The sequence below is a fragment of the Xyrauchen texanus genome, chromosome 13 (assembly GCF_025860055.1).
Source record: "Xyrauchen texanus isolate HMW12.3.18 chromosome 13, RBS_HiC_50CHRs, whole genome shotgun sequence".
Classification (NCBI taxonomy): domain Eukaryota; kingdom Metazoa; phylum Chordata; class Actinopteri; order Cypriniformes; family Catostomidae; genus Xyrauchen; species Xyrauchen texanus.
In genome coordinates this window covers 15,660,529-15,732,617 of record NC_068288.1, presented here as the reverse complement: position 1 = coordinate 15,732,617, position 72,089 = coordinate 15,660,529, and the positions used below count along the sequence as shown (strand labels likewise).

General features: G+C 42.8%; 1 protein-coding gene across 1 annotated transcript; it reads left to right on the top strand.

Annotated features, from left to right (window-relative positions):
• The first annotated feature begins 29,804 nt into the window (after positions 1-29,804).
• On the top strand, positions 29,805-61,683 carry cyth4b (cytohesin 4b). Its single transcript, XM_052140358.1, has 13 exons — positions 29,805-29,965; positions 38,777-38,850; positions 49,158-49,222; positions 50,981-51,047; positions 52,172-52,290; positions 52,416-52,496; positions 52,588-52,700; positions 55,721-55,869; positions 57,686-57,797; positions 57,906-57,982; positions 58,104-58,175; positions 60,008-60,162; positions 60,683-61,683. Exons 1-13 carry the CDS (start codon positions 29,941-29,943, stop codon positions 60,762-60,764), a joined length of 1,191 nt encoding a protein of 396 aa, XP_051996318.1. The 5' UTR covers positions 29,805-29,940; the 3' UTR covers positions 60,765-61,683.
• The last annotated feature ends 10,406 nt before the right edge of the window (positions 61,684-72,089 follow it).

Here is a 72,089-nt window from a genome sequence, read left to right as displayed (position 1 = left end):
CCTCATTGATGAGCCCAGGGGAGGGGTCTTTTGTCTCCTCAGGTGTGAATTACAATCAATATTCATGATAGTTCACGCCTCCATGCATATGACCTTTCTAACACTAAAAGTGTCTTACAAAAGTTAAATTACTATATTGTTTTGTATGAGTGATCAGGATGGTTTTCACATCATTTTGTAGCAAAAACTCTAGGCTTGTGGACAAATGTTTAGTATGTGTTATATGGCTTTATTTCAATGACTTAAAAAAATTTATTTTTCAAAAAACATGCATACACATTATTTTCTCAAAAATACAAACATGTACACACATGTTGCTCACATATTATTGTAGCCCAGTTTGTGCTGATTACAGTGTTGTCAGACTTTAGCCATTAATGTGTTTTTAAGCAACTGAAAAAAGCACAAATGTCAAGGCATGCCAAAACTTCTCCAGAGCCCAAAACAACCTCAGTTTTTTTGCAAACATTTTACATAGGCCTCCTGTTTTTTTGTCTGGGATTTCATTATATTTTCACTTGCCCTTTCCTTAACAATACTATTTGTTGTGCTCTGGTTTCAACAAATGTTTCAGAAGTGTGGGGGAGAACAATGTGTGACAGTTAAGTCAAGTCCACTGAGCTGAATTTCTCCTGCCATCTCCATTCATCTCTCTCTAGGCTGTTGGATCTACGGCACATTCCAGCGGTCCTCCCCTTCGCACACTGCGGTTGTGCTGAGCAAATACCCCTGGGCGCTTCAGCAGTAGAAAACTATGGAGTGAACAACTTCATTTATATATTTATACCTTTGTATACATATATATATATATATATATATATATATATATATATATATATATATATATATATATATACATAGAGTGGGTATGGCAAGTATTCAGACCCCCTTACATTTTTCACTCTTTGTTATATTGCAGCCATTTGCTAAAATCATTTAAGTTCATTTTTTTTCCTCATTATTGTACACACAGCACCCCATATTGACAGAAAAACACAGAATTGTTGACATTTTTGCACATTTATTAAAAAAGAAAAACTGAAATATCACATGGTCCTAAGTATTCAGACCCTTTGCTGTGACACTCATATATTTAACTCAGGTGCTGTCCATTTCTAATGATCATCCTTGAGATGGTTCTACACCTTCAATTGAGTCCAGCTGTGTTTGATTATACTGATTGGACTTGATTAGGAAAGCCACACACCTGTCTATATAAGACCTTACAGCTCACAGTGCATGTCAGAGCAAATGAGAATCATGAGGTCAAAGGAACTGCCTGAAGAGCTCAGAGACAGAATTGTGGCAAGGCACAGATCTGGCCAAGGTTACAAAAAAAATTCTGCTGCCCTTAAGGTTCATAAGAGCACAGTGGCCTCCATAATCCTTAAATAGAAGACGTTTGGGACGACCAGAACCCTTCCTAGAGCTGGCCGTCCGGCCAAACTGAGCTATCGGTGGAGAAGAGCCTTGGTGAGAGAGGTAAAGAAGAACCCAAAGATCACTGTGGCTGAGCTCCAGAGATGCAGTCGGGAGATGGTTGTAGTAAGTCAACCATCACTGCAGCCATCCACCAGTCGGGGCTTTATGGCAGAGTGGCCCGACGGAAGCCTCTCCTCAGTGCAAGACACATGAAAGCCCGCATGGAGTTTGCTAAAAAACACCTGAAGGACTCCAAGATGATGATAAATAAGATTCTCTGGTCTGATGAGACCAAGATATAACTTTTTGGCCTTAATTCTAAGCGGTATGTGTGGAGAAAACCAGGCACTGCTCATCACCTGTCCAATACAGTCTCAACAGTGAAGCTGGTGGTGGCAGCATCATGCTGTGGGGGTGTTTTTCAGCTGCAGGGACAGGACGACTGGTTGCAATCGAGGGAAAGATGAATGCGGCCAAGTACAGGGATATCCTGGACGAAAACCTTCTCCAGAGTGCTCTGGACCTCAGACTGGGACGAAGGTTCACCTTCCAACAAGACAATGACCCTAAGCACACCGATAAAATAACGAAGGAGTGGCTTCACAACAACTCCGTGACTGTTCTTGAATGGCCCAGCCAGAGCCCTGACTTAAACCCAATTGAGCATCTCTGGAGAAACCTGAAAATGGCTGTCCACCAACGTTTACCATCCAACCTGACAGAACTGGAGAGGATCTGCAAGGAGGAATGGCAGAGGATACCCAAATCCAGATGTGAATAACTTGTTGCATCTTTCCCAAAAAGACTCATGGCTGTATTAGATCAAAAGGGTGCTTCTACTAAATACTGAACAAAGGGTCTGAATACTTAGGACCATGTGATATTTCAGTTTTTCTTTTTTAATAAATGTGCAAAAATGTCAACAATTCTGTGTTTTTCTGTCAATATGGGGTGCTGTGTGTACAATAATGAGGAAAAAAAATGAACTTAAATGATTTTAGCAAATGGTTGCAATATAACAAAGAGTGAAAAATGTAAGGGGGTCTGAATACTTTCCGTACCCACTGTATATATATATATCAAAACACATAAAAGAGTTTAATTTCCTCTAAAAGTGTGGCGCAAACAAAAAACATATTTTTCAAGATGCCTTTTCGTTTGTGTATGTTTCCTGGTTGTGATCGTTTCCTCTCCGCTTCCCACGGCCACTATCACTCATGTTGGGCACTGCCCACGCAGGGACAGCGCTTGTGGATGGATCATGCTCTCTCTGCGAGGGCATGATTCTGGGAATGTTGCGGTCATGGCTTTCTGTCGTAAGAGGGAAAGGCACTCCAGCGGCTCCCCGACTCGGTCCTTCTACCCACGGGTATCAGGCAGGGTCAGTTAGCACTGGGGGCGATTTGGGGATTTCAATGGGAGCTTCTCCGCCGGGAAACCCCCCACGGATCTCCCATTCCCCAGCACGCTCGTTTGCCCCAGCGAGTTCGCAATGTGACTGCCGGCTCATCTCAGGGTGAGTTTGCGGCTTGCGAAGTGGATGAGCTTTCGATTACAGCATCGGAGAGTGGGTTGGTTCAGTCTGTTGCCATGCGCAGCTGACGGTCATGCTTGCCCGGGCAGCTGTAAGCGTCAGGATGGAGTGGAATCATCCGCTCCCCCCTGAACCCTCACGGCATGGTGATCGGTCCCGGGGCTCTGAGCGCCGCTTACGGCCACGCCCCACCCCCGTACCTTTCTTCCCGGAAGTGCATGATGAGCTCACGCGATCGTGGCAGGCACCTTTTACTGCCCAGACCCGGTTTGCAGGCTCGTCCTCTCTCACTACCCTCGATGGTGGGGCTGCCAGGGGGTACTCGGCGACTCCCCATGTTGGTAAGGCGATTGTAGTTCACTTGTGCCTGCAGAACGCCGCCACCCTGCGGAGCCGTCCGAGTCTCCCATCCAGGGCCCGTGGGATTACGTCATCACTCACGACTGAGCCTACAGTTCCACTGGACAGGCCGCCTCCGCCCTGCACGCCACGGGTCTCCTGCAAGTGCACCAAGCCGTGGCGCTCAAAGAACTGCACGAGGGTAGTTCTGACCCGAGATTTATGCAGGAGCTGTGACCGTCTCGCCCCCTGAGCTATGATGGTCACGGCGTGGTCTCTCGGGCAGGCGATGTCCACCTTAGTGGTCCAGGAGCGCCACCTTTGGCCCAACTTGCTCGTACCCCCATCTGTTTGTCCAAGGGCGTCCTCCTGCGGCAGCAACACTGACTCCGCCACAGCCCGCCCCAGTAGACTGGCCCCGGCATTGAGCCAGAAAGCAGACACCACCCGTCTCATGGCCGGTCGCCAAGAACCCATGAAAGGCTTCAAAGCATTCCCCGAGACAGGAAGTCAAGGAAGTAAGAGACCTTCGCACAGGAGCTGGTAAGAGCACCACTCCTTCCCCCTGTGGAGGGCCGGGTGGAGATTCTTTATTTTCCTTTTCTTACCTCACCGCATGCCCCAAGGGCTGCGGTACCCACATTCTAAGAATAAAGACTGTTCACTGTTTCTCTCTCTGGCAGGCATGGTGCCTCGGAGGCGGGCCTCCCGCTTCCCGTGCGCCCAGCAGTGGCAAGAACCTGCCCCTGATGTGATGGTCTCCACGGGCTACAAGCACGAAAATCTTCCTACCCTGTTCCAGGCTGTTCCCGGGAGCAGTCACAAGGAGCCAGGTAAGTGATTTGATGTCCCTAGACTCAGCACCTAGGGCTCCGCCCATCATGAGGCCCCGGCCGCTGGTACGTCCGATGATGTAGTTACCTTAGTCCCTCTCGCGCGGAGCTTGGGGGCATGGCTCGCGCTCCCAACCCGTCGAATTGGTTGATCAGGACCGTCCGACTCGGCTACGTGATTAAGTTCGCCAGGCCCCCGCCCAGGTTCAACGGCGTCCACTCCACTGCGGTGAGAGGAGACAACGCCGCTGCCTTGCGCTGATAGAGCCTGTCCCTCCAGCCGAGGTGAAGAAGGGGTTTTAAAGCCCCTACTTCATCGTACCCAAAAAGGCGGCAGGTTGCGGCCAATCCTAGACCTGTGAGTTCTGAACCAGGCTCTGCACAGACTCCCATTGAGATGCTCACACAGAAACACATTTTAATGAGCGTCTGGAATCAGGATTGGTTCGCGGCGGAAGACCTGAAGGACGCGTACTTCCATGTCTTGATTCTTCCTCGACACAGACCCTTTCTCTGGTTTGCCTTCAAGGGTCAGGCATATCAGTACATATCAGGCATATCCCCCCCTTCGGCCTGTCCTTGTCCCCTCCCACCTTTATGAAAGTCCCAGAGGCAGCCCTTGGTAAGTGGGCATCCGCATCCTCAACTATCTCAATGACTGGCTAATCCTAGCTCACTCTCAGGACATGTTGTGTGCGCACAGGGACCTGGTGCTCAGGCACCTCAGCCGCTTGGGGCTTCGGGTGAACTGGGAAAAGAGCAAGTTTGCCCCGGTTCAGAGCATCTCTTTTCTCACTATGGCGCGCCTCACCAACAAGCACGCAGTCAGTGCTGGACTGTCTGCATGCATTCAGACAGAACACGTTGGTCCCACTGAAATCCTTTCAGAGGATTTTTTTTTGGGTTGATGCATACGAGACCACTTCAGCATTGGCTACAGTCCCGAGTTGAGAGACGAGCATGGCGCCACGGCACACACCACATCTTCGTCATGCAGACTTGTTGCTGTCTATTCAGCCCCTAGTCAGACCTAGCTTTCCTACGGGCAGGAGCTCCCCTAGGACAGGTCCTCAAGGCACATCGTGGTTACGACAGATACCTCCCAGCGTGGCTGGGGCGCCATGTGCAACGGGCACTCAGTCGTCGGCCTTTGGACTGGCCCGCGACTGTGTTGGCACGTCAACTGCCTCGAGTTGCTGGCAGTACTACTTGCCCTGAGGAGGCTATTGCTGTTGATCCGGGGCAAGCATGTGTTGATCTGGACAGACAACACTGCAACGATTGCGTACATCAGCCACCAAGGTGACCTACACTCTCTTTGAATGTCGCAACTCACCCGTCGTCTCCTCCTTTGGAGTCCACAGCGGCTCAAGTCACTGTGAACCACACACATGCCACCTCAACAGCACAGCAGATGCGCTGTTGCAACAGGTTACACTTAGGAGAGAGTGGAAACTCCACCCTCAGGTGGTCCAGCTGATCTAGAGTCGATTTAGCCAAGCACAGGTAGACCTGTTCGCTTCCCACTGAATCCTCCCACTGCCCACTTCGGTACACTCTGACCGAGGCTCCCCTCGGCACAGATGCCCTGGCACACAGCTGGCCCCTGGGGCTGCGCAAGCATGCGTTCCCCCAGTGAGCCTACTTGCACAGACGTTGTCCAAGGTCAGGTAGGACGAAGAGTAGATCCTCTTAGTGGCCCCTTATTGGCCCTCCCGGATTTTCTCGGACCTTATGTTCCTTGCGACAGCCCCCCCTGGCGAATTCCCCTGAGGAAGGACCTTCTTCCTCAGGGACGGGGCACCATCTGGCACCTGTGACCGGACCTCTGGAATATCCATGTCTGGCCCTTGGATGAGACATGGGAGACTTAAGTGGCCTACCACCCGTGGTGGTAGACACAATCACTCAGGCCAGGGCCCCCTCAATGAGGCGCCCTTATGACCTGAAGTGGCGTCTGTTCACTCAGTGTTGTTCTTCCCAAGGTGAAGACCCCAGTGATGCGCTGTAGGGTCTGTGCTTTCCTTTCTGCAGGAAAAGTTGGAGGGACGGCTGTCCCCCTCCACCTTGAAAGTGTATGTAGCCGCTATATCGGCACATCACGATGCAGTGGACGGTAAGTATTAGGGAAGCACGATTTGATCATCAGTTTCCTGAGAGGCGCAAGGAGGTTAAAACCCCACAGCCATCAAGAGGGTAGGGGACCTGCAGGCGTTCTCTGTCAGCGAACTGTGCCTAGAGTTCGGTCCGGCTTACTCTCACGTCATCCTGAGACCCCGATCGGGCTATGTGCCCAAGGTTCTCACGACCCCTTTCAGGGATCAGGTGGTGAACCTGCAAGCGCTGCCCCAGGAGGAGGCAGACCCAGCCTTGGTGTTGCTGTGTCTGCTGCGCGCTCTTTGCATCTACTTGGATCGCACGCAGAGCTTTAGTAGCTCCGAGCAGCTCTTTATCTGCTTTGGTGGACAGCGGAAGGGAAGCGCTGTCTCCAAACAGAGGATCGCTCACTGGGTCATCGATTCCATCACTATGACATGCCGCCCCCTGCTGGCCTACGAGCCCATTCTACCAGGGGTGTTGCGGCTTCTTGGACATTGTCCCATGGCGCCTCTCTAGCAGACATATGTAGAGCCACGGGCTGAGCAACACCTAACACCTTTGCAAGGTTTTATAACCTCAGGGTTGAGACAGTTTCGTCCTGTGTGTTATCAGGTGACACAAACAGGTAAGTTCGGGTCAGCTGGCCGGGTGTATCGCTTGTGCATTGCGCCTTTCCCCTCCCTTGAGGTGAAGACGTGCGCTCTGTCCCCAGTTGCATTTGCAAGAAGTGTGAACCCTGGACGTTCTTCCTCCCTAGCCTAGCGGCCGACGAGTCTTCGGAGAGGCTCGCTGCCGCCCCAGTACGGGAATCACCCAGGCCCCCATTCTGAGGTAAGTGCTCCACATGTGTTGGTTGTTCCCCTAGGCAACCCCGTGTGATGTATATTCTGCAAAATGGTTTCCTTGCCGGTAAACCGTGTCTTCCTTGGGCAGAGGGCCCTCTGTCCTTGGTCGCCGTGTTTGTGGTAACTCCTCCCCCCCTCGGGTAGGATCTATGTCTGGGCTCCCAAGAAGTGACCCCTAGTGTCAACTCATCGACACAACAACTCGTTCCTTCCATCAGGGACCGGAGGTTACATCAGTAACCGAGACGTTTTGTTTATGTGCATACATTTTTTTTTTAATATTTTAGTTTTTTTATGACTGTTGTCCCCACTATCTGACCTTTTTATTAATTATTTTTAATGGCCCATTTTTTTTTTTATAAATTTTTTGCTGTTGTGCTTTTAAAACGCCCAAGTAGACACCCCTTTCACATGTGAAGCAACAGCGTTCCGAGCACTGTGCAGCCTTCTCACAAAGCAGCTGTGGTTTGGATGTACAGTCCATTATATAGTTTTGAACTGCCATAACCTTGAGTTGCAGCAAGAAAAACACTATTCTGTTAAAAACAATGACCACTATGGCCATAATATTATGGTCCTCCAACAGCAGCCACATTAACAGCAGGGTGCTATGTGTTGTGACACATTCCTCCGGTAACCATCAATAACATTTTCTGTGACTTGTGCCACAGTAGACCTTATGTCAGTTTGTACCGGACAGGATAGCCTTTGTTGACCTTGCGCATCGATGAGCCTTAGGCACCAAACACCCTGTCGCCGGTTTGTGGTTTGTCCCTCCTCGGACCACTGTCGGTAGGTACACACCACTGCTGACCAAGAGCACCCCACAAGCCTTGCTGTTTCAGAGATGCTTTGACCCATGACATTGTCTGGAAATAACAATTGTAGCCCATGTCAAAGTCGCTAAGGTCTTTCCTCCTGCCAATTTCTGTTGCATCCAAAGCTTACCATGTGGCCTTGTTCGGAAATGATCAACGTCATTGTCTTCACCTGTGAGTAGTCATAATGTTTTGACAGTCGTGTTAATGTTAGTTACAAATGAAGCACCTCCCGCTGTTGTTTTGAAATTGTTTGACGTCAAGCAGGATATGTTCATGGGTCAATATTGTCACCACCAAATACTCCTTGAAATTGTCTGCTTACATTCCTCATTGATGATATAAATGTAACGCTTATAGATGCATATGAATATATTCAAATTGTAAACAGATATTCGAAATAAAACATTGAATATAACACATTGAAAAAACACTTTAAATGTATGAAATATTCATTTAATAGTTAAATTTCCTGAGTTGTGTACCACCTGAGGGCACTTGAGATGCTGGGAACAGGATATTTTTTGATTCCCAACTTTAAAGTGTAATTTCTCTTAGGAAATGTTTTTAAAACCTGTTTACGCTTTTGGTGTGGTCAGGATAAGGGGGGAATTTATATTTTATTCTATATTTTATTTGTACAAAGTGGGGTGTCTGCATTTCCCTGGGACAATGTTTCAGCCAAATGCTTTGCTGTGTTGAGGAAGTTTGTGTTTTAAAAACTTTGATCTGATCCTCTCTTAAGTGTCACCCTGGATGCTTGAACAACATAAAACAAAAACAAAGGCATGGTATGGTTGACAGTCCTTTTTCTAACATAGGTATCAAATTTACCAAGATCGTTTTCAGTTCTAAAAGAGTTTTTGACTAAATATACATCCAAGATATACATCCATTTCAAATTTAAATGTATGAAATATGAATTGAATAGTTTAAATTTCCGCTAGTAAATTTCCAAGTTGCGTACCACCCGAGGGCACTCCAGTTTTTTACCATAAAGTCTAGATTATTGTAATGCATTACTGGGAGGATGTCGTGCAAGTTCAAAAAATAAACTTCAATTGGTTCAAAATGCTGTAGCCAGAGTGTTGATTAGAATCAAGGAATATGATCATATTAGCACCATTTTATAATCTTTACATTGGCTACCTGTTAAATTTCATATTAATTTTAAAATGTTGTTAACTACTTACAAAGCTTTCAATGGTCTACCTCCGCAGTACTTAAGTGACATTCTACCATGCTATATTCCATCACGTTCATTATGATCACAAAATTCTGGCCTGTTAATAGTTTATAGAATTTCAAAATCCACAGAAGGAGGTAGATAATTTTCCTATTTGGCTCCTAAACTATGGAATTGTCTCCCTTACACTGTTCGGGATGCAGACATGCTCGTTCGGTTTAAGTCTAGACAAAGGACTCATCTATTTAGCTAGACATACACCTAATTTATACATAAACTACACCTAATTTATACATCAACTCACAATTAGGCTACTTTAGATTGGCCTGCCGGAACAAGAAACATGTATCATGCTGTATAACTGCTAAAAATTTAATGGCATCTATGCTAATATTATTCTATTTGTTTCACTCTCTCATATCATATATGTCTGATTCATATCCCGAGGTTACCACAGCCAGCCAGATCCACCTCCATTCCTGCTTGGTGTCAGACTCCACTGCTATGTGTCTCTGAGTGATGATGACTAAATGCAGCCGGTGCCAGCCAGACATCACTTCAGTCTATTACAATGGACTTCAGGGGATGAACTCCAACTCCAAACACAAGACATGGGATACTTCATAAGCCACTGCCTGAACCTTGGATATGAGGTGTTTGGTCAGCTGTTATGATATACCCATGCTGTAGCCGACACCACCCCTTCGTACCATCCGTGTAATTTAAAGAGAAAAATTATACATCTTTAATAGTATACAACTCTTAGAGGTAAAACTGAGGTGACAAAATAATGCATGGTATAAGACTTTTTTCTCTCAACTCAGACTCAAAAATAGTGATTGATCTGCATGGGAACTTGTTTCGGCAAAATGGTTTACTGTGTTTAGGAAGTTTGTGTTTTTCATTTAGATGCAGGAAACTTTTACGCAAGTAGGAGAGGCAGACGAGGAGTGGGGATCTAAACGCGGGTTCTTTATTGAACAAAATGAAAATAAACAAGACAGGAACAAAGGAAACATCCACAAGGGGAAAAATGAAACCAAAACATGAAAACATCAAGGGAACGTGAACAGGGCAAAGCATCTACTTCAGACATCCACAAACAACGATCGACAAAGACTGGGGAACAAACAGGGTTTAAATACACAGGGAGAGTGATGATCAAACAGGACACAGGTGAGAACAATGAGTGACTGCTGGCAGTGAACTATGGGAAGTGTAGTTTTAAGACAGTTGACAAGTGAAACACTGAGCAGACAATGGGGAATCGTGACATAACCCCCCTCAAAGGAGTGGATTCCAGACGATCCTAAAAAAAATGAAAAAAACCCACAAAAACAAAATCATCCAAGGAGTGAAGGGGGGGCTAGCACAAGGGGCAAACAGACAGGCAGCCCAAGGGGGCACAGAGGACAAGCAGGCAGTCCACGGGGGCACAAGGGGCAGACAGGCAGTCCACGGGGGCACAAGGGGCAGACAGGCAGTCCACGGGGGCACAAGGGGCAGACAGGCAGTCCACGGGGGCACAAGGGGCAGACAGGCAGTCCACGGGGGCACAGAGGGCAGGTAGGCAGTCCAAGGAGGCCACAAGACGGGGACTGGGTCAGGTGGCCTGGGAGCTGGCCACAGAGCAAGGACAGGTTCAGGAGGCCTGGGAGGCGGCCACAGGACAGGGACAGGTTTAGGTGGCCTGGGAGCTGGCCACAGAGCAAGGACAGGTTCAGGAGGGCTGGGAGGCGGCCACAGGACAAGGACAGGTTCGGGAGGCCTGGGAGTCGGCCTCAGGACCACAGCCATGGGGAACTCCGAGGGCGGAGCCGTGGTAGGCGGAGCCATGGAAGTTTCTGGTGGCGGAGCCATGGAGGGCGGAGCCATGGAAGACTCAGGTGGCAGAGCCATGGGTGGCTGAGGAGGCTGAACCATAGAAGGCTCTGGAGACGGAGCCGTGGGAGGCTCAGGAGGTGGAGCCGAGGACGGTTCAGGAGATGGAGCCGTGGTAGGCGGAGCCGTGGAAGGCTCAGGAGGCGGAGTCAAGGGAGGCTCGGGAGGCGGAGCCCTGGGAGACTCGAGAGGTGGAGCTGAGGAAGGCTCGAGAGTTGGAGCCCTGGGAGGCTCGAGAGGCGGAGCCCTGGGAGGCTCGAGAGGTGGAGCCCTGGGAGGCTCTGGGATTGAAGTCGAGGCTACTGGCGCTGGCTCTGGGACGGTCGAGGCTACAGGCGTTGGCTCACTGATGTTCGAGGCTACAGGCACTGGCTCACTGACGTTCGGGGCTGCAGGCATTGGCTTGTTGGCCGTGGTATTCGTGAGCTCTGGTTTGTTGGACACAGAGGGCAGATCCACAGGAGGTTCTGGGGACGGAGCCGTGGAAGGTGGAGGCTGACAACGCTGGATCGCTGACCGAGGCAGGCATGGGCTCAGGCTCGCTGACCGTGGCTGGCGTGGGCTCAGGCTCGCTGACCGTGGCTGGCGTGAGCTGGGGAGCTTTTTTCTCCTCCTCTGGGCGGACGAAGCTGGCAGCGCTGGCTCGTTGACCAAGGCAGGCGTGGGGGTTGGCTCGCTGACAGGCGGGGCAGGCGTGAAAGGATGAGCCATGGACGACTGGGGGGGTCACCACTGTGGGAGGACAGGCAGGGTCCTCCTCAACAACGGCCACAGTGAACGGCGAGCTGCAGGCCAGCAGAGTCTCCTCCATAAATTCGAGGAGCGTCCAGCCGCGCGTCGCCGGTGGAAACCGCTCCTTGAGCGAACTGTTCAGGTTGGCCCTGAAGAAAACCACCAGGGAGGAGTCCAGGAAGTCCGCGACACTTGCCAGCTCGAGGAAATCGCGGATATGGTCTTCCACAGGACAGTCCCCCTGCATGAGGCTGAGAAGTTGACAGTTTGCCTGAAGAACCGCTAAATCCATATTTGGTCTTCGTAAGTAGGAGAGGCAGACGAGGAGTGGGGATCTAAACACGGGTTATTTATTGAACAAAATGAAAATAAACAAGACAGGAATAAAGGAAACATCCACGAGGGGAAAAATGAAACCAAAACATCAGGGTGAACAGGGTGAACAGGGTGAACAGGGTGAACAGGGTGAACAGGGTGAACAGGGTGAACAGGGTGAACCATCTACTTCAGACATCCACAAACAACGATCGACAAAGACTGGGGAACAAACAGGGTTTAAATACACAGGGAGAGTGATGATCAAACAGGACACAGGTGAGAACAATGAGTGACTGCTGGCAGTGATGAGGGCAGGGAACTATGAGAAGTGTAGTTTTAAGACAGTTGACAAGTGAAACACTGAGCAGACAACGGGGAATCGTGACAGGAACAGTATATTTTTGGATTTCCAACTTTAAAGTGTCATTTCTCTTAAGAAATGTTTTTAAAACCTATTCACGCTCTTGGTGCAGTCAGGATAAGGGGGGACTTTTCATTTTTTTCTATATTATGTTTGTACAAAGTGGGGTGTCTGCATTCCCATGGGAAAATATTTTGGCCAAATGCTTTGCTGTGTTGAGGAAGTTTGTGTTTTAAAAACTTTGATCTGATCCTCTCTTAAGTGTCACCCTGGATACTTGAACAACAAAAAATAAAAACAACGGCATGGTATGGTTGACAGTCCTTTTTCTAACATAGGTTATACTATCAAATCTACCAAGATCATTTTCAGTTCTTGACATACATCCAAATTAATTTACTCAAGGAATCATTTGTACTGTATATCGGGTTTAATATTGTAAATTCTAAGTTTTTCTTCTCACACAAACGCCTACTAAAATTTAACTAAAACAATCCAATAATATCCTTGTTAAAAACAGCTAAAACTGATCTAACTATTTCTTCCTCTTTTTGTTGTAAAAAGCATGTTGAACTGATAAAGTTATTCACTTCTCACCATACATATGTTCTTTACATCTGTAAGTGGTTAAATCGTTTATTTGGTATTAGGTAATAGCTATTTCCTACTAAATCCTTTTCACGATGTTTATACATGTTTATTAATTGGTAGTCAATCTAACAAGAGTTTATTTTAAGCCATTGTAAAAAAACAAATTACCATTTGGTGTTTACAGTACATGTGTTTTTCATACAGATAACGTGGGTATGCCCACATCAAAATCTACACTCACAAATTAGTACAAGTAAAACAAAATGTGTACTGTTGTGATGCCAACTGAACATAACTACATGATCTTAGCTTTAACTGGTTTTTATTTCAAGAAAACAACTAAGCTTCTACCGATAAATAATTAAATAACAAGTTTACAGTACTGCATTTACTCACAAAGATCTTCTACTGCCACAAATTTATTTTTGTTTGTTGTAGTTAATCTCAATTGTAAATATTTATTTTTAGTGTTGGGGTTGTTCCTAGTTTACAAAGCTGTCAGTTATGACATACACATTTTAGAGGTAAATATCATTATAATATCAAATTCACAGCTTTTTCATTAGTCTTTCTTATGTGTAAAGTTGTTAAGCCATACAGACATGCTAACTTTGACTGAACCACAATAAAAGTTTCACCAAACCTGGAATAAAATAATTTTCCATAGTACAACTGTTTCTTAGTATTGCCTATCTATCTGAACATAAGCATGTTTTTGCTAGGCGTTGCTAGCATGTGTTAGCATGAAGCTAGCAAATTTTTTTGCATGTTTAGCACTTTGCTCGGTGTTGCTAGGATGTGTTAGCATGATGCTAGCATGTTTTTAGCATGTTTTAGCACTTCACTAAGTGATGCTAATATGACACTGATTAAACAAGCCAAACAGGAATTTTCTATAATGTTTTGGTGCAGAAATATGTGTTTCGTTACTTGGTTGCTAGGGTAAGCCCATGTAGTTGCTAGGCAGTTACCAAGGTGATACTTACCATGGCTCCTTGCTATCCTGAGTTGCAAGGGTAAGCCCATTTGGTTGCTATGCAGTTACCAAGGTAATACTAATCAAGGCTTCTTTCCATCCTGAGTGAAATAAGTCAACCCGGAAGTCTCTATGACATTCTGACCCTGAGATAAACATCTTAGAGATTTTGAATGGATGTCAATGGTTTTTGGTTGTTAGGGTGCTTTAAATGGTTGCTAGGGCATGGCTAAATAGTTCCCATGATGATACTTGAAGACTGATTACTCACCCAATTAAAAGAAACCAACTCTCATATCTCTTGGACATTCTGATCCACAGATATCTTAATGTAATTGAAATCAATAAAACTGGTTGCTAGGGTGCTCTAAATGGTTGCTAAGGTGTGGCTAGCCAGTGAACAGAGTGAATCTTATTGGTTGCTTACTATCCTGACTCAAAAGAGCCAATCCCCAAGTTTCTATGATATTCTGTTCTGAAGATATCCATCTGAGCCATTTTAAATGGAAGTGTATGGGGGTTGTTGCTAGGGTGCTGTAAAAGGTTGCTAGAGCATGGCTAATTCATTTCCATGGTGATATTTAAATACTGATTGGTTGCCCGAGTGAAATGAGCCTGCCCCCATGTCTCTACGTCATTTTGATTGGGAGATATGATCCCACAAAATAAATACTTGCCATAGTATGCCTATGGGGCACACTTGGGCCCGTTTTACCCCCCAGGGATAAATCTTACCTCCAAACTCATGTAATGCTCCAAAACTGCTTGCCAGGCCGCATTAAATGAGTCCACACATGTCTTTACAAAATTCTGTTCCGGAGATATGATACGTCAAAGCTTGTCACAATGCAAAGTCTATGGAATTTTTTGGCCCTTTTTTTTGCCCCCCAGGGGTGCATCGTACCCCCAACCCCTTAGAAAAGTCATAGAACAGGTGTCCTCAATAGTGTCGACTTAAAACCTCAGTCGTGGGTCTACGACAAACGGTGAGGGATGAGTTAGGTACCGAAGTTTTGTACAGACAAACTAGATAGGTACATTTCCTGAAGAAAATGTGAGTGGTGCTTGCCGTGGCAAAACTATTCACATAGCATGTTGCTAAGCACTAATATTATGATCCTATAATGTTGCTAGCTTGTGTTTGCATGATAATAGCCTGTAGGTAGTATGATTTAACACTTGATTAGGCAATGCTAGCATGTGTTAGCATGATGCTAGCACGTTTTTAGCCTTTTTTATCACTTCGCTAGGCGATGTTAACATGTGTTAGCATGATGCGAGCACGTTTTTTGCATGTTTTATCAGTTCGCAAGGCTATGCTAACATGTGTTAACATGATGCTAAAATGTTTTTAGCATGTTTTAGCACTTCACTAGGCGAGGTTAACAAGTGTTAGAATGATGCTAACATGTTTTTAGCATGTTTTAACACTTTGTTAGGAGATGCTAACATGTGATAGCATGATGCTAGCATGTTTTTAACATGTTTTTGCACTTTGCTAGGCGAGGTTAACATGTGTTAGAATGATGCTAACATGTTTTTAACATGTTTTAACACTTCGCTAGGCGATGTTAGCATGTGACAGCATGATGCTAGCATGTTTTTAGCATGTTTTAGCATTTCGCTAGGCGAGGCTAGCATGTGTTCGAATGATGCTAGCATGTGTTAGAATGATGTTTGCATGTTTTTAGAATGTTTTAGCACTTCGCTAGGCGATGTTAACATGTGATAGCATGATGCTAACATGTTTTTAGCATGTTTTAGCACTTCGCTAGGTGAGGCTAACATGTGTTAGCATGATGCTAACACGTTTTACCACTTCGCTAGGCAATACCAGCATGTGTTCACATAATGCTATCATGTTTTTAACATGTTTTAGCACTTTGCTAGGCGATGTTAACCGTTTTTAGTATGTTTTTAGCACTTCGCTAGATAATGCTAGCCTGACACTTATTCAAATGAGCCAAATAGGAATTTTGTACAATGTACTGGTGCAGAGATATGTCATTTGTTACTTGGTTTTTAGGGTAATCCCATCTGGTTGCTAGGCAGTTACCAGGGTGATACTTATCAAGGCTCCTTGCCATCCTGATGAAATAAGTCAACCTGGAAATAAGTCAATTCTGATCCTGAGATACACATCTTAGTGATTTTGAATGGATGTCAATGGTGTTTTGTTGCTAGGGTGCTTTAAATGGTTTCCAGGGCGTGGCTAAGTAGTTCCCATGATGATACTTGAAGACTGATTACTCACCCAATTAAAACAAAACCAACTCTCATGTCTCTAGGACATTCTGATCCGAAGATATCTTAATGTGATTGAAATCAATAAAGCTGGTTGCTTGCCAATCCCCAAGTTTCTATGATATTCTGTTCTGAAGATATCCATCTGAGACATTTTAAATGGAAGTGTGTGGGGGCTGTTGCTAGGGTGCTGTAAATGGTTGCTAGGGCGTGGCTACTTCATTTCCAAGATGATACTTAAAGACTGGATTGCTCATGACGTCACAACAGTGAAGCTACTGCGCCACCATCTTGGTATTCCCTAACATTCTGTATTCCTATGGGTCTCAATGGGAAATCGTCTGTTTTGGTGAGTAATTTTTAACCTATCCAGTCACATTAAAAACAACGTTTTATGTCTGCATACACTGCATCACACTGCAATCTTCCTAAATATGTAATTCATTATTTATTTTGACTTTAATTTTTCCCCCCTGCTTATTCTAAATGTGAGCGTGTTATGTTACTCTTTATTGCAGCAGCATTACGTTCAGTGGCGCACGTGTTACCTCAATAGAAACAAGTTTAAGAAACTGTGGTAAGATATCAGTAGACATTTTTTTTGCAGGCTTTAAAGTTTGTATTTTGAATTCATAATTATGTTTTGTAGCTTTTGTTTACGTTGAACGTGCATTGTGGTTATTTTCTTAGGATAAATGAATATTAGCTATGCAGCTAACGTTAACTTAGGAAAATAACCACAATGAATAACAGTATAACTCACCAAGTTAGCTTTTTTGGTCAAGTTGAATATCTAATTGCAGATAACACCTGTTACATATGATGAATATAATGTGGGCTTGCATTAATTCTCTGTGTGTGATTTGTACTTTTTGCCGTGTATGCCTGAATACAGACCAGCTCACGGGCATCATTTATAAAGTGATCAATTGGAATAGACAAGGAGCAGGGCTGGACTGGTAATCTGGCCTACCGGACATTTTTCCAGTGGACTGACACACTTTGGGGTCGATCAGGGTGGACTGGCCATCGGGAGAACCGAGCGGGCTGCTGTGTCGTCCTTGATAAGCTAAAACTAGCCGCCGCGTTAGCGAACATTCTCCCCCCAACAACTTTTGGGCCAGTTATGTCAAATCCCAGGCCGATTTCTCTTTCCAGTCCAGCCTTGACAAGAAGCACATGGATATTGTTGAAGTTAAACAAGGTAAGTGCCGTTTGGATTTCAATAAACATCCCACTGAATGTTAGATAAAACTGGAATTGGTTTGCAACAGGAGGAAAAGCTGTATGAGGAGACATTGTTAAAACAGCTCTTCAATGAAGCCAGGCTGACAGAGTAAAACATATTATACTATCTGTTTTTATTTGCAATGAAGATACATTTGCAACATGCAGTATAAGTCTCATAAAATTACTGTGTTTCAGATAGTTATAACATTTAATATTAATAGAAAAGTTGACCCAAATATGTAAATTCTGTCATCATATACTCCAAATCCATGTACTTCCAAATCCATGTGACTTTCTTTTGCAGAACCCCCAAAAATGTATTTTGTATTCCATATAAGGAAAGTAAATGGTGAGCAAATGAGCTCTTTTTTTAAATGTCATCTTTTGTGTTTCACAGAAAAAGTCATACAGGTTTGGAAGGACATGAGGTTGAGTAAATAGCTGTGTATAAGGTCTTAAGTTGGGGTATAAAGTTCAAGGCTTCGTAACTACTAGTTAGTTTGCAACTAAGTCAGTGCTTAATTTGGTTGCTCCACCTGTTCTTAAGGCAAGTCTTAACTAGTAAGTCGTAAACTCTCCGTAAAGTGATGCGTAGTCACATAATATGACGTTTACCTGCATTGATCAGCCTTCATATTTGTACACAGATGTATTAAAAAGCAATGAACTTCAATTTGATTTTGTTACGGTTGATGTACAAACCTTGTTTGCTCACATAACCGTCACTGCGGACATCACAAGAGCAGCTCTCTTGAGAGACATATTTTGATAATTAAGATATTATTTTAATTAACATTTTATACTTTTATATTTGACTGTCATTCATATGTTTTTGAAGCCTGAAAAGGAAATCATACCCTTATTTTATTATATGACTCAAGCTTGTAAAAATTTGTATAAATGAATTAGTGAGTTTGTATGGTAATTAATCATCATATTTATGAAACACCTAAAACAGGCAATTAATTGTCATAATCACAATTATTTGATTGATGCCTGTTATGCAAAACATGAGCTTATTGATTTCATAAAATATCAGTCTGCTTTTTTATTCCATCAGTTACACCTGCTCGGAGTCTTCCGTAAATATTTAGTTTATACGTAGGGTTGCGTCGTACTGAAGTTTAATGGTGCAATGCTCAAATATTTAGTATTGTGACTTTGTGCCCATTTACGCCACAACTAGGCCACAACTTTTCTTCTATTTTGCAGTACAAGCTTGCCCAGAGTTTTCTTAAGCTGTTTGGAGTGTGATGCAACACATGTTTCCTTGGCAATGAAGTGGAGGCTGATGTTTGTGCAGCTTTCTGCAATGTGCTTTGAGTATGAAGATGTGATGGTTGTATGGTTCTAGGTTGAACATGTTTGCCTCAAGTTCCTTGAATGCAGAACCACCATGGAGATCCAGAACCTTTGTGGGGACAGAGATGGGCCTTGTGAGTGTGTGCTGTTGAAGAAATCTCTCAGCTGTCTTGCAGACTTTCAGGACGCTGTCTGACGGTCTTATAAATCCACCTCAGGACTTCATGTCGATTAGTGTGTTCATCTTGGGAAGAGCTCTCGACACTGAGTGCTGATAAACAGGTAGTGCACAGAATCATCTTCATAGTTGTATTAACTGTATGCTATGTACCCCACCACAGCCTCTTCGAACATGGCCAAGCTGGGAAGACATACAGTGATGTTTTTCTCTGTGTCTTCTGTTTCAGGCTGAACATCACTGCCTGAAATGCCAGCATATCAGAAGATGTTGCCTCCAGTGTCACTGTGCTCTCCGGTGGAGAACTGTTGCCACTAGATCTGATGGCTTGTCTTGCTACCATTCTTTTGAAAGCTGAATAATGTGGTATTGTTTTTAAATCCATTAGCAGATTTGTTCCCACATATCTGCAAATTTGTATTGTATTGTTCAGTTTATGTCCATTTTTGTATGTACTTGGAAGCTTTTGTTATCGAACAAATAAATATGTATGATTTCCTTGAGTGTGCATATGTCAATAAACTTATTTCTAATTATGATCTAAAAGATCAGGGGATTGTTGAAATAATTAAATGCTCACAAGCTGGTATGTACATATTCCAGAAATTAATGCAAATGGATAATTCCATTAATTTGTGTAACTTATTACCCCAATTCACAAGAGTGGGGACAAATTGGACCCAAATAATTTCAGAGGCATTTTCAGAGGCAAATCGATGTATTCGGACAACAAATGTGCAATAAGAATTGGCAACAAACAAACAGAGTTCTTCACCCAGAAGAGAGGAGTGCGGCAGGGCTGTAGTCTGAGTCCAACACTCTTCAATATTTACATTAATGAATTAGCGGTGCAGTTGGAACAGTCTACAGCCCCTGGACTCACTCTGAAAGACAGACATCACGTTTTTGCTCTATGCAGATCAAGTCAAGTCAAGTCAAGTGGTTTTTATTGTCGTTTCAACCATATACAGTTAGTACAGTACACAGCAAAACGAGACAACGTTCCTCCAGGACCATGGTGCTACATAAAAACAACAAAGGACCAACACAGGACCACATGAGACAACACAACGAAATAAAATACCTATATAAAAACCTATATATACCTATATAAAGTGCACGTGCAAACATGTGCAAAAAGTACGGGACAGTACAACAAATTTCTGACAATGAACAGGACAATAGACAGTGCAGCGCCGACCAGTACTCAGTAGTGCAAAAAGATGACAGTTTCTAAAAATGTAAACATAACATACTATGAGATAGTGTTCTATGCACATAGCAGTTATTGAGGTAGCAGACAGTTATAAAGTGACAGTAATTAAAGTGCAACTCAGGACACGTGTGTGTCAAACCAGTCTCTGAGTACTGAGGAGTCTGATGGCTTGGGGGAAGAAGCTGTTACACAGTCTGGCCGTGAGGGCCCGAATGCTTCGGTACCTCTTGCCAGACGGGAGGAGGGTAAAGAGTTTGTGTGAGGGGTGTGTGGGGTCATCCACAATGCTGGTTGCTTTGCGGATACAGTGTTTTTTGTAAATGTCTTTGATGGAGGGAAGAGAGACCCCAATGATCTTCTCAGCTGTCCTCACTATCCTCTGCAGGGCTTTGCGGTCCGAAACGGTGCAAGTCCCAAACCAGGCAGTGATGCAGCTGCTCAGGATGCTCTCAGTAGTCCCTCTATAGAATGTAGTGAGGATGGGGGTTGGGAGATGTGCTTTTCTCAGCCTTCGAAGAAAGTAGAGACGCTGCTGGGCTTTCTTGGTGATAGAGCTGGTGTTGAGGGACCAGGTGAGGTTCTCCGCCAAGTGTACACCAAGGAATTTGGTGCTTTTGACGATCTCCACAGAGGAGCCGTCGATGTTCAGCGGACTGTGTTCACCTTGTGCTCTCCTAAAGTCAACAACCATCTCTTTTGTTTTGTCGACATTCAGGGACAGGTTGTTGGCTCTACACCAGTTCGTCAGCCACTGCACCTCCTCTCTGTATGCTGACTCGTCGTTCTTGCTGATGAGACCCACCACGGTCGTGTCATCGGCGAACTTGATGATGTGATTCGAGCTGTGCATTGCTGCACAGTCGTGAGTCAGCAGAGTGAACAGCAGTGGACTGAGCACACAGCCCTGGGGGGCCCCAGTGCTCAGTGTGGTGGTGGTGGAGATGCTGTTCCCGATCCGGACTGACTGAGGTCTCCCAGTCAGGAAGTCCAGGATCCAGTTGCAGAGGGAGATTTCCAGGCCCAGCAGGTTCAGCTTTCCAATCAGGTGCTGGGGAATGATTGTGTTGAATGCTGAGCTGAAATCTATGAACAGCATTCGAACGTATGAGTCCTTATTGTCTAGGTGGGTGAGGGCCAGATGGAGGGTTGTGGTGATGGCATCGTCCGTTGAACGGTTTGAACGATACGCAAACTGCAGTGGGTCTAGTTAGGGGGGCAGCTGGGTCTTAATCTGCCTCATGACGAGCCTCTCGAAGCACTTCATGATGATGGGTGTAAGTGCGACGGGACAGTAGTCGTTGAGGCAGGACACTGAAGACTTCTTTGGCATGGGGATGATGGTGGTGGCCTTGAAGCACGTTAGAATGACGGCGCTGCTCAGAGAGATGTTGAAGATGTCGGTAAGAACATCTGCTAGCTGGTCTGCACATCCTCTGAGCACTCTGCCAGGAATGTTGTCTGGTCCAGCAGCCTTCCGTGGGTTGACTCTACGTAGAGTTTTCCTCACATCTGCCGTGGTAAGACAGAGCACCTGGTCGTTGGGAGGAGGGGTGGACTTCCTCGCCATCACGTCGTTCTGCACTTCAAACCGAGCGTAGAAGTCGTTCAGCGCATCTGGAAGGGAGGCATCTTTGTCACAGGCAACTGATGTTGTCCTGTAGTTGGTGATGGCCTGGATGCCCTGCCACATGCGCCGCGTGTCACCGCTGTCCTGGAAGTGACTGTGGATTCTCTGGGCGTGTGCGCGCTTTGCCTCTCTGATTGCCCGTGACAGTTTGGCCCTAGCTGTTCTTAGGGCTGCCTTATCGCCTGCTCTGAAGGCGGAGTCTCGGGACCTCAGCAGCGTGCGCACCTCCGCAGTCATCCGCGGCTTCTGGTTGGAGCGTGTGGTGATGGTCTTGGAGAAAGTGACATCATCAATGCACTTGCTGATGTAGCTGGTCACTGATGCTGTGTATTCCTCCAAGTTGGTAGAATCGCCATATGTTGCAGCCTCCCTGAACATGTGCCAGTCAGTACACTCAAAACAGTCCTGAAGAGCAGAGATGGCTCCTGCTGGCCAGGTTTTCACCTGCTTCTGAAGCAGTTTTGTGCGTCTGACGAGCGGTCTGTATGCTGGAATTAACATAACAGAGATGTGGTCTGAGTAGCCGAGGTGGGGGCGGGGCTCCGCCCGGTACATGCCTGGGATGTTTGTGTAAACAAGATCAAGCGCGTTCGCCCCTCTCGTTGCAAAGTCCACATACTGATGGAATTTAGGGAGCACTGTCTTGAGATTTGCATGGTTGAAATCTCCGGCGACAATAAACAGTCCGTTGGGGTGAGCGTTCTACAGTTCACAGAGCGCTTCCTTAGCGTTAGCACTGGGGGGAATGTAAACTCCGGTTATGCAAACAGTGGTGAATTCCCGTGGTAGATAAAAAGGTCTGCATCTAACAGTCACAAGCTCCAACAGCGATGAACAGTAACTAGAGACTAACATAGAGTTCTTGCACCATTCCGTGTTGATGTAAACACACAAGCCACCACCGCGAGTCTTACCGCAGAGAGCTGTATTTCTGTCGGCACGAAACGAGGCGAGCCCGTCTAGCTGAATGGCGGCATCCGGAACTCTGTCGCTGAGCCACGTCTCCGTGAAAACAAAGACGCAGCAGTCTCTAAACTCACGCTGCGTAGCCTGCTGGAGTCGGATTATAGTCCAGTTTATTGTCCAGGGAGCAAACATTTGAGAGCAGGATAGATGGGAGAGCCGGCCGGCTAGGGTTTGTTTTTAGCCTAGCATGGACCCCCGCCCTCTTTCTGCGCTTCCGCTTTCTCGCACACTGCTTACGACGTCCTCTCCCCCGGCCACGGGCATCAGGCGACGCCGAGGGCTGGAGGCCTGGTCTCCACAGCAAGCCGAGTACGCGTAGCGCCTCCTGCAGGTCATCATGCAGCTTGGTTTTTGCATGAGTCTTATATTTCAGTAGTGTCTGGCGATGGTAGACACGAACACCGGTTGCTCCGATGTCCTTGTGTTGCAAAAGTCAGGCTTTTTTAACAAAAATAGCACCATTGTGGATCCGGAGTGGCCGCTGCGTGCTACCGCGACGCCATCTTGGATCTCCCACAACAGATGACCTGGTGCTGCTGTCACCCACACCACAGGGACTACAGCAACATCTGGACCTATTGGAGAACTACTGCCAGAACTGGGCCCTGGCAGTCAACCTTAAGAAGACAAACATTATGGTCTTTCAGTAAAAGCCCAGATGTCAGGAACACAGATACCAGTTCTCTCTAGGCAGCACCGTCCTAGAGCACACTATGCAGTATACTTACCTTGGGCTGATTATCACTTCACCAAGGAGTTTCAGTAAGGCAGTGAATGCACTTAAAGTAAAAGCTTGAAGAGCCCTATACGCTATTAAGAAAAAGTTCTATAATACTGAATTACCAATTCTAATCTGGTGTAAGATCTTTGATAGTGTCATAAAGCCCATAGCTCTGTATGGAAGTGAGGTATGGGGTCCACTCAGTGATCAGAACTACACTAGATGGGACAAACGTCCAACAGAAGCCCTACACACAGAATTCTGCAAATTAATTTTGAAATTACAAAGGAAAACACCCAATAATGCATGCAGGGCAGAATTAGGACGATTCCCATTGATTATTAATGTACAAAAAAGATCTCTAAATTTTTGGATGCATTTAAAATCAACCCTGAAAAAAAAAAGTCCCCTCAGTCAGCTGGTTCTGAGACTCACTAACCCGGTTAACAGTACTAATAATAACCAGCCTCAGACCAGCACTGCTTTACAACCAAACATCAGAATAAATCAGATCATCAAACAATCTCAAATCACCTATCTGGAACATTGGGATCAAGAAATTAAAACACAAAGCAAATTACAATTCTACCGGACTCTAAAATCAAAGTATGATTTGGAAGAGTATCTCCTGACTGTCAGAGATACAAAGCAGAGACAGATCCTGAGCAAGTACAGGCTCAGTGAGCACAGTCTCGCCATCGAGAGAGGCAGACACAGAAAAACATGGTTACCCAGAGATGAAAGGGTGTGTGCTCACTGTTCGACAGGTGAGGTTGAGACACAGGTACACTTTCTCCTTTACTGCCCAAAATTCCAAGATACAAGGGACGTTTATATAGATAAATTAACAAACAGCATAAACAAATTTATAACCATGACAGAACAAGAAAAAATTTACATAATACTTGGAGAGGGACAAACAGCAGCACTGGCCGCAAGATACATTTTAACGTGTCACAGCCTGAGAGACAGTGGGTGAATTTGTGTTTTGTGTTTTACCCCCGTGTGTCACCCCAATGTTCACCACAGTGACCCTGTGTGTATATTCATTTATGTGTAAGTATATGTCAGTTCTCTTCAGCTATTTTAACACTGTGGTCTTCACCAGTTCTTATATTGTTTTTGTATTTATTCTTATTATTTATTATTTATTTTTATATTTGTTAAATTGTTTGACTAAATTTAATTATAGATGTAATTCTGTCTTTATACAGCCTCTGCTTTGGCAATACTTTATTATTTACATTCATGCCAATAAAGCCACTTTGAATTAGATAGATAGATGTACAGACAGACAGACAGACAGACAGACAGATAGATAGACAGACAGACAGACAGACAGACAGACAGACAGATAGATAGATAGATAGATAGATGTACAGACAGACAGACGGATAGATAGATAGATAGATAGATAGATAGATAGATAGATAGATAGATAGATAGATAGATAGATAGAAAGATATATAGATAGATAGATAGATAGATAGATAGATAGATAGATAGATAGATAGATAGATAGATAGATAGATAGATAGATAGATAGATAGATAGATATTGACCCTCAGATAGATAGATAGATAGATAGATAGATAGATAGATATTGACCCTCAGATTGATAGATAGATAGATAGATAGATAGATAGATAGATAGATAGATAGATAGATAGATAGATAGATAGATAGATAGATAGATAAATAGATAGATAGATAGATAGATAGATTGATTGATTGATTGATTGATTGATTGATTGGTTGATCCTTGCTACCCTGAGTCCCATGAACAAAGCCAGAATCTTTATGTTGTTCTGGTGCAGAGATATGTGAATTGTTACTTGATTGCTAAGGTAACACCATCTGGTTGCTAGGCAGTTACCAAGGTGATACTCAAAAATCTCCTTGCCATCCTGTGTGAAATATGTCAACCCCTAAGTCTTTACAATTTTCTGGTTCAAAGATATGTGATTTGTTACTTGGTTGCTAGGGTAACCCCATCTGGTTGCTATGCAGTTACCAGAGTGATACTTATCAAGTCTCCTTGCCATCCTGATTGAAATAAATCAACCCAGACGTCTCTACAATTTTCTGGTGCAGAGATATGTGATTCGTTACTCGGTTGCTAGGGTAACCCCATCTTGTTGCTAGGCAGTTACCATAGTGATACTTATCAAGTCTCCTTGCCATCCTGATTTAAATAAATCAACCACGAAGCTCCGCAGTACTTAAGTGATCTTCTACCATGCTATATTCCATCACGTTCATTAAGATCGCAAAATTCTGGCCTGTTAATAGTTCCTAGAATATCAAAATCCACAAAAGGAGGAAGATCCTTTTCATATTTGGCTCCTAAACTATGGAATAGTCTCCCAAACACTGTTCGAGATGCAGACACACTCTCTCAGACTCATCTATTTAGCCAGGCATACACCTAATTTATCCTCCAACAATTAGGCTGCTTTAGTTGGGTCTGCCGGAACCAGAAACCAGAAACAGTGATCATGATCTCTAACTCAGCAATAAATATAATGGCATCTATGCTTACATATTTTTATTTGTTTCCCTGTCTCAACCTCGGGACTCCTATCCTGAGGTCACCAGAACCGGCTGGATCCAGCACCATTCATGCATCATGTTGGACTCCACTACTACATGTCGCTGAATGATGATGACTAAATGCAGCCAGTGCCAGCCATATATCACTTCAGTCTATTATGATGGACTTCAGAGGATGAACTGATGCCAACTCCAACCTGCATCACCTCGGTCTATTGATGGACTATGATCTTGAAATGGAATACATAGACTAACTATTGCCAACAAAAGCCTTCATCAGCCAATTAACAAGGACAATTGCATCTATATGAACTTCTGCAATTACTCAAGATGGACTTCAAAGACTGTGATCATTAATCTTACAGTTCAAACACAATCGATGTTTAAACACTGACCATTAACCCTTACTTAGTTTAATAATTTTAAACCATGATTTTAACTATACATAAGTAATATTTACATTACATTCATAATGTTAGCCAGAGGGGAACTGGCCCCCACAGTGAGTCTGGTTTCTCCCAAGGTTATTTTTCTCCATTATTCTACATCTTATGGAGTTTTGTGTTCCTTGCCACGCCTACAGCTTGCTCACTGGGGTTATTAATACAATTATCCATCCATCCATCCATCGTCAACCGCTTATCCTGTGTACAGGGTCGCGGGGGGCTGGAGCCTATCCCAGCTTAATACAATTATTATTTAATTATTTTTAAACACGATTAAGATTCGTATTTTATCTAAATTGCACAATGATGATTCATTGACTTTATAGACATTACAGTTTTATCATCTGTTAACGATAAAACAGACGATCTTCTGTAAAGCTGCTTTTGTGACTTGACTTGGTGCAGAGATATGTGATTTGTTACTCGGTTGCTAGGGTAACCCCATCTGGTTGCTAGGCAGTTACCATAGTGATACTTATCAAGTCTCCTTGCCATCCTGATTGAAATAATTCAACCCAGAAGTCTCTACGATTTTCTGGTGCAGAAATATGTGATTTGTTACTTGGTTGCTATGGTAACCCCATCTGGTTACTAGGCAGTTACCTTAGTGATACTTAACAAGTCTCCTCGCCATCCTGATTAAAGTAAATCAACCCAGAAGTCTCTATGAATTTCTGGTGCAGAGATAAGTTATTTATTACTCGGTTGCTAGGGTAACCCCATCTGGTTGCTAGGTAGTTACCATATTGACACTTATCAAGTCTCCTTGCCATCCTGAGTGAAACAAGTCAACCCGTAAGTTTCTACGATTTTCTGGTTCTGAGATATGTGTTTTGTTGCTTGGTTGCTAGGGTAACCCCATCTGGTTGCTAGGCAGAAACCAAGGTGATACTTACCAATGCTAATTGCCATCCTGAGTAAAATAAGTCAATTCAGAAGTCTCTATGATTTTCTGTGTCAGAGATATGTGATTTGTTACTTGATTGCTAGGTTAACCCAGTCTGGTTGCTATGCAGTTACCAGGGTGACACTTATCAAGCCTCCTTTCCATCCTGAGTGAAGTAAGTCAACCCAGAACTCTCTATGATTTTCTGTTGCAGATATGTGATTTGTTGCTTTGTTGCTAGGGTAACCCCATCTGGTTGCTAGGCAGAAACCAAGGTGATACATACCAATGCTACTTGCCATCCTGATTGAAACAAGTCAACCCGGAAGTCTCTACAATGTTCTGTTGCAGAGATATGTGATTTATTACTTGGTTAATAGGGTAACCCCATCTGGTTGCTAAGAAGTTACCAGGGTGATACTTATCAAGGCCCCTTGCCATCCTGAATGAAATAAGTCAACCCATAAGTCTCTATGATGTTCTGTTTCAGAGATATGTGATTTGTTACTTGGTTGCCAGGGTAATCCCATCTAGTTGCTATGCAGTAACGAGGGTGATAATTGCCAATAATACTTGCCTTCCTGAGTGAAATTATTCAACCTGCAAGTCTCTACGATTTTCTGGTGCAGAGAAATGTGATTTGTTACTTGGTTGCTATGGTAACACCATCTGGTTGCTAGGCAGTTACAAGGGTGATATTTATCAAGACTCCTTTGCATCCTGAGTGAAATTAGTCAACCCGGAAGTCTCTACAATTTTCTGGTTCTAAGATATGTGATTTGTTACTTGGTTGCTAGGGTAACCCCATCTGGTTGCTAGGCAGAAACCAAAGTGATACTAACCAATGCTACTTGTCATCATGAGTGAAATAATTCAACCTGGAAGTGTAATAATAATAATAATAATAAGTATGTGAGTTTACAATAGCGTTGCTTTGCAAGCACCACTAACTAGATTAGTTACATTGCCTGAAGAAAATTTGACTGGTGCTTGCCAGGGCAAATCTCGTCACGTAGGATGTTCTAGCATGTTGCTAAGCACTAATATTATGATGATAGAATGTTGATAGCTTAAGTTTGCATGATGCTAGCATGTAGGTAGTATGTTTTAGCACTTCATTAGGCGTTGCTAATGTGTGTTAGCATGATGCAAGCACGTTTTTAGCACATATTAGCCATTAGCTAGGCGATAAGCGATGCTAGCATGTCTTAGCAAGTTTTTAGCATGTTTTAACACTTCGCTAGGTGATGCTAGCATGTTTAGCATGATGCTAACAAGTTTTTAGCATGATTTAACACTTTGATATATGTTTTGCTACTTGGTTGCTAGGGTAAGCCCACGTGGTTGCTAGGCAATTACCAAGGTGACACTTAACATGGCTCCTTTCTATCCTGAGTGAAATAAGTCAACCTGGAGGTCACTACGACATTCTGATCCTGAGATATTCATATTAGTGATTTTGAATGGATGTCAATGGTGTTTGTTTGCTAGGGTGCTCTAAATGGTTGCTAAAGCATGGCTAAATTGTTCCCATGATGGTACTTGAAGACAGATTGCTCATCCAATTAAAACAAACCAACTCTCATGTCTCTAGGACATTCTGATCTGAAGATATCACACTGTAATTGAAATCAATAGAGCTGGTTGATAGGGTGCTATAAATGGTTGCTATGGCATGGCTAGGATGTGATCAAGAGGAACATGGATGGCCACAATCATCAGACAAAGCCGTACTGCTTGAATTTCTGTGCCCGGAGTGGCATAAAGTCACCCAACAGCAATGTGAAAGACTGGTAGTGAGCATGCCAAGACGCATGAAAGCTGTGATTGAAAATCAGGGTTATTCCACCAAATATTGATTTCTGAGCTCTTCCCAAGTTTAACCCTTGTTAAAACAAGTTAAAACACCAAGTTGAAAAAAATCTTGTTTTCTTTGCATTTTCGAGGTTTGAAAACACAGCATCTTTTTTTGCTATTTCTACAAATAAATGCTCTAAATCACAATATTTTAATTGGAATTTGGGAGAACTGTTGTCACCTATAAATCGTAAATCCAGAGAAATTTATCATTTTGCAGTAGCCTCTTAATTTTGTCCAGAGCTGTATATATATTTAAGGCCCTTATCTAACCACTTCTGAACAATATAAAACATATAAAACAGGCAGATAAAAGTACAATCAAAATAATGTATTAAATATAGAAGCAAAACAAAGTTCAATGCATGTTTTGATTTAAATCTACTGATATTAACAGAGTTGTTGACATTTATATTTTGACAGTATTATAGTGTCTCCAGCAGCAGATGGCATCATGAAGTGACACATGCAGCTCTCACATCATCATCATCTGACATCATGTGTAAATATAGATTCATCAGTTGTGTGTCTCTAACATTCGACTCCGCCTGCGGAAACTACTGCACTTCTGGTGTGAAACTGTGTGTGTGTGTGTGTGTGTGTGTGTGTGTGTGTGTGTGTGTGTGTGTGTGTGTGTTGTTTGTGTGTGCAGGACATCGGCACTGATAGAGGAACTTACACCATCTCCAACAAACATGAATAAATGTAGTGCAAAAACACAAAGAATTTATAAAGAGTTTAACTGAACTAAATCAAACAGAGTTCAACAGTTAATGACATGATGACTGACAGCTGTCACACAGGTAAGAGACACTTTTTTCATCAACTTCATTAAACTCATTTAAACATTCATATCTCACACTATCTATCTATCTATCTATCTATCTATCTATCTATCTATCTATCTATCTATCTATCTATCTATCTTATAGGTAAATGTTTTTATGGGTTATCAAATATCTTATTGGTAATTGTTTTAATGAGTTATTGAAGTGAGGTGTTCTGCTCTACAGTGTTGTATAGTTTGATGTTGTGCTGATATGCAAATGGTTTGGTTTGTGTTGTGTTGTGCTGATGAATGTGATTATGACTGCAAATGACAATGATCAGTTCTGCTCATGTCACACAGCTTGACTTTTGTCTTATGAATGTTCACATTACAGTTATTGAGTAATCCAGATACAAAACCAACAGAACATGTTATAGCTCAGATGTTGAACTTTCACGGTTAATTAAAACAGAAACAACTGAGTGAATTGTTGTTATACAGTCAGTGTATAGAGCTGTAAAATGAATGTTTATTACATAACTCAAAGATAATTTGCTCCTGAAAGAATTTGATGTAGTGAAATGTTTTAGCTCATATTGAGAAACATCTGAGAAGATGGAGACACCAGCAAACATCTCAATTTCATCTCATTGCTGTAAAGGAGAAACAACTGAGATGTTACAGAGATCTCATTAGTTAATGTTCTCTTACGAGAGGTTCTCTCGTATTGCGTAAGCTAGCTTACGCTACGGAAAGATTCATCTTTTCTGAGATATTGAAGCCAAAAAATTATCCTTAATTTTTGTATCCATTGTCAACGCAGTGCGGCAGCTGCAGACCTTGAGCGGGCTAGCTAGCGAGCTCATAGGTTGCTCTGCGGCAACTGCTGCAGCCTATAGACGAGCTTGGGCGAACTCGCATCCAATGAGAGGCGTCCGCGGCTCACTGCATCAAAGCCCGCCAAAAGGGCGTGACTAGAGTGCATATAAGCGTAGTTCGTAGGCTGGAACCCTGATTTTCATCTCTTCAGCGAAGCTCTCCGCATCGCTGACCTGGAAGCCGCGTCGCCGTTTGAGGGGCATCTAGCAAGCGTGGACAGCGCTAGAAGAAGCCGGCCGTCTCAGCCACCTTCAGCCATCCTGCGAGCTACGCCATCCGACGACGTATCCTTTTATTAAGCAAGCTAGTTCTCAAGAACTATTCACAAAAGAGTACGAGCGTCTTTTTCAAGATGCCTCGCTCCACTTGCGCCTCATGTCGCGCCCTTCTCAGCACAGGAGACCGCCACATCATCTGCGCTCTCTGCCTGGGACTGGGGCACGCAGAGCTCGCCCTCACTGAGGGCGGATGCGATTTCTGCGAGGAGCTACCGATGTCGACCCTGCGGGCTCGACTCGAAGCGGTCAAAGCAGAAACCGCCGCGCCGCCTTACCCTCGGCCGCGCAGGAAGAAGCGCCGCTCACAAAGGCTGCCGGAAACTGTGGTTGAAGCGACTGCCTCGCCGGAGCCTCTCCCTCGAGCATCGCTTTCACCCTCCCCGCCCCCCCGGGACGCGCAGTTGCCGCCGAGCGGCCGCACTGCTGCCATCTCGGATGACGGCGGAGGATAAGGGCTGCTGTTCCATCATGGCTTCGGACAGCGAGGAGTGGACAGGCTCCCAAGCCTCCTCCTCAGCCCAGGAATCCAGCAGGACCCGCGCCGAGTCGAAGGGGAGTTAACACGCCTCCTCACACAGGCCGTCGACCGCCTCGGGCTCGAGTGGTCACCGCCCCTGAGCAGGCACCCAACAGACTCGACGGCTGCTTTCTTCAAAGCCATCGCCGCTCTACACCCGCGCCCGGGCCGCTCCCTTCCTGCCGGAATTACATACGGAGCTTGCAAAGTCGTGGAACGCTCCGTTTTCAGCCAGGACCCGTTCACACGTCTCCACCTCTCGCGTCGGTGGAGGGCGCCACTGAGAGAGGCTACTCCTCCATCCCCCGGTCGAGGACTCGGTAGCAGCACACCTTTGTCCGCCCTCCGCGAGATGGCGTTCCAAGCCTGTGCTCCCGTCTAAGGCCTGCAGAGCGACTTCCGCCTATGTTGGCCGCGCCTATTCCGCCGCCGGCCAAGCCGCATCTGCTCTGCACTCAATGGCCGTTTTACAGATCCTACAAGCAGACCTTCTTCGGGAGTGGGATGAGAAAGGCAGGCACCCAGAGGCTGTTACTGATCTACGAGCGCGACAGACCTCGCCCTCGCGCTACCAAAGCTGCAGCCCAAGCTCTAGGGAAGTGCATGGCCTCGCTGACTGTGACCGAGAGACACTTATGGCTAACACTAGCCGACATGGGAGAAGCAGAGCGCTCCACGTTCCTCAACGCACCGCCTCTCCAACCGGTCTCTTCGGCTCCGCGGTGAGTGGCATTGTTGACCGCTTCTCAGAAGTCCAGAAAGCCACCCAAGCCATGAACCTCTTCCTGCCGCGTCGCGCTAGCTCCTCTGCAGGCCGCTCACGTGATCAGCCTCCTGCACGAGCCTCTTCACAGCGCCCAGTTCAACAATCTCAGACTTCTCAGCGTCGACAGGGCGGCCGCCCTCGATCACGCTCAGACAGCCGCCGCAGACCGCCTCCCCCCCGCGGGCCTCGATCTAAGGTAACGCTGAAACCCGAGCAGCCGAAGTCTTCCTAACTGTGTTGAACAAACGACGGCTCAGTCCGCCGCGGCCGGACCACTGTCAAAGCTTTACCCCCTGTCAGTCCCCTTCTCTCAGGCTACTACAGTGGTGAATTTAGCAGCCAACAAGCCGGTGACACTGCCCGCTTGCCTGCACTCAAACGCCGTTTTCACGGCGACCCAAATAAATCTTGTAAAGAGCAAACATGTCTTATGTGTAGAAAAAGTGCCCACAACCCAGTGTTCGCCCCTACACACAAGCATAACACATCCCGTGCCCCTATCAGAGCACGCTCTCATAAAGCGGTTACTGAACCGCTCGAGCGTCAGAGTCAATGAAGGCGCCCACAAATGCGTGCGCGCGCCCATTCTCTGCCCGCTCTGTCACACGACCAGCCCTATGTGTAGAAAATGTGCCCACAATCCAGTGTTCACTTCTGCACACAAGCACTGCATGTCTCGTGTCCCCACCAGAGCACGCTCACATAAAGCGGTTACGAACCGCTCGAGCGCTAGAGTCAATAAATGCGCCCGCAAATGCGTGCGCGCGCCCATTCTCTGCCCGCTCTGTTACACGGCCAGCAACCATTCCTCTGTGTGTAAGTCCCGTGCCCATGACTATGCTTGCGCATCACGTAACAGATGTGACTCTTTCCCCATTCATTCCAATCGGAAGTCACTCACAAAACAGCCTGTTCATGCTGTCTGCGAGCAATCATGCATGAACACACTAAACGCGCTCACACATTTTGTTCAGCGCGCTGTGTGCGGCAATCAGAGCGAATTGGCCATTCACCCTCTAGCGTTACGCTTCAAAGCGTGGGAAGCTATTCCAGGGATATCCAAGTGGGTGTTAAGCACAATACAACAGGGCTATTTGCTACAGTTCGATCGCCGCCCCCTCGCTTCAGAGCGCGGCTCGAAACCACTGTGAACACGGAAGCAGCGTGCATGCTTCGTTCAGAAATAGCAAGCCTTCTGTGCAAAAGGGCCATAGAAAAAGTGCCACCCTCTCTGAGCGAGTCGGGGCTTTACAGCCGTTATTTTCTTGTTCCCAAGAAAGACGGCGGCCTCAGACCCATATTAGATCTCAGGGTTTTGAACAAGGTGCTTGCAAAAGACCGTTCAAAATGCTTACAATCAGGAAACTCCTCGCGCATGTGCGCCAGGGGACTGGTTTATTTCTCTGGATCTGAAAGATGCATACTTTCAGATTCAGATAAATCCCCGTCACAGGCCATTCTTGAGATTCGCCTCGACGGCCAGGTTTATCAATACACCGTCCTTCCGTTCGGCCTGTCCTTAGCACCCGTACTTTCACGAAGTGCATGGATGCGGCTTCGCACCCCTGCGGAGTCAGGGTTTGCGAATTCTGAACTATTTGGACGACTGGCTGATTATGGCTCAGTCACATATGGAGCTTCTGTCTCACAGAGCAGTTCTCCTCAGCCATCTGAACAGTTTGGGTCTTGCAGTCAATTGGACCAAGAGCTCACTACAGCCCAGTCAGACCATTTCCTTCCTGGGAATAGAACTAGACTCCGTGGCAATGACGGCTCGCTTATCTACACAGCGCGCACGCCGTGTTCAGCGACTAGCCGCATCTTTTCAGATGAACAGCCTCACGCCTCTGAAGAAATTCCAGAGAGTGCTAGGTTACATGGCCTCAGCCGCAGCAGTACTTCAGCTGGGTTTACTGCACATCGCCCGCTTCAGCATTGGCTAAACACCAGCGTCTCGCCGGGCTTGGGCCACAGGCCGCCAGCCCATCAAGGTGACTCAGACCTGCATATCAGCTCTGCAGCCCTGGACAGTGGCCGAATGGTATCAGCGGGAGTGACAATGGGAGCTGTATCTCGCCGAAAAGTCATCTCGACAGACGCGTCCAACACGGGTTGGGCGCGGTCTGCGAAGGCTCTCCGGTTTTCGGCCTATGGTCAGTTCAGGAAAAGCTCCTTCACATAAATTGTCTGGAAATGATAGCGGTCGAGTACGCCGCTGCGCTTTCTCCCGGTCATTCAGGGTCACCACGTCCTGGTCCGTTCGGACAACAGATCTGTGGTATCCTACCTAAACCGTCAGGGCGGTGTCAGATCCAGGAACCTCTTCCATCTGACAAAACGCATACTGAGTTGGTCCCAGTGCCACCTGCGCTCGCTGAGGGCGACGCACGTGCCAGGCCACCTGAACGACGGCCCGGACAGACTGTCCAGAGACAATATTCCCCAGGGGAATGGTCCCTGCACGCTCAAACAGTCCAGACGTTATGGCACCTATTCGGCAGAGCAGAGATAGACCTCTTTGCGTCCAAAGAGAACTCTCACTGCCCAGTATTTTTCTCGAAGCGAGGACGCGCTGGCCCAGGACTGGCCCAGACGCCCGCTTTACGCCTTCCCTCCCGTCTCGCTATTGCCACAGGTAATGCAGAGGATCAGGGAAACGCGTCACTCGGTGCTCCTCATAGCCCCGCGTTGGGAGAATCAGACATGGTTCCCGGAGCTTACGCAGCTGTCACTGACAGCGCCGTGGCCCATCCCAGTGAGAGCAGATCTCCTCTCTCAAGCTCGCGGCACAATCTGGCATCCCCACCCAGAGGCTGGGCTGCATGCGTGGGTGATCAACGACTACCCGTCGCTCTGCCAGAAGGAGTAATAAACACCATCATACACGCTAGAGCCCCTTCCACGAGAAGACTCTATGCGTCAAAATGGTCTGTGTTCTCAAAATGGTGCACCGACAGAGACCTGGACCCACGGACATGTGGGGTGTCGTCGCTGCTCAGTATTTCTACAAGAGCTGCTGGATGAGGGCAGATCCCCATCCACGCTCAAAGTGTATGTGGCGGCCGTTGCGGCGTTCGCTGAACCCCTGCACGGCCAGTCATGGGGTAAAAACGAGCTGGTCATCCGCTTCCTCAGGGGAGCTAGAAGGATGAACCCCGCGCCCCCATCGGTTCCTATCTGGGATCTTTCTATAGTTCTCGAAACTATGAAAGCCCCCTTTCGAACCACTTCAATCCGTGGATTTGAAATACCTTTCACTCAAAACCGCTTTTCTGACTGCCCTGTCATCAGTCAAACGTGTGGGAGACCTTCACGCGCTGTCTGTCAGCGCTGCGTGTCTTGAGTTTGGACCAAGTGACTCCAAGGTCATTTTAAAGCCTAGACACGGCTATGTTCCCAAGGTGATCGGTACTCCTTTCAGAGCACAGGTCATTTCCCTATCGGCGCTGCCAGCACCGGATAGCGAACGCGACGCCAATCTCCTTTGCCCGGTCAGAGCACTGAGATTGTATACTGCACGCTCCGCTGCTTTCAGACGCTCCGAGCAGCTTTTCGTTTCGTTCGGAGGGCGCACCAAAGGTCTCGCCGCCTCGAAACAGACACTATCTAGATGGATAGTGGACGCTATTGCTGCTGCATACGCGTCAAAAGACCTGCCATGCCCGTTGGGCATTAGGGCTCACTCCACTAGAGGCATGGCATCCTCGTGGGCATGGTCCAGCGGAATTTCCATTCACGACATATGTGTGGCAGCGGGATGGACTTCCCCTCCACCTTTGTCAGATTTTACAATATGGAAGTGCCCGCTCTGCAGGCAAAACTACTAGCGGTTTAATACGCTACAGCTCCCCTGGTGAGCTGCACTGATGGGACACATTCCACACAGACCGGCACCGCCGCTCTGTCGTTCCCGTCCTACTATGTGCTTATGTATTACACAATCAATGACCCGCATTCTTGCCGGCCAAATATTATTTCCCCACTCATAAGGGCTCCCCGGGTCCCCCTTAATTCCCTGGGGCTTATACAGTGGATGCTTGGCGCGCACGGCGTTGACAATGGGTTCCCGTAGCGTAAGCTAGCTTACGCAATACGAGAGAACCTCTCGTAAGAGAACGTATCGGTTACCTAACGTAACCTCGGTTCTCTCTAGATGAGGGAACGAGTATTGCGTAGCCGGCCGTCGTTCGCGCCACGCGCGACTTTTCGCTTCAGTCAATGAAAACCAGGGTTCCAGCCTACGAACTACGCTTATATGCACTCTAGTCACGCCCTTTTGGCGGGCTTTGATGCAGTGAGCGCGCGGACGCCTCTCATTGGATGCGAGTTCGCCCAAGCTCGTCTATAGGCTGCAGCAGTTGCCGCAGAGCAACCTATGAGCTCGCTAGCTAGCCCGCTCAAGGTCTGCAGCTGCCGCACTGCGTTGACAATGGATACAAAAATTAAGGATAATTTTTTGGCTTCAATATCTCAGAAAAGATGAATCTTTCCGTAGCGTAAGCTAGCTTACGCAATACTCGTTCCCTCATCTAGAGAGAACCGAGGTTACGTTAGGTAACCGATACGTTCTTTAGAATGGGAACACACAAGACAACACAGACATTTAGTTGAAATGCAAGTTCTGAAACCATGTCAGTTTTTCATTATGATATAAACTTGTAAAACAACTCAAATTCACTTTAATTAATTTTACTTTTGTTGGCATCACTGTTCATCTGTGATCATCCCTGTAGTTTTCAGTCTATTTGCTGAAACGTTCACCCTTAAATGCGAGTCGTGTCATCAGCATTAATACGTTTATTGCACTTTTTTCAGAAAGTTACAGTTCTGAAAACTCAAATGAATTTAAAAGAATTATTGTGACAAGAGTGTGTATGTTGTTCATGATATAATACAACACATTATAAAACAATATTTTGAAAATAGGTTATTTTCTGTTGATTAATTATTTGATTAATCAAATGAGAATGCCAAATTTTATTTCCTGTATTTTAAAACATTATTCCACATCATGCCAAATGTTGTCCTTAAACAATGTGCAAATTGAAGGCAACAAAAAATGAAAATGCTAAAGTTTGCAATATAAATGTTAATATAAATAGAAGAAATAAAATAGAAAGACAATTTAAATCACAAAATAAAATGATCATAAACCAAACAATATTTTATTGTGGTGCTCCATTTGTTCACCCCATGAATATTTTTTTAATTGTTATTTTTATACACTTTTTTGGCCTATTTGAAGTAATAATTACTTGCTTGCTGTTGTTTTGCAAAATGGGAATTGAGACTTGCATGACTTTGAGTTTATAATATTTACAAATAAGAATAAATCAGTCAAATGTAAGTTATGTGATGGGTTTAAACATCTCTCAAGCACATTAAACAGCAGAAGGAATCTGTTAAAGCACCTGACATCCCACAGAAAACTATGAGCTTATTAAACGTTTTATAAAGTGCTTGGGTAGGGCTCTTTTCAGATGCAGCTCTTTACCATTTTTGAAATATCGTTTTTTTCCCATCAAAAAGGTTTTTACTACTCTAAACTGATGGAGGTTGCCGTGCAATTAGAAAAATATATATATTCATGGATTTAATTCTGCTTAACTATGAAAAACATTTGCCCAAATTCCATTATCATAAGTCCAACACATTCATTCTTTGTTGTAGAGTGTGTTGTCTCCATGGAATACAGTCATGGTGCTCCTCTTAACTAGGTTAAGAGACCTCTCCAGTACTCTTAAACAATTTAGGAGCTGAGATCAAGTCTTAACGCTTATGAACCTTTATGAATCACACTTATTCTTAAAATTTGGAATAAAGTAAAAATACATAATTCTTAGAATCTTTACGCACTAAAGACAAAAATGTTCACTGATCACCTGAAACACATCGTACTACCAGCTGCAAACAGGGCCAATTACACAAATGTGTTTACAGTGTGTGAGCAGGGCGAATCTCTATGTTTCTGTTCTATACTCTTCGATTATTGCGGCCTGTATGGATACACATGGCTGAAGAGATATGACACACACACACACACACACACATACACACACACACTCAGTGGCCCCTCACAGCAACAGATTTCCTGTTTCTTAAAGCAGAACACAAGTGTATATCGTCAACTGTGAAATAGACTGTTCTAGTTTTGTTACAGATAAAAAATGAAGACAGATATATCGTGGTAAATGTTATGCTGATAAATGGGATTATGACTGCAATTGTTCAGTTCAGGATCAGATCTGCTCGTGTCAAACCAATGGAGTGAAATCTGTGACAACTTGCCCCAGTTTGACTTTGCTGGTTTCCACTTTATAAAAGCACACACATAGAGTGTTTAAAAATATACAACTGGTGTGTGTTTGACGTGTCACTGTTCGTGTGTGTTGTTGTTTTCTATAGATTTAACAGCAGAAGAACAGATGGAGATTAAACATCTAAAGAAGCACAAACAGATACTGCTTGAGGACATTGAGGTGAGTGACATCATCATCAGTTAACTTTCTATTGCGTTCAGGTAATGTTTTACCCTGGGAGAGTTAAACAATAATTTTTAAATACCACATTGACTTTGTCACGACTAAATAAATTATTATAATTTTATTATTATTATAATAAAATTATTATAATTTTTTTATATATATATTTTTATAAGAGATATAACCAAATAAATTGTTACATTGATTGCCTTCACAGATCAATTTAGCATGCACATCAACTGTGGCTTTACACATTATATAATGTAGATTTTTTTGTACATCTATGAATTAGAAGTTCCCCTTCTGTCACTCACTCGATGTTGTGTCAATGTAGTGACACTAGGGGTTGCCCTTGGAAGCCCCAGACTCCTCTGATCTTTGAGAAAAGGCCAGTGGGAATTGGCGAGTGGAATTTGCATGCCACTCTCCCGGACATATGGGTATAAAAGGAGCTGGGATGCAACCACTCATTCAGATTTTTTCTTCAGAGCCGAGCTGTTGTGTTCAGCGAGCTGAATTACTCTGCCAATCCATTCACCTCTAAACTCCAGTGAAGCTGTTGGATTTTATGGCGCATTACAGCGGTTCTCCCCCTCTTGCACCTGCGTTGTGCTGAGAAAGCCCCTGGGTGCTTAAGCAGCAAACAAAGAGTATATATTCTTCCTCTAGAAGAACATTGTCCTTCTAAAAGAGCGGCACCTATGAAAGCATCTTTTTCAAGATGCCTTTTTGTTTGTGTATTATTCGTGGTTGCGGTCACTATCTCTCCACTTCTGACGGCCATGATCAATGTCTCACGTGTTTGGGTGGTACCCACATGGAGACATCATTCGTAGATGGTTCATGTCCTCATTGCGAAAAAATGACCCGGCAACATTGTGGTCGCTGCTTTCTTTCGTCAGAGGGAAAGTGACCCCAGCGGCTCCCCTCCTCGGCCCTTCTACCTATGGGTATGAAGCAGAGTCGGTTAGCACTGGGGCTTGTCCACCGGAAAACCCCCCACGGACATTCCCCAGCACGCTCGTATGCCTGCCCGAGAGACTGCGCAGTGGCCTTCGTCGCCCGGAGGGAGAGGTCAGTCGCCGAGCGCAGCTCCTGCATCAATCCCGGGGCGGAATTACCCTCATGCAGCTCTATCAGCACCTTGGCTTGGTGGACTTGCAGGAGAGCCATGGCATGCAGGGCTTGTCCAGGTGGCTTGTCCAGCGAGGACGACGTAAACCTACAGGCCCTGGACGGAGCTTCAGCTGCCTGCACCAGGTGGTGGTGCTCTGCAGGCATAGTTGCAACGTGAGCGCCTTAAAAGTGCCTTCCATGACCTTTTCAACTCCTCGTGCACTTCCGGGAAGAAAGGAACTGTGGCGGGGGGTGGCTGTGAGTGGCGCTGCGGGCCCAGGAACCAATCATCGAGCCGCAAGGGTTCAGGGGAGAGCAGAGGGTTCCACTCTAGCCCGACGCTCGGGGCTGCCTGGGAAAGCATGTCTGTCATTTTGGCATCAGCCTGAGACTGGGTGACCATACCCAAGGGAGGCAGCCAAACTGGATGAGCCAAAAAGCTCATCACCTGTTCGAACAAGAGGTCGAACTAGCCCTGAGATGAGCTGCTGCACTCATCCGGAAGCCTAATCAGCCCAAATCACCCCCAGTGCTAGCAGCGCTGGCCTCATACCCGTAGATAGAAGGACTGAGGTGGGGAGCCGCTGGGGTAGCTTGCTTTCTTACGAAGGCAAGCTGCGACCGCAACGTTGCAATGGTCATGTCCTCGCAGAGAGAAAATGACACATCCACAAAAGATGTCTCTGTGTGAGCAGCGCCCAGACACAAAAGTCAGCGATTGTGGTCGTCGGAAGGTGAAAGATAACGACTGCAACCAGGAATAACACACAAGCGGACAGGCATCTTCCGTGTGTGCCGCTCTTTTAGAATATACTTGTCATTATTCACTGTTGTCTGCCCTGTGTTTTGCCTCTGTCATCTGTTCCCCATGGACTACCCTTCCCATCATCCCCTGCTCTGATCACCTCCAGCTGTTCCCCATTGTTCCTCACCTGTGTTTAATTTTCTCATTAATCTTTGTGTATATAATGCCCTGATTTCTGTTCAGTCTTGGTCAGTTGTTGCATGTGTTTGACCTCCCGTGTTTAACCAGTGCCCTTCGTAGATGTTTGCTCCTGTTTATGTTCTTGTTTCCCATCGTGGATGTTTTATTTTTTCCTGTGTCTACCAGTTATTTGTATTTGTTTATTTTCATTAAAATCCTTAGCTGCACCTAGATCCAGCTCTCTTGACTTCTTCCCAGCGTTACAATACTCTTTTAGGGAAAATACTTTTTTAGAATATATACGTTCAGTTCTGCCTAAGTGCCCAGGGGCGATCTCTGCAGTGCAACAGTGCAGAGGAGGGAGAAAGCTGCTGTAATATGCCATCAGGAATACTGCAGAGGTGAATGGGAAGCCGTGGGAATTCAGCTCAACGAACATCAACCACTCAGCTCCGAAGAGAAAATCTGAATGAGCAGTTTGCACGCCAGCTCCTTTATACCTGTATGTTTGGGGGAGTGGCATGCAAATACCACTCACCAATACTCATTGGCCTTTTATCAAAGATCAGAGGTGTCTCGGGCTCCCAAGAGTGATCCCTAGTGTCACTTCATCAACACAATGTTGAGTGAGTGACAGATATGGAACTGTCAAATACACGCTGCACTTTCAGTGTTCCACCAAACCAAAACCTACAAGTGAAGGTAAACACGTCAAAATGTATGATTATTGTCAGCTGCAGCTCATGCATTTTAAGTCTAAGCCTTCAGTGCGATTCATGCCATTAAGAAAACACAGTTTCACAATGAATAAGACACTTATCATACATTATGTGGCGGTGAACTAATAATACCAATTGAAATTTTAAAAAGACATCCACGCACGAAGGAGGTCTAATACCAACTCTCAAATAATATTTGCAATTTAAATTTAGCTGGCAATACATTATGTTTTGTCAGGATACACGGTTACTTTTCAAAACTTGATCCGACACTGAATGCTCAAGCATCCTAATTTACACTTAGACACACATGTTGCTATAACAATACAAAAAGCACTTACCAACTTGCTTGAAGTGAAAATCAGTCCTCCTTTCCTGTTTAGGCAAGGCAAGGCAAGTTTATTTATATAGCACATTTCATACACAATGGTAATTCAAAGTGCTTTACATAGAAGAGATTAAAATAAGAATAAAAAAATAAGAATAATTGAAAAAGTTTAGAATAAAATAAAATAGAGTACAAACAGTCTGACACACAGTGGCACAGTGCTCATTCAGTAAATGCACAGCTAAACAGATGTGTTTTGAGTCTGGATTTGAATGTGACTAATGTAGGAGCACATCTGATCTCTTCTGGAAGCTGGTTCCAGCTGCGGCTGGCATAATAGCTAAAAGCAGACTCTCCTTGCTTAGAGTGAACCCTTGGTATTTCTAGCTGATGTGATCCTAATGATCTGAGTGATCTGTTGGGTTTATATTCAGTGAGCATATCTGCAATATATTGAGGTCCTAGCCCATTGAGTGATTTATATACCAGTAATAATACTTTAAAATCAATCCTAAATGTAACTGGGAGCCAGTGTAAAGACCTGAGGACTGGTGTGATATGTTCATATTTTCTGGTTCTGCTCAGAATCCTGGCAGCAGCGTTCTGTATGAGCTGCAACTGTCTTATGGTCTTTTTGGGAATGCCAGTGAGGAGTCCATTACAATAATCCACCCTGCTGGTGATGAAAGCATGCACAAGTTTCTCTAGGTCTTGACTGGAAACAAAGCATCTAATTCTTGCAATATTTTTCAGATGATAGTATGCTGATTTAGTTATTGCTTCGACATGACTACTGAAACTAAGGTTTGATTTTTAGTTGTTTGACCCCTAGCGTCAAGGTATGCATTCACCTTGAGAACGTCATCTTTGTTTCCAAACACAATGACTTCAGTTTTGACTTTGTTTAACTGAAGAAAGTTTTGGCAAATCCAACTGTTAACTTCATCAGTGCATTGGCACAGGGAGTCAATGGGGCTGTAATCGTTAGGTGATAGGGCTAAGTATATCTGTGTGTCGTCTGCATAGCTGTGGTAAGCAATTTGGTTCTTTTTCATTATTTGGCTCATTGGGAGCATATACAGGTTGAACAGGAGTGGCGCAAGAATTGAGCCTTGAGGGACTCTGCATGTCATGGACGTCCACTCAGACTTATGGTCTCCTATACTCACATAATAACCTCTCCCTCTCTTCTAAGTATGAGCTGATTGAAGACAACTTTTTCAATGATCTTGCCTATGAAAGGAAGATTTGAGATTGGTCTATAGTTGCTTAATATGGTCTTATCCAGATTGCTCTTTTTCAAGAGGGGCTTGACAACTGCAGTTTTCAGGGAGTTTGGAAAACTCCCAGAGAGAAGTGAAGAGTTTATCACTTCTAGGAGATCTGCTTCTAAACAGTTGAACACACTTTTGAAAAAAGATGTGGGAAGTGCATCAAGGGCGCAGGTTGATGTTTTAAGGTGCTGTACGGTTTCTTCCAAAATTTTGCCATCAATTTCTTTGAAATCAGACATAGTAACTACTTTCTCAGGTTGTGGTTTGATTTGTCTGACCCCAGCACAACTCAAGGATGTGCTGATCACCTTTCTGATATTATTGATTTTTTCAGAGAAGAAAGAAGCAAACTCACTGCACTTGCTGTCTGAGAGCATTTCACTGGGAATCTGGTTTGGGGAGGTTTGTCAGTCTCTCTGCAGTCACAAAAAGAGTGTGTGTGTTGTTTAAGTTGCTGTTTATAATATTCGAGAAGAAAGTCTGTCTAGCTTTGCCTAGTTCCATATTAAAAGCATGGATGCTGTCTTTGTAGATGTTATAATGGACTACAAGTTTTGTCTTCCGCCACATGCGCTCTGCTTTTCTGCATTGTCTTTTCATATTTTGCACTGCTGTTGAGTTTCTCCAAGGTGCTTTTTGTCTGCCACTCTTCTTCCTGACTTTCACAGGAGCAATATCATCAATTACACTTTTAACTTTTGAGTTAAAAGAATCAAGGAGAAAATCAACAGAGTCAGCAGATATACTTGGTGTTAAAGATATAGCCTTCATAAATAGTACACTAGTGTTCTCATTTAAGCATCTCTTCTTGACAGACACAGATCTAGTTTCAATGGCAGGAGAGATCAATATATCAAAGTACAAAATACAGAAATGATCAGACAGTGCTACATCCTTAATAACAATTGATGAAATGTTTAGACCCTTACTGATAAGTAAATCTAGAGTGTGTCCATGATTGTGTGTGGGTCCATGTACATGCTGAGTCAGATCAAAAGTTTTTAAAACAGTTATGATTTCTTTTGTCATACTGTTTTCTGCATTATCTATGTGAATGTTAAAGTCTCCAGCAATGGCAAAACAGTCAAACTCTGAGGTAATTGTTGATAACAGTTCTGTAAAGTCCTCAGCGAAGGCTGGAGTGTATTTTGGAGGCCTGTAAATAATGATAAGTAAAATGCATGGAGCACCTTTTAACACACTACCCAGATATTCGAAAGACGGGTAATTCCCAAATGACATTTGCTTACATTGATAGACATCTTTAAAGAGAGCAGCTAAACCCCCACCTCTCCTACCTTCTCTGCAGACACTCAAAAAAGTAAAGTTAGGAGGGGATGTTTCATTAAGGACTGTTGCACTACAGCTGTCTTCTAGCCAAGTTTCATTTAGAAACATAAAATCCAGGTTGTATGTGCTAATTAAGTCATTGACTAGAAGTGATTTATTTTTAAGTGAGCGGATGTTTAAAAGTGCTAACTTAACAGTTTTTGTCCCCACAGCAATCTTAGTTTGGCGTGTAATAGGCACCAGATTAGATGGGTTTGCTGTACGGCTTTTGAAGGCCTTAGACTTTCTATGATGTAATCGAACAGCAATAGAGAAAGATACAGGCACACTGGGTTCCCGCTTGTTTTGTAAACATTTGAGAAAGTTACTGTTATCATAGCAGGGACCCAACACATATCACTGAGAGCTGGTATCAGTTGTTTTTGGTTCACCTCGAGCAGATGGAGGAGGGTGTGAGCCGTGGCGTTGTGGCAGAGGTCGAAGAGCTCTCACAGGAGGAGGGGGAGTGCGAGCTGGGCCCGCAGGTGCTTGAGGGGCCTGACGTTTTTTGCTTGATATCTGGGGGCTTGCAGCAAAAGAGTGGGATAATTTGGTTCCAGCATACACCAGTTCTTCCATTTTCTCTGAGAAACACAGATGTGGAGATGCTGGAGAGAGGGAGTTCTGACTGCTCTTTATGAATATCATTCTTCCCCACATGAATGATGAGTCGATTTGAAGTCTTATGTTTCATCAGAATGTTCTGAATTTCCCTGTTTACATCCAAGGTTGTTGCTTGTGGAAGGCTGCATGTAGTTGTATCCCTGCTGCTAATGTTTCTGATTATGGAGTCACCCACTATCAGAGTCCTGGGCCCGGCTGCGCTCTGTGCTGAATGCCGCTGTCTGCTCGACCTTGAGTGCCAGTTCACATCAGTGTTAGCTACTGACTGATTCAGTCTGTGTTCGATCACATTCATCACGTTTGGGGATTCCTCATTCATTAATACTTCAAATCTGTTCTCAAGATGTATAGGCGGTGGTAGGAAACCAGTGTTTGCAATCCTTGTCAGAGCCGTATCTGGGGTAGAGGATGCTACTGCGGCAATATGAGATGCTCATGACAATCTGATGTTTCGAGTGCCTTTTGTCTCGCTCCCTGTTTTTGCCATCGATTTGTAAGTCGATCGGCTTGTTTCTCTACACTCAGTATGGCCTGTCGAGGAGCACTAGATTCATGGGACTCACCGGCTGTATGCTGAGGGCGTCCATGACGAAGCTCTGTTGTGTGTTCCGTCTGGTTTGGTGGTCCTGTAAATAACTTTGTTTCAAGAACTGCAATCCTTTGTAAAAGTCTGTGGCAGTTAGTGCAGCAAGTAGATTCCAGAAGAGGCATTTTCTCTTATCCTTTTGAATGTAGGCAGTTGTGTTTTCCCTTCCCTGGAATGAAAACTTTCAGTGGGAGGCTGGTAGGATAAAAGAATTCTGCTTTTTTTTTTTTTGCAGTAGTCCAAGCTTTTGAGCACTGTGCTGATTTGTTTAAGTTAAAATTAGTTAAAATTAGTTGATAAAAGGAGATAAAATATGAAAATATAAAAGCTTTTGTTATATATATAACAAAAAATTTTCAGATAATAAAAATGCATTACATTCTTGTAGCAGAAGAGTTAATCATTGATAAGACAATACAAAAATCGGCTTTAGAATACAATGTATGGTTTACTACCATATTATTGATCATAAGTCAATCATTGGCATACAGTTCACAGCAATCCATTTCACAAGTGAATTTGTCAATCAGTTGGAGATTTATTATGAGGGCTTATTTAAGAGCCCGTCAATCTACACCTGTGTCAGACATGCTTGTGTAGCGTCTCGGGTGTGTTGCATCATAAACATAAAATGTTTAGTTCACTGTTTCAAGTTAAATATAGTTTAATACATCTTGAGATCCCTTAGTTCGCATTTGCACTCCTTCAAGTGTTTTGAATGCAAGAATGTAATGCATGTTTGCGTTGTTCTGCCTACTGACGTGTTTTCTTCACTGTATAAACTGTACGTTGCTCATACAGCTGAACTTTCACTTACTGCCCTCTGGAGTAAACAGGTGGTACTACAAGCATGCATTTCTCAGGAATCTTCCTTACTATGGTACATTTTTTTAAAGCGTTATTTTTGTCAAATTTATCGCTATATATATATATATATATATATATATATATATATATATATATATATATATATATATATATATATATATATATAGACACACACACTGGTGGCCAAAAGGATGGAAATTGTTACTTTATTTCACCAAAGTGGCATTCAGCTGATCACAAAGTATTTTCAGGACATTACTGATGTAAAAAACATCACCTTCACTATTTGAAAAAAGTCATTTTTGATCAATGAAGCTTAACATTGTCTTTGTCTTTGTTTTTGAGTTGCCACAGTATGCAATAGACTGACATGTCTTAAGGTCAATATTAGGTCAAAAATGGCAAAAAAGAAACAGCTTTCTCTAGAAACTCATCAGTCAATCATCGTTTTGAGGACACTACAGTCTTCAAAGACAAAAGATAACTGGCTCTAACAGGGACAGAAAGAGATGTGGAAGGCCAGATGTACAACTAAACAAGAGTATAAGTACATCAGAGTCTTTAGTTTGAATTCTACCCACTCAACAGCGGTTTCATGTACAACAATAAAGAGAAAACTGAGGGGTACAGGCCTTATGGGAAGGCACTTGTGGGATCCCTTGTGGTACCAGCTAGACTGTAAGGTGCGTGAGAAGTGCCCAACAAGACAAAGCCACATCAAAGGCAAGTGCTACAGGAAGCGTGGGGTGAAATGTCACCTGGGCATCTGGACAAACTGACATCTAGAATGCCAAGGATCTGCAAAGCTGTCATTGCTACACATGGAGGATGTAGTTGAATGCCACTTTGGTGAATAAAAATACCAATTTCTTTCCATAAGAGCAAAATCTGTACAGTATTCCAAACTTTTGGCCACCGGTGTGTGTGTGTGTGTATGTGTGTGTGTATATATATATATATATATATATATATATATATATATATATATATATATATATATATATTATTGTTCTTGTGTTAATTTAGTTAAAAACTGTGGAAAACATGCCTTCATTATATTTAGATTTTTATGTCATTCATTATATTTTGAATCTAACTGACTACAATGACCGTTTCCTTGAAATGATGGTTGCTATGATAAAAAAAAACACACAAAAAAACACTTTTAATGCTATTTCGCAAATTCATAATCACTGAATATTGTCTATAAACTTAAAAATATTGATATATATATATATATATATATATATATATAATTATAGTGTTAATGTAGCATCACGCAAGAACAAACCTGCAGTGGAACTTTCGGTCTTAGTATAAGGACCACCCATTGATGTGTATTTGCATTGAGCACAGCTATTAAAGAAATAAATATGCAGTGTAATATCAGGGTTTACATATGATACATTCCTGATATTCAATAGGCTATTCATCTAATCTAAAGCATTGCAATCACAACTGCATTATGTCTAACTATTAATGACCAACTGGACTTGATTGTTATCTAAAATAAATTTGAGAGATTTAAAATATTTAAAAGTTTTAAAATGTTTCTGAAAGTGAACTCAGCATTGGACAAATAGTTCTGATAGTTTATAGTATTGAAAAAAAGTGTAGAACATTCTGAGAATGTCATTCAGCTGACTTTTTGGTTTCCAAACCAGTTTTTGTGACATTTGAAGTATCAACATAGAGTTTATGCGCTAGAGTTAAATGGAAACATATTATGTCGACACTTGTTAAATTTTAGCGAAAATTTGCTTGTCTATCAGCTATATCGTTACACTTTTTGTTGCAAAAAACTCTTGGGTGGAAACGTAGTTTATAAAACACAATGCAAGTGTTTCGAGATGCATTTATAAAAAATAATTTTTTATTTTATTTACGTGGTGTCTTATAATGTAGTGATTCTGCGTGAGACAGTTTAAAGTTTCAGCTCAACAGTCAAAGACATCCGTCCAGCGTGTGTTAACACTATATACAGCGCAGACGCACAAAAAAGCATGTTTGAATAGCCCCTAACTTGTGCTATATACATGAAAAATTTACAGAAACCCAGCCGGAAAACTCGACAGTTTGTCAAAACTCCTCGAGTTCGGGTCGGGTTGAAGACTTCTGTTGGACATGTAGAATAACTGAATAGTGATGTTGGTATTCAAATATTGGTGCGTCGAATGGTTGACCGAATGTCGACTATTGGTGTACATCCCTAGGTTGGAAAGACAGACAACTCTAACTATTTCTGCCATTTCAGTAGGTCACATGTTAATTTAATCCTTGAATAGAGGTGAAAATAAAAAGATATGGCTGTAATGGAGAGCTCAAGATTCCATCCCGAACTTTAAATACTAAAACATTTTGGAATAAATAGACGTAAGGAAGAATTTTCTAAAGAGTGAGGTATGCCTGTTGTGATTGGTTGGAATAAATGAATATGCTCCTCTGAACATTGTTTGCCAGAAGTATTAAGAGGATTATGGGTAGTATGCATTCTGAACTCATGCTGACAAATATGTAGTGTGAATTGTATTGTTACATTATGGTGATGTTTGGCTGTCAAATGTTTTTCTTGCAGAAACTGAAGAATCAGATTGAAAATGTAATGGCAGATATTCAGGATTTCAAGTCTGCAGAGGACAAGTGAGTACAATTATCCATTGATCTCTCTGTCAATTTAATTTCAGAGAACTTTATTGATATGATTGTGTTTACATACATTATTGCCAAAGTATCAATACACACAAACGAAAAATTACAATAAAAAATGATGTGCCACGTAATGGTAATAGACGTACATGCTTGTCTATTGATGATAGAAACTGATGCTTCATGAAGATTGTGCAACTGTGTTTACATCAGAAAGTGTTCGTGTTTAGTGAACATAATTCTGAGTGAAGTAATATATTCAAAAAGTCAAGGCCCCTGCACACTTCCTTTGAAATCGAAGCAAGAACGGCTGTGATGTAATTTAAAAAAAAATCTGGCCAAAAGGGAGGTGTTTTTGAGTTATTTTCGGTATTTTTTAAAAGCTCGCCAAGGCAAACTTTTAGGAAAATGTTAACACTTTCTTAATGGCATTGGTCCACTTCATCAGTAGGTGGGACCAGGAGCTCCACCTACCTTGAGGCAGACATCTATTTCCCGTTCAATCAGTTAAGATCAGTCAACATAAACATGCAGAATTATTAGAGAGCTTGTGCAAACTTACTTACATCTGTATGTTCGTTTGGACAGAGACATTTTCCAAGAACACACAAATTGATTTTTTTTTGTTTGCTTAGTCTACAAAAGGAATCAAATCTACTCAAATACTCTTAAGTGTCAATTCACTCTGTTGTTTGATATGCTGCTTCAGTTATGTGCCATCTGCAGCTGAAAGGCATTCACACATCTGTTCAAAGATATGACATTAATCATCATTCTTTTCTCTGTATTCTACCCATTAACATTCTTTTATAAACCCATCTTTGTAGTAGTAACAGTGTCATTGTCATATTCCCTGTTCTCTTTTGTTTTTGTGCTTTTATGTTGGAATTCTTGTTTAGTTTCCTGTTTCCTGTGTTAGTTTTGTAGTCCTTGTAATTTTATTTCTTGATTGATTCTCCCTGATTATTTCTCATTCCCTGATTGTTTCCTCAGGTGTTCCTTGTTTTCCTTTTTGTATTTAAGCCCTTGTTTTCCCCATTTTCTTTTTTTTTTGTTGCATCTTTTGTCTATGCTCTGTGTTAGGTTCCCTGTATTTTGCTTTTCCTTTTATTCTGATTTAGCTTGTTTATTTTTCAGTTTAATAAAGCTGCGTGTAGATCCTCATTCCTTGCCTGCCTCGTCACAGTCATCACAAATTACAATATTAGAGTGTAATTGGCACACATTATTGCAGCGCATAGAATGTTAGCACATTAGTGCCATGACAGCAGAATATAAACAAACAATTACACATTATCTGCTGCAAATACTATTTATTAATTAAAAGCATCATCTAGTGGTTAAAGCTTATTTGACTGATCTTGTGTGAATTCTATTAATAGAATGAGACAACACATTTTAATTTCATATTAGTTGATGTTTTACATGTATGTAGTCTTGAGCATCCTTATATGTACATGCTCCTCAAAATGCCTCCACAGTGGTGTCTGAATGGTCTCAAACAGTGTGTCAATGCTCAGCTTTTTCAAACTTCTTTTTGGCTTTGAGTGAAGAACAAAGAAGAAATTAATTTTTAGTGGGCTGGGGCCTTAAAACTTTCGGGAGGGAGTTGATTTCACTCATTGATTTAAAATTTTCTTTTCTTTATACTAACCAAAAATGTGAATTAGGAAAGTGAATTTTGAGTTCATGTTGGCTGTAAGTGTCTTTTTAAACTGGTGCATTGTTATTTATGAGTCGCTCTTTTTGCAGTAAAATATTGGAGAGAGAAAAACGCTTCTGTAGTGGAAAGAAGAAATTCAACATGGAACCTAAAAAGGTGAGAGATGAAGATGAAAGTAAACAATGATAATGATGATGATAATTTCCTCTTAGATGCTTGTTTCCAGTGTCTGATGAAGCATGAGTTGATCTTTCATGACCCCCACTGACACACACAACCTCCACATCTGTGGTCACGGGGACGAGACAGCTGAAGTCCACAAGGACAGATTCAGATTATACACACACAGTGACACCAAACAGTCTGAATGTCATTAATTAGATAACAAAATATATAAGCAAGTGTCATTTATTGGAAAGAAGCACAAGTACATAATTCAAGCTAAACATTTGACAAAAGACATTTGTGCGGTCAGCAATAAATGTAGATTGGAAAATGAATTGTCAGTGTGTTGCTGGAGAATGTGCTGAACTCCACTTGACAGACTGGAGGTGTTTGTTTGGTTGTTTGGTGGGTGTGATAATGTCGATCAGAGAAGATCAGTCACTCTTGGGCCTGCACCTGAAACTCTCTTGGTTTGTCTTGCTCCGAATCTTTGTGGTTTTCTGACAAACAGCAAGAGACGAGAGCGAGCTGCTTGACATTTGTGAGAAAATACACAGAGAGTGTCTTGTGCTTTTATTGGGTGCAGAGGCTTTAAAAGAGAAGTATCTTTACAAAATACAAGTGTTGTGAGAAACCCGGTTAATATCTAGGCTCACAGCTTACCTGAGAATATTGGGTTAAAAAGTTCTTGTTTGCAGGAGTGCTGTCTGTGACATTAGACTTTTGAATTTTGTGAAACGTAGATTAAACTACTTGCAGAAATGACACAAAAACTAGGAAAGATAAGCACAACTCTCATGACGTTCATTAGAAAAGGGAAGCGAGATAAGTCTGAAGGAAAATCTCTAACAATGAAGAGAAGAATTCCACACTGATTTGTTTAACTGAAGAGAGATCTATTGTGAGCTGTTGAAAATGTGGATATGTTGATGTGAGAGTGGCTGTTTCACCTCCGTGACATCATACATTTCTAATCAAGTCATTTTTGTAGTTTAGTTTCTATAAAATTATCTTTTTGTGTTCTGAAAGTGACAGTATGTTTTCATAGTGCCATGAACTATTTGATCTCAAAGATGAAGACATTGAAGATGATTAGGACTGTCTCTATGTTTCAGGGTATCAAGTATCTGGTTGAGAACGATCTTCTTGACTGGAGAGCGGAACCGGTAGCCGAGTTTCTGTATAAAGAGGAAGGACTCAATAAGACAGCCATCGGAGACTTCCTCGGAGAGAGGTGACATAAACATCAGCTGCTTTCACACTGAAATACACTTCACTATGTGTCAAATGTTTGGCTGTTCCTCATCTTGTGATTATTTAAAGCTTGATGTATGTAATTCTGACCTTTGACTTCTGCAGAGAGGAAATGCACCTGCAGATATTAAAAGCATTTGTGGATCTGCACGAGTTTTCAGATCTGAACCTGGTTCAGGCATTACGGTGAGAACACAAGCGCACACATAAATATATCTTTTGTTTCTGTTTACTGTTTCTGATTATCTTTATTTTCTTCTCCTTGTGTGTCCTGCAGACAGTTCTTATGGAGTTTCCGACTGCCTGGTGAAGCTCAAAAAATTGACCGCATGATGGAGGCTTTCGCTACACGTTACTGTAACTGTAACCCTGAAGTCTTCCAGTCAACAGGTTCAAACATCAGTATTCTCTGTCATTACGTTTACTGTATATGATTTAAACTTTCCCTGAACCACCGTAGACACTCATTTTCAGTGAGTGATTTTTAATTGTAATAAACTATTAAGAGCAGTGTGATAGATGATGTCAGATGATGTAGATAAACAGACTTTTTGAACAGGCATTTGCAAAGGTATGGAAGCCAGATCCAGATAAGAGGTAATTGTGAATTTATATCTCACAATTGTGACTTTAACTGCAACAAATAAAGTGACAATTGGTAGAAATAAATGTAACAATTCTGAGATATAAAGTCATGATTCCGAGAAATGAAGTTGCGATTGCAAAAGTGAAGTCGTAATTGGGGAAAAATAGTCTACATTTTGAGAAATAAAGTTGCAATTTAGAGTTTGAATCTCTGTTGGAAACGTGGTTGGGAACGATCACCGCGGGGCCCCCCAAAGCACCACACTGGTGTGACCGCACCGGTCGGACGGTCCTGATTGTGAGATATAAAGTTGCAATAGAGAGAAATAGTTTCAGATGCAAAATATAAAGTCACAACTGAGAGTTTATATCTCGTAATTGCAAAAAATAAAGTCAAATAAAGTCATAACTGGGAGAAATAAAGTGTACATTTTGAGAAATAGTTGCAGCTGGTAGATATACATTTGCAATTGTGAGACATAAAGTCGTGATTCTGAGAAATAAAGCTGCAATTGCAAAAGTATAGTCATAATTGGGAGAAATAAAGGTATAATTCTGATAAAAAACTGCAGTTGCAAGATATAAAGTCACAGTTGTGATATATAAAGTCTGAATTACCTTTTTAAAAATGTTTGTTCTTAGGCATAATCATGGCACCACATAAAGGAGAACATTGAAAATTACATTTTTCTTTATTTTTACAATTGTATTCAAAATTCACAAAAAATTTAAATATATACAATTTGAAGATTTTTTTAAAATTAAATCATCTATCAATTATATATAGCGTGTTGTCATCTATTAACAAGGCTGTGGGTACCAAATCTGTAAATCAGTCAAGTAGGCAGTGTTATTATCAGATGTTTACACCTCAAAATTAGCTGATTAATCGGCCTCGTCAATATAGAGCTGTTCTCTTACAACTCAGTACACTTGACATTGCGTTTGCTAACGCATATGGGTAGTGTCCTTCCATACGGCCTAGTTGAAACCTCTCTACAATAACACCAATATTCTAATATTGGCTATGGTGTTTGAGTTCCGCCATTTAGGGGCGCTATAAAAGCAGGTGCGCAAACAACAGGTCTCAGAATTTTCTTCCTTTAAGACAGTGATTCATCTCTCATCTAGAAACCCTCTACTGCTTCGCCGTCGACTAGACGAGTCGGCGGGCAGGAACGTCATGGCAACGAGAAGACTCTCTGCTCCCTTGCAATGTTCCGGCAAATCAGAGGCACTACTGAGTGAACAAAGAGACTTGCTGCTTTGCCATATAGAAAATCTGGTCTAATGTCAACTGGGCGAAAAGCACACTTTTCCCCAGCCATTAAATCTCCTTTTTAGGAGTTGATGCAAGAGCATTCTTCTGTGTCAGTTAAAGTTCAAACTGAAAAAAACATTATCACTGAAGTAAATTCATTTTCTAGTGTATTGTGGTAATTCGCTACAGTCTGTCTGCTCTAGCACCATGGACAGCGCCAGCCTTCTACCAACAGGATGTTATGCTGGGTCAAATTTTCAGAAAGAAAGTGCTGACCACAAATGCGTCCAACACAGGTTGGGGTGTGGACTCCCCAACCTGTGTTGGGGAGTCAACTTTTACTATTGGCTGTCTTTCTAGCTTTGAGAGCTTTTCATTCCAATATTGTGAATCATCACATTTTGATTCATTTGGACAACACAACAGTAGTGGCGTATATATGTCACCATGTCGTGCTGGCCCACGTATGGCCTGTGAAACACAAGTATGCACTTCCCTCCTTCATTCTGTCATCAGCAAAGTCTGAGTGGACATGGAGTTAAAGTTCTGTTAATTGGGTCAAAATGGCCCAATCTGTCCTGGTTTCTGGAGATGGTAGAAATACTGGACAAGCCTCCATGGGAAATACCGCTGAAGAAAGATCTTCTCTCTTAAACACAAGGCATGGTTTGGCATCCCCAGCCAGACCTGCAGAGTCGCAGTGTAAGATTTGGCCAATTGGTGATAAAGCACGCTCAACTAGAGGCATGGCCTCCTCATGGTTATGGACGAACGGTGTGTCTTTATAAGACATATGTTTTGCAGCTGGATGCTATTCTCAAAACACATTCGCAAAGTTTTACAACCTGAACGTAACATCTTCTCTTCACACGTCCTCACTGTTTAGAGCGCTTGCGATTTTGTTTGCTAAACATATTCTTATGCCCCTCCCTTTAAGTACGGGCTCCCAATAATTTTATACAACCACCTGCATTCAGGCCTTTGTAATTTACCATAAAGTCACAAGCACTTTCATTATCAATAAACTCCCTTACCGACTGGGTTTGTGAAGGGGTTGATTCATACTACATGACTATAGTTCATATACTCATTCTGAGTGCTCCCTCCTGGCCCAACATGAGGGTCACTCACTTGTGCATACTCATGTTGGTTGCCGTCTCGCGGGACTGCGGTGTCATGTTTCCCCTCTGGAAGGTTATGTTGTTTATTGCGGCATGATGTTCCCCATATGCGTTAGCAAAGACAATGTCAATTGTACTGAGTTATGAGGAAATGTCTCAGTTACATACGTAACCTCAGTTAGCTTTGTGTCTAAAAGGGCGGGACTCAAACACCATAACCAATATTAGAATATTGGCTTAATTATTAGTTATTGTAGAGAGTTTTCAACTAGTTCGTGCACAAAGACACTCCCCATATGCATTAGCAAACGCAATGTCTTGTTACCTTCATCTCAGGGAACTTAGGTTACGTATGTAACCGAGACGATTGTATACATTAATAAATTGTTGAAAACTTTTGTGTTGCATGTGTAAATGAATGAATGATTTTGATGAATCCTCAGACACGTGTTACATCCTATCGTTTGCCATCATCATGTTGAATACGAGTCTACACAACCCCAACGTGAAAGATAAAACTACTCTGGAGCGATTCATCAGCATGAACCGAGGAATAAACAATGGTGATGACCTACCTAATGATCTGCTCACGGTGAGCAACCAATCACAGTCAGACCTTGCTGGTCACATGACTCTTGTCAGGAAAAATTTATAAAATTGTTGTTGCATGGAAGTTTTTCATTGATCAGTGCATGAGAAAGTATTAACTAGACGGTTCCCAGTCTGTTGCACACTCTACGTTGTGTCGAATGAAGCGACACTAGGGGACTTTCTTTAAGGCCTCGGTTAACTCTGAACTTGAGAAAAGGCCAATGAGAGATTGGCAGACAAATTTGCATGTCCCTCCCCAGACATACGGGTATAAAAGTAGGAAATCGTGCATCTGTTAATTCAGATTTCTTCTTCAGAGCCGAGCGGTTGTGCGATCAGATCACTTCTGGTGCTCACGCGGAAACTTATTATACCGCTTGTCCAGCATCTAGATTGGTTTGCAGTGGCAGACCTGAAGGATACATCATTTCACGTCTCACTTTTGCCTCGGCACAGACCCTTCCTACGGCTCACGTCCAATGGCCCAACATGCTAGTACCAGGTCCTCCCCTTTGGCTCGTACCTGTCCCCTCAAGTCTTCACAAAGGTCGCAGAGGCCGCTTTTGCCCCTCTAAGGTAAGTGGGCATCAGCGTACTTGATTTCCTTGATGACTGGCTGATTCTAGCTCACTCTCGAGAGAGTCTCTGTGGGCCCACAGGGACCAGGTTGTCTAAGGCTTCAGGTGAACTGGGAAAAGAGCAAGCTCTACCCGGTTCAGAGCATCTGTTTTCTCGGCATGGAGTTAGACTTAGTCTCAATGACAGTATGCCTCACAAACAAGCGCACGCAGCTGGTGCTGAACTGCCTAAGTTCGCTCAGACAAGGCACAGCGGTTCCACTGCACCGGTTCCAGATGATCCTGGGGCATATGACATCCTCAGCGGCAGCCGCGCTGCTCGGGTTGATGCATATGAGACCGCTTCAGCACTGGCTTCAGACTCGAGTCCCGAGATGGGCATGGCGCCGCGGCACATACCGTGTGTTCATCACCCCTGCTTGCCGCCAGACTTTCAACCCCTGGATAGACCTCTGTTTTCTGCAGACAGGAGTCCCCCTACAGCAGGTGTCCCGACACAACATTGAGAGAGAAAAGCCGCGGCTGGCATGTCCTGCTCCCATGCTTCGGGATGCCAGTAACCTAAAAAGTTTATGACGTTTTTTATGGGGCGTTGGGGAAGGGTATGTGCAGTCTGACGCAGGTGTGGGCAGGCAGTTGCGTGCCAAAGCAACAGGCTGCGTCAGCTCACGTACACGATTCAACGCATGGCATGATTGAATAGGGACCCCTAGTGTCGCTTCATTCAACAAAACGTTGATTGAGCGACAGACGGGGAATGTCTAGGTTACTGTTGTAACCTCCGTTCCCTGATGGAGGGAACAAGATTTTGTGTCCCCCCGGCCACGACGCTGAACTGTAAAGGCCGAACCTTATTCTCGGCTACTTATACTCGGCTAAACCTGAATGATCAGATGCACTATTCCCTCCGTTTATATCCGTATGTCCGGGGGAGGGACATGCAAATTCTGTCTTTTCTCACGTTCAGAGGTAACCGAGGCCTTCAAGAAAGTCCCCTAGTGTCGCTTCATTTGACTCAACGTCTCGTTCCCTCCATAAGGGAACGGAGGTTACAACAGTAACCTAGACGTTTAAGGTAATAACTGTACATTTTCACTTTTACAGTGTTGAAGTGTAATTGAAAGTGTGATATCACTGTTTCATCAGATAATAAATATGCAGCAACGAATGCAGGTGTGTGATTATTCACTGCAGTGTAACACGTGACATATTTTGATGAAAATGTGTTTTTCTTGTCAGAATCTGTATAACAGCATACGAAATGAACCCTTCAAAATCCCAGAGGATGATGGGAATGATCTTACACACACGTTCTTCAACCCTGACCGGGAGGGCTGGCTGCTCAAGCTGGGTAAAACGGCATATTTAATCTAATCTGAGATTATCTGAGAAGTGAAATTAACTTCAGCAGCACTGTACAGTTGAACTTCATTTATAAAGACTTAATTTGTGTTGGCAGGCGGTCGTGTGAAGACGTGGAAGAGACGCTGGTTTATTCTCACTGATAACTGCCTGTATTATTTCGAATTCACCACAGTAAATTCCACCACATCTCTCTTACTCTCAGTTGCTCACTTTTTAAATGTGAAGTGTTTTAATATGAATTGTAGAATTGAGATGATTGTGATTTGTGTTTGTGTCTGTGTGTGTGTGTTAGGACAAAGAGCCACGCGGGATTATTCCGCTGGAGAATCTGTGTGTGCGGGAAGTGTTTTATCCCAGAAAACCGGTGAGACACATGTAAATTCAGCTCTGGTCCAAATCATAGTGAGCTGCCTACCTAGACATTATATTAAGGCATCATATACATTCCTGATGTGAAAGTGTAACCAAAAGGTAGAGAGCAACATTATGCTGCCTTGTAAAGTTTTGGGACGCACCTTCAGAATACAGTGTACAAAATCAAGCCAAGATGGCGGTTGGCGAGAGAGAAATGCTTATTAAAAAAGAGAAACACTTTACAAAACAGTTCCGTTTGTTAACCTTACCTTATTTAACATAATAATTTACAGTTATTGGTTCTTCATTCAGGAGCGGGTTTGGTTATTAGCAATAAATAATAATTATCAAAGATAATTATGAATTATTCAAATCAATAGTACATTGATTAGAATCAATATTAGCTTATTAATACTTCAAATCTATTTTCAAAGATCATTATTAATTATTAAATCAATAGAACATTGATTCGAATCAACATTAGCTTATTAATCCTTTAAATCAACAATCATCAAAGATAACTATCAATTATCAAAACCAATAGAATATTAATAAGGATTAATATTGCTGGGGCACCACCCTGGAATCAGGGACTAATAACCAGACAGTATAACAGTTTCAATATAGGATTGTTCTCTTAGGAAAGTCGTCGTCCAGAGAACATCGACATTCAAAAGGAAAACAGACAGTAACATGATTAGATATGGTAACAAATAAGCCTATAATACATGAAAGGAGGGTAGAGATAGAGATGGAGAGTGTGTGTGTGTGTGTGTGTGTGTGTGTGTGTGTGTGTGTGTGTGTGTGTGTGTGTGTGCCTGTGTGCGTGTGCGCGTGTGCACGCGTATATGGAAAGGAGTGCACAAAATGGCAGATATGGCTCTCGTGGAGAGTGTCACGTGAGGTTTCCGGCCAGAGAATGTGGCCACGAATGTGGGTGTAGAGACTGGTTAATCTACCCGCTTAACACGTATCTCCGCTGATACGATAACTTAGGGACAAAGCTGGGCTCTACCGCCAAGTTATCTGTTCGCCAAATGTGTGTGCGGGTATATTTGTGAGGGGATGTGTGTGTTTGTGTGTGTGTGTGTGTGCAAAACAAGATAGTGTAGTGATAGACAAGTTAGTACGAAAGAGAAAGAAAAGGATAGCAGCACCAAAGCAAGTTTAGCGATTGTGGGAGAGATGGCAACCATTCGTTTTATCACTCAGAGACACTGTAATCCGTCCGCCATTGTCGTTGGTTCTTTAATGGATAAACTCATTTTTAAAGTTATATATGTTAACATTAGTTAATGCACTATGAACTAACAATGAACAATTTTATTTTTATTAACTAACTATGGCAGTGCGGAGGGTAGGGCCGGGTCGTGATCCTACGCACCCGGTCCCGTATTAGACTAATTATGCCTCCGTGAGGGTTAAAGGCTGACTGCAGGGGGCCGTGCGGGAGAGAGAGATCGTTTGACTTATCAAACTGCCTACTTCCAGTTTGATAAGTCAGTATTCAATTTACAAACAGAGTATGCGGTTCTAGAGAGCGTTTTTGAGTCTTCCATTTTGGTGGAGAACAAAACGCTGTTCTGGTGTGGCGTAATGTAGCGAAACTAATGCGTTTTCAAAGAAAAATGTATTAGTGTGTACACGGCGTCAGTTTGAGGGTCCATCAAGTTTAGTATACTGGATTAGAGAATATATAGTGGAGAGCAAAGAAGCTCACTGGGTTTTAGAATGAAGCCAGTGTGTCTCTTTTCATATTTTATATAATATTTATGTGATTTATATATAATATATATGTGCTGGTTGACCTGTGACCTCATTCTGACCTGTGTGTGTGTGTAGTATTGTCTGGAGCTATATAACCCTAACAGCAGAGGTCAGAAGATCAAAGCTTGTAAGACGGAGACAGACGGGCGTGTCGTTGAAGGGAAACATCAGTCATACACAATCTGTGCTGCATCAGCTGAAGAGAGAGATGACTGGATTGAATCCATCAGGTCTGAACACAAATTAAAAGGAAAAACATACTCTACGCAAGCACGTCAATGCAGACACGAAATCTCGATTTTGTGCATCGGACTGAACTGCCCATTTTCGAGCAAGTCAGTTAAAGTCAGTTGCACAGATTTTTGAAGGTAACTCTATCGTCCCCTTGAGTACTGAGGTGTGTTCCCACCACAGTTACTCAAGAACGCACATTAAGCATAAGGAATGCGCATTGGCCAAGTGCTTGTATCACGTTCACGTTCTTGTGTAGAGTATATAGAGTTCTTTAGCATTTTCAATGTTTAATCGATAAAATGATCGAAAAACACTTTAAACAACTTTGTACAACCCATTAATGTAAGTCTGTCCCTCACAGCTAGTCAAAAATGAATGACAATACTGCTGGTCCATTTACTTCCATACTTTCCATTCTATTTTAGAATAATATTTATTTATTTTTTATATGTAAGCCCATGTTATGACTGACAATGGACATTTTTATGAATTGTTCTGTATTTTGTGTCTCGGCAGGGCCAGCATTACGAAAGATCCTTTTTATGATCTTGTGTCTGTCCGAAAGAAGAAAGTCATCAACAAAGTTCCAGAGAAGTGAGAGAAGAAAATGACCATCGTACATTAAATAAGTGCATATGAGCATGGTGCTGTTGAGATTTTATGAACTGCAAACTGGGCAGAATGACAAGAATGTCCACATTTATTTATGCATCAATGACTTTTATTTCACAGTCAGTGTTGTTTTTACCATTTGATCAAATGTTGCCCTTTAACTTGTCTACCGACTGATGACACAGTGTTACGATTAAATCTTCAGGAGAACTGTGAATCTTTTGAAACCTGTAAAAATATCAGCCACAAATCAAAAGAAAGAAATAAGGAATTAGGTTTTGCATCAAGAAAATGAAGCCTAGTTAAAAGTTTTGATATTATTTGTATGACAATTAATTTTCCACATAACAAACATTATTTATGGTAAAATATGTATTTGTCCTGGTAGTATTTGTTGCACTGTCTTAAAAATTATTGTTTTACAAAAATGAGAATCATTATGAGATTAATGAAGATTGCAAACAAACTCAAATGTAAAAGTTCTGGGTGCATTACATAATGAGGAATTAGGAATTGTGCTTAATTTAACGGCCCTAAAAATAGGCTTCTTATTTTTGATTTTGGGGTGAAATATGACTTGGATGTGTTTTTATGAGATTCACACACAAACTGTTTTATACCATTTTAAGCAGATAGTTTCTTGTTTTGAATGTAAAATATTTTTGTACATATTTTGGATCATATGAGATTATAGTGATGGTCTTATACATCCATCCATTTTCTATAGCCACTTGTCCAATGTAGGTTTGCGGGAAGTGCTGGAGCCTATCCCAGCAGTCTCGGGCCAAAGGCAGTGAAACACCCTGGACAGGTGTGCAGTCCATCACAGGGCAAAACATACAGACATACACATTCACATTCTCACTATGAATTGTACAGTTGATTTCTTATTTAATAAAGTTATTTGGGACTAAATATCACATGTAATTTTTTGTTCTCTGTTTAAGAACATCAGTGTTCAGTATCAAACACAATGATGCAACAGGAGAATCAATAATATGATAAACTTGAAGAAACTTCATTCTGGCACTTCCGACAGAAAGTATCATTGTTAACTCACACCCGCACACACACATGGGTTGATGGTTTAGCACTTGTTTTGTCTGTTGATCATGCTATCACACTAACAGCTCATTTCTCCTGCATGTCTATTTGTCTTTATATTAAAACAAATCAGTAGAGCTCCCCTGATGGATGCGATCACTGATACGTCACACAAAGAAATCGTATTATTTAAGGAGACTTGGAATATAGTGCACAAGATGTGACAGATTCCAATGTTTGTTTTACTGTGGTTTATTTACTTATTGCCTTTTTGGTGCATAATAGACATGTATTGTTGATGTTTGGAAAAAATGTGTCAAAAAAAATTCTTCACCTTATGTGTTCTACAGAAGAAAGAAACAACATGAGTGTGAGTTAAAGATGATAGAATTTTAATTATTGAGTGAAGTATTCCTTGAACCTTCAGAAACGTGATGTCACTCATCTTTAAAGGAAGCTGCTGAAAAGGGAAGAGAATGTTTGAACATCTGCAGTTAAAGTTGAAATCTCTCTCTCAAGAGGGAAACGTGAAATTACCTCATAGTTTTTTTTCACTTCCTCTGAACCTGGTCATGTGACATCTGCTGGCGCTTTCATGAAGGTCCTGCAAACTCACTTTTGACATTCAAAACCAGCCTCTTCAATGAGACAAACATTTTCCTCCATCATTTCAGTAAAAAAAAAAAAGAAAAACAACACTTCAATAATACATCAATGTGGATCAACTATTGTCTAAACATTTAAGCATCCTTGTTGTAGCCACGGTGATGAAGTGCTTGTATATTCAGTGGAGATGTCGAGCTGCTCTGATGGACGGATTAAAGCCAAACACATGCAGGTGAATTTAACATCATCTTCACAGACACTTCCAGATCAGCGCTAATGCAGTACTGTACATTTCATCCATAGATCCCTTTTGTGGACACACACACAAACAAGGCTGAACTGTGTGACACTAGAGCTGTGTTCCACTTCACTTTTAACATCCACTCGCTAACTCCCCGAAGCAATTCCCCTCGGGCGAATCCCTATTGCCATTTTGGAAGTCCATTCCACTTTATTAGGGAGGTAAGGGACGTTTCTGTTGACAGTCTCTCAACCCCTCGATTTTGACTGAGGGAGCAAGCCTACTCTGATGTACGCTTCAGGCAGCTTCATATACCACAATGCAACTCGCTTGGTCAAACCAGCAGATTGCACTACATAAACCCAACCCCCACACAACTCCAATGTATAATGAAAGAGAAGGTAGGTCAATTAAGCAGTTTAGAAAAGTTATATTGAAATTTAACTGCATCATACTTGTAGCTTCCTTAAACTGTTTGTCACACAGTTATAGCCTATATGTTAACATATTCGTTGTTGTAAAGCTTGATTAATCCTTTCTAACAATTAATTCTAATAAATAATTCAAAAAATATATACATATGGGATTTATACATGTGAGCCTCTGAAATTACAACTAAACTTTACCTAAATCTGTGGTTGCATCAATCTCTGAAAACTTTCTCAGGTGCAAAAAATCACTAAATAATTCCACAAATTGACATCAGCCATCAACATGCTCCAAGTGATCAAGGGTTTAGGGTGTACCATTTAAACCCATTGCACGTCTTCCGCCAGTAGTGGACACTCGCGTGACATAAGCAGTGACGTACATCCGAGTACATGAGATGGAGTGAAGTTTGCTAGGGAAAGGAATACAAATTTGAAATGGAACTTCACCTAGAAGTGTGAAAGAGAAAGCTTGCGAGTGTCTTCTCTAATGTTCTAATCCTCCAGCAGAGTGTGCTGACCACGTCTAATGTCTCTTAATGTTTATCTTGCTCTCAAAATAGGGACCTCTGTTCTTAAAGCAATTGTGATGTTTTTTCTCAAATGAAATATCAGTGAAGTGTAGTGAGAAATCATGTATTATCTGTAGCTTAACTGGTAGAGCATGAAACTAGCAACTCTAATGTCATGGGTTTTATTCCCAGAGAACATGCATACTGATAAAATGTCAACCGTGAAAGTCACTTTTGATAAAATTGTCCAAAGGAACTGCATATCTCTGTAAAGAGCTCACATTTGTCAAGGGTCACGGGAAGTGCTGGAGATATCCCAGCTGTCTTGGGCTGAATGCAGGGAAACACCCTGGATGGGTGGTCAGTCCATCACCGGACAATACACACAGACAAACATATTTTATGTTCTCTGTTTAAGAACATCAGAGTTAAGTATCATACACAATGATGCAGCAGGAGAATCAATAATATCATAAACTTGAAGAAACTTCATTCTGAAACTTCCAACAGAAAGTTTCGTTATTAAGTCACTCCGTGCACACATGGGTTAATGGTTTAGCACTTGTTTTATCTGTTGATTGTGCTATCAAACTAACAGCTCATTTCTCCTGTGTGTCTATTTGTCTTTATATTAAAACTAATGTTTTCGGGTGTTACGTGGCGCCATGCGAGGAGTGGATGTGTGAACTTCAAGCTCTGAGCACTTTGTTAGTTTTAATACTATTTATGCAATAAACAAGTGAGATTTGATGCACCTTTATTCTTAAATGTTCTAGGAAGACAATATTTCACAAATCAAAATCCTCTGGAAACATTAAAAGACACTTATGTGCTCAAGCTGATTCCCCACAGTGGCAGGCCAAAAGCCCCGGACTCAATTTTTCATTTTGTTTTGTGCTGGTTCCGCCTAGTGGCTAGAGTTTGCTTCATGTATCATAATTTCTTCGAGACAGCTTGTGGATGAATCTGCTCGTTTTGGGTGCTTATGCCTCCTGTTTAGCTGGAGTTGGTTTGTGCAATATTTCTTGCAGGACATTGGAGTGAGTTTGACTGCCTGAAGAACTAAACGGCCCGTTTCTTTTTTGTTGTTGTTGTGCTGGTTCCGCTAGCGGCTGGAGCTTGTTTTTTGGAGGCAAATACCTTCGAGACAGTTAAGTGGATGAATCTACATGTTTTTTGTGTGTGTTTATTCTACTTATTGGCTGGAGTTTGTTTTATAGATTATCTTCTGTTGTGAATCTATCTTGAAATTTTTTGTACAGAACACCAGACTCGAGCAATCTGATGGCATTGTCGCAGGGACTCTTGTAGGTGTACATGGACTGTTTGAGTTTAGAGGGATGGACACCAGTTGGCGCTGTCATGCGTGGGGTTAATGCGCACACTTTTCTTATTTTTCTGTTTGTTTTTTTCTGGAGAAAATTTGGGGGTTGATTGTTGCACCAATGTGGAATGTGGTCTTTATTTTTGACACAATCTATTTTTTCTAATAAGTCAAAATATCAAATGTTAATATTAGTGGATTGTCTCTCGCCACATGGAATGTTAATGAGCTATGGCACCCCATGAAATGAAGGAAGGTTATTTATTTTCTTAAACATAAGAAATATAATTGTGTTCCTTCAAGAAACGCATCTTTGCTCACAGGAAGCTGTAAAATTTGGGAAGATATGAGGTGGACATGTTTTCTTTAGTGCTGGCTCAAGTAAGAGCAGGGGAGTTATTACATTGATAAGTAAACATCTACAGTTCAAGGGGCAAAGGTTGATTTTGGCTAATATTTATGCACCTAACGTTGATGATCAGAGCTTTTTTATAGATCTTGAAGGGATGTTGCAAGCTGCTGGCACCCCATATGATATAATATTGGGAGGAGACTTTAATATTTTGATGGACTTAGTCTTGATCTTAGTGAAGCAAAAGTTTGTAAGCACCCTAGAGCAACATTGATATTTTTTATATATATCTAAGGCCCTCATTTCATTTGTTGTTGATTGCATAATTGGAAACATCTTAGTCTCAGATCATGCCCTTGTGTGTTTAGAGTTGTTACTTTAATGTATCCCTTTTGCAATTTTTTTCCCACTTCCAACTAATGTTAAAGACTGAAATTAATGTTTATATGGAGACCAACTGGTCCTCAGTATCCACTGTAGGCATGGCTTGGGAGGCACTTAAGGCAGTTCTTAGGAGCCATATACAACTGTATGCCTCGTTCACCAAACAATCCAAAGCATAAAGAACTCATGGAGTTGGAAGGGAATATTAAAAGTGCTGAGGCAGAGCAAAAGCGCTGAATGTCATCTGATGGCCTCAGGAAATTGACCCAAATGAAATACAGATATAGTATTATTTTGTCACAGAAGGTGGAGTTTTGGCTATTCAGGGCAAGACAGTCATACCTTGAGTCAGTGGACAAAGCAGGGAGCTTTTGGCTAGATATATAAAGCAGAGAGTGTCTTTTTCTACCATTCCCTCAGTTAAATCTGTTGATGGTGAAATGTTTACCTCAGCCATTGATATTAATAATGCTTTTAAAGAATTAATTCAATCTTAATCTCAATAGTTCCACAGTCTATGGATGAAGATATTAGAATGTGTGGAACCTTTAGAACTCCCTAAACTGATGACTGAGCAAAACAATTCTCTTGATTCTGAGATAACCTTGGAGGAGCTTGGCAAGGTAATTAAGGCCTTGCCTACAGGCAAGGCTCCAGGGCCAGATAGCTTTGCCGCTGAGTTTTTAGATTTTATGCTACAGAACTGGCTCCACTTTTGCTAGAAGTGTATATGGAATCATTTAAGAACGGAAAGCTTCCCAACCATGACACAAGCCCGGATCACCCTGATTCTTAAAATGGACAAAGATCCAAGCGAGTGTAAAAGTTACCATCCAATTTCCCTGATCCAGCTAGATGGTAAAACACTGTAAAAAATTTTGGCTAATCGATTAAGTTATGACATCTCTTATACATATAGATCAGGTGGGGTTTATTTGGGGCTGCAGCTCTTCTGATAACATTAGGCGTTTCATCAATATCATGTGGTCAGTGGCAAATGATCAGACTCCGGTCGCTGCCATCTCACTTGACGGCGAAAAGGCATTTGATATGATAGAATGTAATTATCTTTTCAAGATTTTGGAAATGCATGTGTTTGGGAGTATGTTTATTGGATGGATTACGTTACTTTATAGACACCCGGTAGCAGCGGTACAAACAATTGGATTAATTTCAGATTATTTTACTCTGGAGAGGGGCACCCGACAGGGTTGCCCTCTTTCCACATTATTGTTCCGTCTTGCCATGGAACCATTAGCAGCCATGATAAGAGGATGGAGGATGATTTTCCAGGGGTGATGGCAGGAGGTATGGCGCATTATCTTTTGCTTAATGCAGATTATATTTTATTATTTGTCCCCAACCCTTCTAGATCTATGCCTTGCCGACACAGAATTATTAACTTATTTTCAAAATTCACAGTATTCAGAGTCAATTGGTATAAATCCAAAGGCTCTGACAGTGTACTGCCCAGTAACGTTTTTTCTGCTAGGCACCTTCCAGTGGCCAAGACAGGATATTTGGGGTATTTGGGCATTTTATTCCCAGCAAATTTGTCAAAAGTTAATTTTGACCCCTTAATATAATGTTTTCGAGTGATGTGGGCAGGTGGGCTTCATTACATTTATCTATGATTGGCCAGCTTAATGTTATTAAAATTAATTGTATTCCAAAATTTAACTACCTGCTACAATCTATCCCTGTAGATGTCCCCCTCTCTTATTTCAAGCAATTTGATAGCATAGCGAAGTCCTTCATTTGGAATGGTAAGTGTCCCAGATTATATTTCAATAAATTACATAGGCTAATTGACAAGGTGTGCTAGGCCTACCCAAGATTTTGATTTATTATTATGCATTCGGTCTCAGACATTTGGCTCATTGGTCGCTTCCACCTGAGAGCGCCCCTTCCTGGTTTTGTATTGAACAGGAAGTTCTTGCCCCTATTTTGACAATACAAAGCCTTTCTATTAAACTAGGCAGAGAAGTTAAGTTACAACCCGTTATCTCGCACTTGCATGCAGTATGGACAAAAGTGTCCAGAGTGTTTAACTCGGATATTTATTGAAATGTTGCCTCGTGCATATGGCAGATCTCAAAATTATGTATTAATAAGTCCCTTTCTGCTGGTCAGAGTGGATTGTGAGGGAGTTTAATACGCCCAAATGGCCAACATGCTTGCCCGGGCCGCCGTCAGCGTGGGGATGGACTGGAACCCTCCGTCCTCCCCACAGCCTTCACATATAGATGACTGGTTCCTCAGGTTTGGGAACCACTCACAGCCACGCATCTCCCCAGTTCCTTTGTTCCCGGAGGTGCATGATGAGCTGACAAGGTCGTGGAGGGCACCATTCACTGCTCACAACCGACCTCCTCGCTCATCCGCTCTCACTACCTTCGATGGCGAAGCGGCCGTACTACGTCTGCTCACCGAGGGCATCCTCCGGCGGCTTCCAGAAAACAGGCAGCTCCGCCCCAACCTGGGCCCAGCTCTCAGCCCCAGCATCGAGCGCCCCGCTGGAAGCGCATGCCTCCCGTCTCCCGAATGTCCTCAAGGACCCGGAAGGCTCCCAAGCGTTCTTGAGACGGATGACCCAGGGAACGAGACATTTGCTCCGGAGCTGGTAGAACGACCACTCCGTCCCCCGGTGGAGGGCCGGGAGGAGAATCCTCAGTTCAGCTTATTTTTTTTGCTGCACCCACTTCGGGCTGCGGTACCCACATTGTCAATAAAAGAGCAATTTCCTTTTTCTCTGGGTCACCTGGCCTGCAAATGCCATTCTCACGGCAATCTGGTGCCACACCTCAACAGTCCCGGCACTCCGGACACAGACCCCCCGCATCCGGACCCACAACTGCTGCCTCCTGGCCGGCCAGTTCTGACGAGTCCAGAGGATGCCTACATGGGACCTCCTCCTCAGTCACTAACCCGCCCCCTGCCAGGTGTGCGGAGCAAGGTAAGTGCTTCAAGACTTCTCTCAGCACCAGAGCCTCAGGACGCACTTCTGCCTCCCAACGCCATACTACCTGCTCCGCCCCGCTACGAAGCCTCGCCAGGTACATAGAAAATGATCGTCCCATTAGTGCCCCTCACACGGAGCTTGGACACATGGCTTTCACTTCCCAACCTGTCGCGCTGGTTGGCCAGGACCATCCGACTCGGCTAGGCGATCCAGTTCGCTAGGCCCCTGCCCCCTTTCGGCAGCGTCCGCTTTACCTCGGTCAACTCAAGTCAAGTAAATTTGTATAGCGCCTTTCACAACACACATCGTTTCAAAGCAGCTTTACAGAAAATCAGGCATTAACAGAAGATACAACTGTAATGTCTATAATGTTGATGAGTCATCATTGTGTAATTAGATAAAATATGATTTTGAATTGTGTTTAAAAATAAATAATTAAATAATAATTGCATTTATAACCCCAGTGAGCAAGCCGAAGTCGACTGTGGAAAGGAATACAAAATTCCATAAGATGTTGGTTAATGGGAGAAAAATAACCTTGGGAGAAACCAGGCTCACTGTGGGGGCCAGTTCCCATCTGGCTAACATCATGAATATAGTGCCAATATTACTTATGTATAGCGTATATCATGGTTTAAAATTATTAAACTAAGTTAGTGTTAAAGCACAGTGTTTAAATATAGATTTTGTATGAACTGTAAGATTAATGACTAATGTCTTTGAAGTCCATCCTATATTAACTGCAGAAGTTCACATAGATGCAATTGTCCTTGTTAATTGACCGATGAAGGGCTTTGTTGGCAATTGATAGTCTATGTATTCCATTTCAAGAGTGCAGTCCATCAATAGACTGAGGTGATGCTGGCAGAGATTAGTGAGGTTCATCGCAGTTCAATCTCGCCTGTAATTTAGGTGAGGTTCAATGTGGTTCGTCCAAGGTTCAGACAATGGCATATGAAGTATCCTATGTCTTATGGTTGGAGTTGGCATCAGTTCATCCTTTGAAGTCCATCATATTGTATGGCTGGCACTGGCTGCATGTAGCAGTGGAGTCAAACACAAGCAGGATTGGAGCTGAATCCAGCTGGTTCTGGTGACCTCAAGATAGGAGTCCTGAGGTTGAGACAAGGAAACAAATGAAATGATGTAAGCATAGATGCTATTCAATTTATTGCAGAGTTATAGATCATGATCAATGTTTCAGGTTTCTGGTTCCGGCAGACCAAACTAAAGCAGCCTAATTGTGGGTTGAAGGATAAATTAGGTGTATGCCTAGCTAAATAGATGAGTCTTTAGTCTAGACTTAAACTGAGTGAGTGTGTCTGCATCTCGAACAGCGTTAGGGAGACTATTCCATAGTTTAGGAGACAAATATGAAAAGGATCTACCTCCTTTTGTGGGTTTTGATATTCTAGGAACTATTAACAGGCCAGAAGTTTGTGATCATAATGAACGTGATGGAATATAGAGTGGTAGAAGGTCACTTAAGTACTGCGGAGCTAGACCATTCAAAGCTTTTTATGCAGTAAAAACAGATTTTTTTAATTAATATGAAATTTAACAGGTAGCCAATGTAACAATGAAGTGAAATGCAGCCGCGATCAGATGATAAGTTACAAAGTCATTTGTAACTCTGATAAGTGCAGTTTTTTTGTACTGTGATGAGGCCTAAATCCTGACTGAAATTGTTCATACTATATACTATTTTTCTGTAGAAATGAACATGTTTGGAAGGATACTACCTTTTCTAGTATTTTTTACTTAAACGGGACATCTATAATTAGCCAGTTCTCAAGGATCATGTTGTGGCTTCTTAATAAGTGGTTTTATAATTGCCAGTTTAAAGTTTCTTGGGACATGTCCTAAGGATAGCGAGGAATTAATCATATTAAAAAATTGTTTTAATTAACAATCTGAAATTACAGGAGATACCTATTAAGCACCTAGTTGGTATTGGATCTAAAAAACATGTTGTGGCTTTTGATGTTTCGATTAGTTTTGTTAGCTCATCTGGACCTATGACAGCAAAGGATTGATGTTGCCGTGAGGAATATTATTAGACACTGTTTTCTGAGGTGCTATGACAGATGATTGCTTAACTTTATTTCTGATTATTTCAATTTTATCTGTAAAGAAATTCATGAAGTCATTACTCTTGTGCTGCGACGGAATATCTGGTTCTGTTGAGGCTTTATTTCTAACCAATTTAGCCACAGTACTGAATAAACACCTAGGATTGTTGTGCTTATTTTCTATGAGTTTACTAAAATATGCTGACCTGGTAGCTTTTAGTGCCTGTCTGTAACTACAGACATGATCCTTCCATGCACCACGAAATACTTCTAATTTTGGATTTTCCACATGCGCTCCATTTTCCGAGCTGCTCTCTTGAGAGCATGAGTGTGAGCATTGTACCACGGTGCAGGGCTTATTTCTTTCATTTTCTTTAATTGAAGGGGGCGACACTATCAAGGGTCATGTTATATCTGACGGTCACGTTAAGCATTAATTATTCAAAAGACATTTTTATCCTGTCCTCTGAGTAACACCAAAAACGTCACTGTAAATTGTAGCAACACCTCCTCCTCGACCCTTCAGATGAGGCTCATGTTTATAACAATAACCCGGGGGAGTAGATTAATTTAAACTAATATATTCATCCGGTTTAAGCCAGGATTCAGTCAAACAGTGTGTATCCAATCTATGATCTGTAATCATTTCATTAACAATTTGTGCTTTGGTAGAAAGAGATCTAATGTTTAGTAGCCCTATTGTTATATGATGTTTATCTTTAATTTGTTTGTTTGGTTGAAGTTTTACCTTAATCACATTTTTTCTAAATTATTTAGTGAGGGTTTTGTGGTTGGTAGTTCGGGGAACAGACACAGTCTCTATTAGATATCTAGGTGATACAGTCTCTATGTGTTGTAGTTTAAGTGATCTGTGTGACGTCTCAAGGCAGCTAGCAGACGTTTGGATTAACCAGTTTGTCTGCTTCCTGACCTGGGCCCCAGTTAGTCAAATACTATCATTATTATGACTATGAGCCAAATTACTAGAGAGGAGAGCGGCACCTTCCCTGGAGGGATGGAGTCCGTCTCTCTTTAGTAGGTCAGGTCTACACCAAAACTCTTCCAATTGTCTATAAATCATATTCTATTCTCCAGACACCACTCAGACATCCAGCCATTCAGTGACACTAATCTAATATAAACCTTGTCACCACAATGAGCAGGGAGTGGACCAGAGCATATTACAGTGTCTGACATAATTTTTGAAAATTTCAAAACATTATCTTTAGTGATCTCCGACTTGTGAAGCCAGACATCGTTAGTGCTGACATGAATAACAATTTTAGAAAATCTACGTTTAGCATTAGCCAGCACTTGTAAATTTGATTTGATGTCAGATGCTTTGGCACCCGAAATGCAATTAACAATAGTGTCTGGAGTCTCTAA

Bases quoted from the DNA above. Each gene is read 5' to 3' on its own strand.
- cyth4b (XM_052140358.1), top strand. From the start codon at position 29,941: ATGATGACTGACAGCTGTCACACAG. The intron at 57,798-57,905 runs GTAAAACGGCAT...TTGTGTTGGCAG, and splicing joins GGGCTGGCTGCTCAAGCTGG to GCGGTCGTGTGAAGACGTGG. The intron at 57,983-58,103 runs GTAAATTCCACC...TGTGTGTGTTAG, and splicing joins ATTATTTCGAATTCACCACA to GACAAAGAGCCACGCGGGAT.